Source organism: Solanum dulcamara, chromosome 4, assembly GCF_947179165.1.
Source record: "Solanum dulcamara chromosome 4, daSolDulc1.2, whole genome shotgun sequence".
In the NCBI taxonomy this organism is placed as follows: domain Eukaryota; kingdom Viridiplantae; phylum Streptophyta; class Magnoliopsida; order Solanales; family Solanaceae; genus Solanum; species Solanum dulcamara.
The window spans coordinates 14,031,794-14,092,741 of NC_077240.1; the positions used below are offsets into that span (position 1 = coordinate 14,031,794).

The 60,948-nt window shown below is 31.4% G+C and overlaps 3 protein-coding genes across 9 annotated transcripts in view; all 3 read right to left on the reverse strand.

Annotated features, from left to right (window-relative positions):
* The window catches only part of LOC129886439 (uncharacterized protein At4g00950-like), a 2,621-nt gene extending 2,311 nt beyond the window's left edge, over positions 1-310 (reverse strand). Inside the window, exon 1 of the mRNA XM_055961127.1 lies at positions 1-310. This exon is cut by the window's left edge and continues 372 nt beyond it. Coding sequence (XP_055817102.1) covers positions 1-174 — 174 coding nt within the window. The 5' untranslated portion in view covers positions 175-310.
* Positions 311-17,958: 17,648 nt separating this feature from the next.
* On the reverse strand, positions 17,959-22,776 carry LOC129886440 (auxin response factor 18). Of its 6 annotated transcripts, XM_055961131.1 has the most exons (15): positions 22,314-22,775; positions 22,125-22,166; positions 21,575-21,690; positions 21,369-21,464; positions 21,204-21,260; positions 20,875-21,027; positions 20,542-20,626; positions 20,291-20,381; positions 20,015-20,179; positions 19,801-19,914; positions 19,642-19,714; positions 19,405-19,552; positions 18,695-19,326; positions 18,427-18,614; positions 17,959-18,349 (listed from the first exon to the last, which is right to left on the reverse strand). In XM_055961131.1, exons 3-15 carry the CDS (start codon positions 21,686-21,688, stop codon positions 18,202-18,204), a joined length of 2,064 nt encoding a protein of 687 aa, XP_055817106.1. In that variant the 5' UTR covers positions 21,689-21,690; positions 22,125-22,166; positions 22,314-22,775; the 3' UTR covers positions 17,959-18,201. The 6 variants fall into 6 exon arrangements, with proteins under 6 accessions (XP_055817106.1, XP_055817105.1, XP_055817107.1 ...); XM_055961130.1 differs by having other exon boundaries at positions 18,695-19,317; positions 22,125-22,776; XM_055961132.1 differs by lacking the exon at positions 22,125-22,166 and having other exon boundaries at positions 22,526-22,775.
* A 16,268-nt stretch (positions 22,777-39,044) lies between these two features.
* Positions 39,045-45,328, reverse strand: LOC129886442 (exportin-2). Of its 2 annotated transcripts, XR_008766217.1 has the most exons (3): positions 42,102-45,328; positions 41,205-41,368; positions 39,045-39,551 (listed from the first exon to the last, which is right to left on the reverse strand). XR_008766217.1 is itself a non-coding variant. In XM_055961134.1 (2 exons), the coding sequence occupies exon 1, from the start codon at positions 45,044-45,046 to the stop codon at positions 42,119-42,121; it is 2,928 nt and encodes a 975-aa protein (XP_055817109.1). In that variant the 5' UTR covers positions 45,047-45,328; the 3' UTR covers positions 39,045-39,551; positions 42,102-42,118. The 2 variants fall into 2 exon arrangements, 1 of the variants encoding a protein (XP_055817109.1); XM_055961134.1 differs by lacking the exon at positions 41,205-41,368.
* Positions 45,329-60,948: the final 15,620 nt, after the last annotated feature.

A 60,948-nucleotide genomic window follows, 5' to 3' on the forward strand; every position in this document is an offset into this window, starting at 1 on the left:
GGAGTTTGGTAAAGGGATAAGATCAGTACATGGACGAGGCTTTCCAGGCTCTTCTTCCCAAGAAAATGGAATTGAAGCTAAAGTATGAAGAGGGGTTAACATGCCTAAATCCTCAGCTGAATTTACTGAAAACAGAGGAAGTTTTAGTGTTGAACTTGTTTCTGTTGAACCCATGGCTCTTTGGTTTGGTCTGTAGGTACACAGAGTTATGGCCAATATTTTTGTACAGGGGAAAAAAGACTATAAATAATGCATTTGCTTTTGCTACCACGTTCTTGACTTTGGATTTTATGATGCTATATTAATTGACCCTTTACTTGTTAGTTGCCTAACATGATGAGAATTACTTTTGCTTTTCCTGTTTGTGTTCATCTAATTACGTAAATGCAAAGGTTAATCAACAACATTTAAGACTAGCAATTATTTTGTTTATCCTAGTGTGACGTCACATAAAATTTAATTAAAATATAACATATTTCCTTTACTTTTTACTTGTTTGATTTTAAAAAATTAAGAGATAATTATTATTATTATATCTTTATTATTAACTTACTACTCATTTTCTAATATTTAAATGACTTATTATTAATTAAGGATGATATAGTAGAATCGACATACTATTATTTTTTATTTTTTAAAGGATGTGTCAAATCAAACATGAACAAGTAAATATGACAAAGAGAGCAATATTTATGTCGCTATAAAACTAATGTAGCATATGTATAACTATAAAGGTTTTTCATTTTAAAGTTTGTCATGTGAAACGTCTTATCTTTTTAAAATAAACTAATGAGAAAATATTTATTCAAACAAATTAAAACAAAAAGAGCTGTGTTTTTTGTGACATAATGAATGTAAACTTAATAAATATATTTTTTGGTTTAATTTCTAATATTATATAGTTCGAGCCAAAGGTACAAAAATGTATCTTACTAGTGGGTAGACATGTGTATAAGATTACTTGAGAAAATAGAAGGGTTGAAAAGAAAACCAAATTTTTGACTAAGATAATTTGCTAAATTATTGAGAGTGCATTGACTACATGAATGGTATGATTACTTCTATAAAGATTGTAGCAGACTATGCTATCCAAAGTCTTAGATTGACATTATTTGGTAGAATATTTAATGTTGTTTGGACAATAATATTTAATAGAATGGAGAAGTATTTGTTTGTTTTTCAATATATGTTTGGGACTTTGGGATGAAGGATAACATTGGATTCTAAAGCATAATAGGAAATGTCAGTTCTTTTCAGAGATAGATTGGACTTTTTTGCTTGAATTTTACTATAAAAATGTCTCATGCCATCCCATGCATTTGTCAAAACTTTTGTACATTTTTATGTACAGACAGAAAATAGTAACTCAAGTTTCTGTCTCTGTTGAATCTGCAAATGGCTTGTCTATTCTAGATGATGATGTTGCTTTTTCCAAACGAATCTAGTTATCCTGATTTTATACAAAATTGCTTAATTTTTTCATTATGATGTAAGTCAATTTTATAGTCTCTATTTATTTTTAGAGATCACTTTTTACATCTACGAGAAGCAATTTAATTAATTTTTGGAATATCAGGCCTAATATGTATATAGTCCATGCATCTACCACCGTACACAATCTTACAATTTTGAGGAGGCGCTTTTGATAAACTATTCCATGCCCGACCAGCTTATTGTGACTTCTTTTGTGAGGCGGCACCCCTTTTCCGAACTTACTAAGCTATACTCCCTTCATTTCAAAAAGAATGATGTTCTCTTTTTTTTTTGGCTGTTTCAAAAAGAATGGCTCCTTTTTTTTTTTGCAACACTTTTCTGCATGGCATGTTTTAGGCCACGAGATTAAAGGGCATTTTTGTACATTTGACATAACTTTAATTTAGAATCAGAAGATTGAAAAATTTTCTTTATTTTCTTAAACTTCGTGCTAAATCAAATCAGGTCATTATTTTTTAAACGGAAGAAATATTTTATTCCACCCATGAATAAATATTTTATATTAGCCTCATGTGTGACAATTCTAGTAAAAGAGGAGGAATATTTGTAGTGGTACACAAAAGTACCAAAGTCTAGAAATCAAAGGTGGCAATGAAGAAAGGGGAGAATGTGGAAAGGGAAAATGATTCAGCAATAAAAATTCAATTTTAGACCTCAGCCCTTAGAAAAAGAAACACTCAGAAAAGGAAAAGAAAGAAAAAGTTGGGTCCTTCCTACATCATTTTCAAATTAAAGAAAGAAAAGGGAGACAACCAAAAATAAAGAATCCTAATACTAGTCATTAAAAAGAGAAACAAAGATAGTAATATAATTTTTTGGGCACCTTTATCTTTGGCCTCCTCCTTTGACTTTAATTTGCATGTCTTGTTCATTTTTTCTCAAGTAATTAAATCCTTATCACTTAAAAATAAATAACATTTAATCAAGCTTTTTTTAAAAAAGAAATACTATACAAATTGTTCACCACTTAATATCAAACAGTGGTAGAAATAAAAAGTGTGACCAATAAGTTTCTGGTGATATCCACGGAATTTCTTCATCCTTAATCAAAAATTATGAATTCAAGTATTGGGTATGAAATAATTCACGTTATAGAACACTTCCTCTTAAATTGGTTACGTATGGTGAATCTAAATTAAACAAAGCCATTTTAAATAAATATCGAACATCGGACGAATTTTTTTTTAATAAAACAAAGTGCATTTTTTCTGGCCTGCCTTTTGCTTTTTGTATGGCTGAGCCATAAAGCAGTGAACTTTAGGGTAATGAAAAATCATCCTTAGATCAGCAAAAGTAAAGCTTGATTTGATATATGTTTTCGTTTTCTCTGTCGACCAAAAATCCAAAAATAAAAATAAACTACGATTGATATGTCACATTATAGTTAACATTCATTGCCTTTCATATGAACATGTGGAGCATTAATTTGCCAAACAAGTTGAGGTGGCAAAATCAAATTCAGTTCATCGTATTTATTTTAAGTTTGGTGGATTATTGATCCGTTTATTTATTAGTTCAACTCATTTTAACTCAACTTATTTTAACTTATTAAAAATTCGATTGATATGTAACCCAAATTGGCTCAACATAAATCTTGTCAAAATATTTTTAATTTTTTTTAAAAAGTTGATATGTTATATATAGCTATAATAAAGAAAAAATAATTTTATTACTAAATATTGTAAAAGAATAATAAAATAATAAAAACTTAGTAAAAATCGTGTTGGGTTGGGTCTTGATCCCTTACCCAATTCATTTTGACCCAAGCAAATTTGAATTAATTGAGTTTTGACCCGTTTATTATCTTCACCCATTATGACTCGCTCAAATTTGACCCAATCCGCCCATTTTTGCCCCTACATACAACCCTCCCCACACCCACCCCATCTCTCCAAAATACAAACAAACGTTTTTTTTCCTTAAAATTGCTTCTTCATAAAATTTCACGTAATGTAACATGAGAAAATTGGGTCGTAGGTGACAAATAAGTCTTTAATTAAAAAAAAGGTGACAAATTGATCAAGCCCAAGTCAAAATATTTTTAATTAGGTGATTAGTAGCCTGTTTGGATTGACTTATTTTTAAGCAGTTTATAAGTTGAAAACTGTTTATAAGTTAAAAAAAAAAAAATTAGGTGCAGGCCAACTTTTTTTTCCGACTTATAAGCTGTTTTCAACTTATAAACTGCTTAAAATAAGTTCATCCAAATAAACTCAAATATTTATTGGGACTTATTTTACGCCCAAAATAATTTTAATTTGGTCAGTCAAACACTCAAAAAAGCTAAAAAGAGCTTATAAGTCAATCCAAACGGCCTCTAGGTTAAATGGGGGTAAAATATAATTTTTAAAACTTGTTAATCTTTTTTAAAATATAATAAAGTCTCAAACTCTTTTTTCAAATATATTCAAATTCTTGTCAATTGGACTTTTCAACTTATCTTCTCCAACTTTTTCGATCTTCTTCATCTCCGCACTCTCTCAAATCTCTCCCAAAACTATTTTCTATCCTTAATCTCTACTTCCTTCTAGTTTATCTTCTCCTTTCATCTCTGTTAATCTTGTCGCCGTCATTGTCTTCTCTTGTCACTGTTAGGGTTTCGATTTTAAAGGTAAATTCTCTTCTTTTCTCTTCATTGTTAGGGCTTTTTATTTTTAAAGTGAAAATTGTTATTTAGGTTTAAATAGAAGAAGAAGAAGAAAAAGAAGAGCCTGAATTTTAAATATTTTTGTTGTTATTGTTGTGATTTTACATATTTTTGTTGTTGTTTGGTGGCTTGCTTAGTTGTTGTACTTAAAAATGTTGTTGTTACAGCAACTTAAGAACTTGTGTGCTTGAAAAATATTGTTGTTGTAGCAACTTAAGAACTTGTGTGATTAAAACACACAGTTGCTGAGGTTGCTGTAACAAGTCCATGAACAACTAAAGTTTTTTGAAACAACTGTTGAACTATTGCAGCAACTGCTGAAGCAACAATTGAAGTTTCACACAACAATTGCTGCAGTTTCTGCTTCTCAACTTTAGCAGTTGCTTCAGTAACTCAACAAAAATTTCAACCATATTTAAATTGTGAAAATGGTGATTTAGGATTAAATAGAAGAATAAGAGCCTGAATCTCACATATTTTGTTGTTGCATGCCCTAATAAATAGTGTATTTATTGTTATTGTTGCATATTTCACATATTTTTGTTGTTGTTAGGTGGGTTGCTTGGTTGTTGCCCTTAAAAAATACGTTATTATTGCAGCAACTTAAGAACTTGTGTGATTAAAACACACAGGTACTAAGGTTACTGTAACAAGTCTATGAACAGCTGAAGTTTTTTACAACAACTGCTGAACTATTGCAGCAACTGATGCTTCTCAACTTCAGCAGTTGTTTCAGTAACTCAACAAAAATTTTAACCATCTTTAAATTGTGAAAATGGTGATTTAGGATTAAATAAAAAAATTATTTTATGTACTTGTTTGAACAACTACAGTAGTTTGCTTTTCATATTTATTTTGAATGACTGGTTAAATTAATTGATGATTTTTTTTAATTTTATGTGGTGCAGATAAATGGCTCACAAAAAAAGAAAGACAATTGATGATGCTACTACTTCTACTACTCCTAATAGATATACTAGAAGTAGGAGTGTACATGGACCGGGTTGGTTCGGATTTTTTACAAACCAAACCAAACCATTTGTGTCGGGTTATTAAATCTATAAACCAAACCAAACCAATAAAAGTCGGGTTTTTCGATATCAATTTTTCTCGGTTTTTTCGGGTTTTTCGGGTTTTTCGGGTTTCTCGGGTTTTTTGGGTTTTTTTCGGATTTATTTTGGTTTCTCATAGTATCAAATAAAAAGCACAGAGCAGTGCTTCTTAAAAAAAGTTCTAGTACAAAATATCAACATATAAGATGGAGGCACAACACTGTTTGAAGTTTTAACTTTATAATATAACTTTATAAGATAAGTTTTTTTTGTCTATTATTTAGATGGGCTACTCAAGTCCAAATCTAAATGTAAGAAAGAAAACAAAAATTATGAAAAAAATTTAAAAAATATTTATAAATTATATTTTAATAAATATTTTTATGTATAACATAATTTAATAGTGGTATATCTATAATCGGTTCGGTTTGGGTTCGGTTTGACTTGTTTTAGTTAAAACCAAACCAACCCTATAATGGTCGGGTTTTTTTTTCAAACACCAAACCAAGTCAAACCAAATCACTAGTCGAGTTTTTTTTCCGGTTTGGTTCGGTTTATCGGTTTGGTGCGGTTTATCGGTTTGTCCTGTACAGCCCAAACTAGAAGGAGGAGAATTATGACACAGAGGCAAAAAAAAATAGAAGAAGCCTTAAAAAATAACACTAATAGATTATCCGCACTTGCTGAACAGGCTTATGCCCTTGTTTAGAGTGAGGCAACTCCAAAATATCAAGAAAAAAAAAATTAAGATCAAAAAAATCTATAAAAGAAGAAGAAGGTGAAAGAGGTGCTTCTTCTTAGAATGTAGAGGATGAAGATAATCAAGACGTAGAAGATGGTGAGGAGGATGAAAGAGCTAGATATGAAGAGAAAACAAAGTTCCGGCATGAGATACCTGTTCCAGAGGAGAGGAAAACACCAGATTCTGTCGAATTCTCTCCAGTCAAATCTTCAGGTGATGACACCTCACATATCAAGCTTGTTCGATATTAAGATTACAAATTTGTGACCAAGATGAATGACTATCCAAATTTGTCTGATTACTATTAAGTCCAGTTTGATGAAGTCTTTTAGTGATTTTAGAAAAAATTTGAAATAATAAAAATTGGAAAAAATTCTTTAGGTCTACCATATTTGGCGGCTATCTGGACCTACCTGAGAAAATGACTCATCAATTTCAAATGAAGTTAGTATATCAACTTCTCCGACATCAAATTAATTTCCAACGATCAACAGAGGTTGGGAAAATTTTTTTTGGCATGCCAGTTCATTTTGACATGAAAGAATTTGCCATTATAACTGATTTGAATTGTCACTTGGCAAAAAAAATATGATGATGAAAAAATGTCGTCTAAGGTTAGAAATAGGCGATAAGATATTATTAATTCAGCGGGAAGGACCTTCAAGAAGGATGATCTGATTGATCATCTCAAATCTAATACTGTTTCAAGAGATGCAAAAAAGTCTTTGTGCTTTGTTTATTTTGTATATTGTATTCTTCTTGGTAGAGATTCAAACACAAAGACTCCAGCTGAAATGATTTTGCTTTCAACAGATAGAAAAGCATTTTGTGTCTATCTATGGGGTCGTGAACCTATAAGCTGACGGTTGAATATCTATTGAAGACGGTGAATAAAGATGTAAATACCACCAATATTTATGGCTTTTCATGGGCCTTCATGGTAAATTTTAAATTTTTTTTAAAGTTTTTTTTGTTTTTAGTCAATTCATAATTTTGATCATTTTTATATGTCATTATTTTATGTAGTGTTGGGTATTTGAGGGTATTCCCCACTTTCAAAAGAAATTAAAGATTATTCCAAAAGAAGTGACTTCACCGCGGATCATTAGATGAATTTTGACGGTCAACAATAAATCTGTTGAGGCTCGTAACTTGTTTGAACCCTCCAAAGATTCGGTAAGCTTCATTTTATCTTGATATAACCTTGGTGTTTATTTTCATTTTGATTATTTTAGTTAGTTGTTGCAGTTGTTTGAAAAAGTTACTGCAGCTGTTTAGAAATTGTTGTAAATATTTTAACAGTTGCTAATAGTTGCAGACATAATTGTAGTAGTTTGCAGCAATTGTAGTAAATATTTCAACAGTTGCTTTAATTGTTGTAATAATTGCAGACACAGGTGCAGTAGTTTGCAGCAGTTGCTATAACTATTATAATAGTTGCAGACACAATTACAGTAGTTTGCAATAGTTGTTGTAAATATTTCAGCAATTGTTGTAACTGTTGTACTAGTTTCAGACAACTATAACAGCTGCTGCAACTTTCATTGTTACTATTATTTTTTTATTTAATTTAATTAATTATATTTTGATTTTTTAAAAATATATATAGATTATGTATTCATGGTTAGTGCCTACATCTAGTGAGATGGAGATAAATTTTTTTACTGAATTTGTGCCTTTGGAGTTGATCGAGGATGAAAAAATCAAAAAACTTTAGAAAGACTTGGATGATTTTGTAGCCATCAAAAGAGATACTGAAGTTGTTGAGAAGAATTTTGATCTTTCAGTGGCCCTTGTTACATATGATGATGTTGTTGACAGAGGAGATAGTGATGGCAGGGAAGAAAGGGTGTTTACTCCACATGTTGATGGTGATGAAAGCGGAGAAAGGATATTTACTCCGTATGTTGATATTGTTCATGATAATGATATTGGTGTAGGAGGAGGGTTTTCCCCTTTTGTTCCTAGTGCTTTTGGAGTTGGTGGAGAAACAAGATTTTCTCCTATTAGTGAAAATGTTGAGTTCCTCCAACAACTCCATTCACAGTAGATGAATATTCTAGAGGCGGTATCGGTGCTTCAAAAGTGCCTCTTTATGCTTGTTAATGTGAAATCTGTGCCAAAAAAATGAATTTAATGGCTCAAAACATTCGATCTTTAGATGAGACCATTAAAAGTCTTATGGCCAAGAGGTGTGTTAGACCATCAAGAAAGATTTCAAGTCTGTATACACCGATTATCAATAAGAGGATAAAGTAAATTTTGAAGGCACTAGAAAGTGCCAAAGGAAAGAGGACTGCCAAGACACCTACAACGATGCAAATAATCAAGCGGCAACCTGTGGATATCTACAAGCATACAAAAAGTGAATCATATAAAAAAATAAAAGATATCTTAAAGGCTAAAGATCTTCAGAAAAAATCTTACACAATGCATGAATTTAATTTTGAGGACTTCGACATGATGACTAACATTCATAAGTGGTGGGAGTACAGGGTAAGTTTTAATAACTTTAATTTATTTTGCTAAAACAGTTTCATTAGATGTAGTACTTGCTGAAATGATTTTGTGTGTTGTTGTGGCAATTGCTTATTTTGTCTCATCAGTTGTTGTATCTGTTGTAGCAACATTTGTATCTCTCTCATCTTATTTTGTTTTATTATTTCAGCATGTAGATAAAATATTATGTCTAATCAGTCAAAGACATATTGAGTATCCTCACCATTATGATGTTAAAGACATAATTCTTGATCTTAACGTTCCTAATTACTTTAAAAGTGTCTATAATCAGTTGGTCGAAGAGATTTCTCAGTCGGGTACCGTCTCTTTGAAGAAACGCATTGACCAGTTTATCTTTGATGAGTTCTATTTGAATTATTGCAGAGTAGATAAATTATTTTCTGGCAGTGTCTCGTGGCATGGTGCTAAGAGAATTTTCACTGACTTGAACCTAGGCAAAAAATATTTTGTCGCACTTGAAATTTTTATCAACGAGGAAAAAATTAATGTGTATAATTGCAACAGAGTTATTTTTCTCGATGAGTAATTTTTGGTACACATTCTTTCGATGACAGAATTGTTTCTTAGGTTCTTGAAACAAAAAAAAATCTTTGATAGCTTTGCCAACAAACTGTTGAACAAAGAATGGAATTTTGAGAGATTGACAAATGCCCCAAAAAATAATTCGTCAGTAGCGTGCGGTTCATATGCACTTGGGTATATTGAGCACTTGATCACCAACACTCCTAAGGCCCTTATGAAAGACAATTCCGTTAACAGAATGCGGTACAGGTGGATAGAGAGCATCATTAAAGGGAAATTGAAGCCATAGTATTTATGTTAACAATGTTTGTTAGTTTATAAATGATTCTTAGACAATTTATTTTTAAAATTATTTTGTATATTTATTTTTGTAAGACAATCTATGTTTCTAAGTAATATTATTACGTATATTGTAAAAGTAAATTTGTTTGATCTATTGTAAATTTTACTGTATCTATTAATTGTTGAAAATTGTCATTTTATTTCAGCAACTACATTACATATTGTGAATTTTCTCAGCAAGTAGGCAGCCTGCTTCAGCAATTGCTTTACTTGCTGAATAAAATCTCAGCAAATAGGCAGTTTTCTTCAGCAATTGCTTCAATTGATTAATATTTTTTTTGCAAATAGGAGGTCTGCTACAGCAACTGCTCTACTTGTTGGAGATTTTTAAAGAATTGAAGCATTCATTAATAAGATTGTTCAACACCAACATTACATATAAATTCAAAAAAGTTCACAAACAACAAAAGTAGTTTCGATATCAAATCTATTCCTGTGGAGCATTTTGCTCCGAGCATGTTGTTCTTTTATGCCCAATCCTTTTGCAGATGGAGCATTTATTTGTTTTGGTTGGAAATGACTCTCCGATTTCTTTTCGTCTCTTCTTCCCACCTTGCCTGGCTTAACATGCGGAGGAAGTATTTTTCCTCTCCAAAAATTCCATAGTAATTTTCCAAGTATCTTCTGGTGGCACGTGTTTAATTTCCTCTAAGTATGCAAAAAGGTATGTTTTCACCTTGTAATATAGAGATGAATACTCATAAATGTGCCTTCCATAATAATCACCATATTGACATCAAAGTGCTGCATAGCATGTGGACACAATATTTTGTCAAGATCAAAAACTATACAGGTGCAAGATTTGCATTGCAAATCAATTGTTGCAACTTCATTGTGATCGATGAAAATGTACTCGTAATTGACAGTTTGATGAACCAATAGCTTGTTCCTCAAATTATTATTTTTTACAATTTTTTATTCTATCTTAAGATCAAAAATAGTTGATGCATTGATGAACATGTTGTGCCTCTCATAAAAAATTTCTCCGTATCTCCAATTTATTTCATCAAAAAGAACAGTAATGGGATATTCTCTTTCATCAAGAAATATTACGTTAATTGACTCAGCAATATTTGATGTCATAATTTTGTACCTGTAAAAATAATAATTAAAATTGTTAATAAAATTAAAATTACTGAAATATATTTATACAAAACAGCGGTTTCAACAGTTGTTGTATTTGTTTCACTATTGTTGCACTTGTTTCATGCATCTGATGTAGCAGCTGTTGGAGCATATATAGCAGTTGATGCAATTATTTTTCAATATACAGTGATTTACAAAGTTTCAGCAAATTCAGCAGTTTAGCTGTTTTCCAAAAAATATACTCTGCTCCATCTTTGAAATCCAACATGTTTCAAATATGCGGCGGCTCCCGGAACATATTTCTTATTTGATTGAAGTGATCATTTAATTCATCTACGCTATACGTTTTTGTTGCTTTATAAAGGCGGTAGACGACTTTTTCATTGTGAAAGTTATTTTGAATGTTTTCTCTGAGGTGCCTCATGAAACAATCATCTTTTTAATACTTGGATATCTGTCTGAAATTATGCACAATTCTAGAGTATCATCCATAAAGCTGCTCATTTACTCGAAAACATATCAGTAAGAGGCATCACACTTAGTGACGCTACACAAAATGCCATCAGAAAAATATGATCCTCGGCATTTTGTGCTACGCCAGACAATAACACTCCTCTGTACTTACTATTCAAGAATGTCCCATCCACAACGATGACTTTTCGAATATATTGAAAATCACGAATCGAAGCTCCATAGGCAATAAAAAAATATTTGAACTTTCCATTTTCATCAAGCTTCAAATCTATCTTTCTTTCTGGATTTAACGTCGTAAGCATATAACGGTAAGCATCAAGCACTGCATAACCGTGCTCATATGCCCCCCATACCAAAGCCTTTGCAATCTCAGTTCCCCTCAAAACCTTTTAATAACTAACTTTGTAGCCCAATTCAGTACGGATTGAATTCTGAATATTCTTTGTAGAAGGGCCTTTATCTTTGGAAAATCTATCCTTGAAGTATTTACCAACGACTTTTGTTGTGGCATGTGTGTTATGACTCGTGAGATGTTGCGAACCACATGTATGCATTTTTTTCATAACCACATGCATGCATTTTTTCATATTTTCTGATATAAAATCTATCAGATTTTTCAAGCTTTATAGCTCTCAGCCACCACTTGCATTCGGGATGTACACATTTGAAATAATACACGATACGCGAGTTGATCACCTTTTTCATTATAAAAAAACATTTCACACAAGAAATTTTCAAGGTAGTATCTAGCTCTTGTTTATTCTTGAATGACATACCAATGTAAAAATCAGTTTCATCAGATTGAACATGATTAGATGACTGTGCAGTTGCCAGAGTATTATGGTCAAATCAAAAGCAGGAGTAGGAGTAGGAGTAGAGTAGGAGTAGGAGTAGGAATAGGCATAGAAGGAGTATGTTCATCGATACTTTCTTTTTCTTGAAGATCATTTAACAAATCTTGATCTTGACGATTCTCAATCAATGTTTCACGCACATATACCCTTATAGCGGGTCTACCTTCATAATCTAAATAAGTACGCAAACTAGATTAATCTTTTATCCTAAAATGAGCTATATTTTGTTTTTCACCAATTTAATGCATGTAAGTGATAACAAGATCTTTCAACTCACAATTCAGATCATAGCAGAAAATGATTTTGTTTGAAAAATCATCATACGTGATATCTCGATCCACAATCATCGTCATCGTCTTTATCATTTTTTTATTTTTTCAACGTCAAATATAATGATTGTTGGACTCAACCCATTCACCATTGCAATCTATTCCAACATACATTTTGTTCTCCATTGATGAAGTTAAATGTAGGTACCTATATTATGATTCAAAAAATGGTCATAATTTTCTTCTGATTTTGTCTGCAATTTATTTAGCAACTGCTTCAAAAATTTCAGCAATTATTATATCTGTTTAGTAATTGATTCAGCAATTATTGAAAAAGTTTCAGCAATTGCTGCATTAATTATTGTAGCACCTGAAGCATCTAAAAGAGTAGTTGTCAAACTTGTTTCAGTTTGCAGTATTTGTTTCATAATTGATGCAACAATTACTGAAATATATTCAGCAACTGTTGCAGAACCTACAACAACAATTGTTGAACGTGTTTTAACAACTGATAAAAAATATAAGCAACAATTAGTGCAACAACTGCTAAATAGACGCAACAATTATTGTAACATATACAATAGTTGCATTTGTTTCATCATTTGCTACATTTGATTCAACTAATGATGAAGCAGTTGTTGAAACATATCTAACAGTTACTGAAACGAATTTAGCCATGATCGAAAAAATCCAAATGAGCAATAGACACAAACCAATAATATTTACTTATCAAAATGGTCGAAAATTACCTCTCAAGCAATGCCCAATGCCACACCAATGCAATTTAATCTCAAATTGGAGAAATTTTAAAATAATTTTCAAATTAAAAAAAAAAGAGAGAAAAAAAAAAAGAGGCGCTCTGCTCTCTCTCTGTTCTTTCAGACACAGAAATACCAACAAAAGGAGAAAGAAGAAGAAGAAGAAGAAGAGGTGAGTAGGATAAGCAGACGAGAAAAAAATGCACCAATGAGAAAGAGAAAAGGTTGCGCTTTTTTTTTTAGGTTAGGATTTTATGAGAATGGGTCAAAGTATAAAAAAAACTTGAGAACTTGAGTCAAAGCTCATTAATTATTAACCATAAAATTGTCACCAACTCTCAATTTTTAAAACTGCTGTCAGTCTTTTTAAATTTCAACACATTTTTATCACCCTTAATTAAATCTCTCATGTAACATTAAGATTTAGATGGATACATGCACCAAGAAGAAAGATAATGGAATATTTAAAGTTAATTGCAAATGTGATTTAAGGATGGATGGTACCATAAAATTAAGAGATAGGAAAAAGGGCAATCGATTTACGACATTTCAACTTATTGATTCAATTTCTTTTAAAGCAAAAGCAAATTCAATCTTATGAATAGGGGTGTTAACATCATTAGGCATTAAAACCGCTTTTATTAACAAAGAAATCGATAAAAATTAGTGATCATAAAAAAAATTGAGAATCGAAAAATTAAAAGAATAGAATAGTCATAACTCATAAATCTCAATCAAGAGAATGATTATATTTACTAAATTTTCCCTTATTTTTGACATATGCTCTCTGTTAGAAGATGGATTATGTCTTCAAAAATTGAAAAAATCGGAAAAAATATAAAATAAAAAAAATGATTTAGTTTTGAATATTGATAAAAATTTGGTGTGGTTTTAGTAAGCAAAAATAATCGAAAAAATTATGAATTGATGCATAATAAAGTTAAATATATATACTTATATATAAGAGAATAACTCAGCAGCTTTCGATCGTGCTGCTTGCTTGAGTCTATTTATATTTATTTTTTTTATTTTTTTATTTTTATTTCTTTTTTACTCTTTTGGAATATGTTATACATTAAAAAGTTAAGTATGAAGTATTATAAATTTCATTATATATATATGACTTTATTTTATGATTATAACTTGTGTTTTGATATTTTCTACTTTATAATGTGATGACGATAAACATGTCGTGATTAAGTTGTAAACGATCCTTACCTAAATAAATGGAAAATGGCGCAAGATTATATCAATTCTTGATAAACTCCAAACGTGACAAAGTTTAATTATTTTATTTAAAGATGGACACGATAGCCAAAAAAAGGTACATTAAGCAACACCACATAAATAAAGAAAAGCTTATTCCACTAAATTATTAGCCTCACAAAAAGCCTTAATTATCAAGTTGATAATATAACTTAACTTACTTTTTGTAAAGAAAGAATCACATTATTACTATTTGAAAATTTGATTGCATTTCATTAACTTTAAAATAGTTTTAACATAATTATTATCACTTAAAATATTTTATATAATTTCTGAATGCTCTATTGGTTTATTTTATTAAAATAAATGTGTTCGGAAATTAGATTATTTTTTTACAACTATTACTCCACTTTTGTCATGCTTTTTAAATAGGAAATATATATCATATCATAGAGAAAGAGAGAGAAGGACGACACCGACAATTTTGAATTTGTAAAAAAAAATTGGATAGAAAATATAATATTTTTCACCTTATTTAATGGGGAGATCTTTGTAATAATTGAGAAATGAAATAATTTTTAGGTAATTGTAGTATCCGTTCTTACGTGACTATCTATTTTGTTGTCTCATTTATATTCTGGTTACTAATATGATTCCATATTATTATTCTTATATTTCACATTCTTTTTTCTTAGCTCCCACCATATTTATTTCCGTGATGGCACAAACTCACAACTATAGGGTTGAAATTGAGGGGTGCTTACCTGCTTTTGGATGTCTTCTTCAAATTTCAATTATTGCAACAAGTTATCATTGTATTGAAGCAACATAACACTATTTTGATATCACCATATCAATTTATCAGATTTAGTGCAATACTGGAGTATTTCAATATCGCTATATCAATTTCTTAAATTCTTGAGCCAAATTTTATTATTTATAGCTGCGTACAATAGACCCTTGTGGTCGGGCCCTTCTTCGAACCCTGCGCATAGCGGGAACTTTAGTGAATCGGGCTGCCCTTTATATTACATATTTCCATTGAAAATTTGCATTATTTACTTTCTTCCTTCATAAGGTATGTGTACATCCTACTCTTCGCAAAACTCACTTGTATAATTACACAGAGTAATTCATTCAATTTATATATGTCACCTGGAAAAAAATTTAAGGTCTCTTGATGAAGTTTGGCTTTAGGCCTCCAATTTTACTGAGACAGCCGATGAAAATGCACTCTTCCCCCAACTTTCCAATATAGGAGGCTAGCTTGCTTCTCTTCTAGGCTTAGGGTAGTCCTAGACTACCTTCTTCTTTGCTGGCTTGGGAAAGACCCGCGGGCTGCGGGGACAGGATTCGAACCTGCAATCTTCAGGTCATGAGCCTGATGAGTTGACCAATTCCTCTACCCCCCTTGCAAATTTCAGAGAGACCCATTCTTCTGACTGCGCTAGCATCATCGGATACGGGCTTTGGAATTGGAATCCACATGCTAAATGCGAGGCTTCTTGTCGAGGGTGGCGGGCGGGCGAAGGGTCCAAAGGACACGTAGCCTGGGGGAGTCCAAAATCCAATTGTTCCATTTTCCTTCTTGTTCATCAATCGAAAATCAAGACAAACCGGGCACTACGGTAAGACGTGAAAACACTCGATCCCATTCCGACTTCGATATGTGGAATTGTCTTGCGCCATATGTACTGAGATTGTTCGGGAGACCTGGTCCAAGCCCGATCAAAAATGAAATAAAAAAAATTATAATGTCAAAATCTTGCGCCCTTGTTTTTCTAATATACCGGCTATTTCGTGTGGATTATACTTATTTAAGTACGATGTATTTGTATTTGCGCCAGTGTAAAAAAAGGAAATTCAACATTTTGACAGTAGCAAAGAAAAAGAGAGGAGCTGAAAGTCACTTGACTCCGAAGAGAGGAGCTGAAAATTGCAAGCGTCAAAAAGTCACTTGACTCCGAAGAGAGGAGCTGAAAATTGCAAGCGTCAAAAAGGACCAACAATATGGGGGTTGGAGTGGGTGGGGAGGGGGGGAGGGGATGAGAGGTTGAGTCTTGGGCTTTCATTTTTGTGTATATTGGTCCTTGCAACTTCTCGACATACATTATACTTCCACGGCCTAACATTTACTCACTCTCTTTGGGCCTAAACTACCTTATGAGCATCTATTCATTGTGGTAAGATTTTCATGGATATCCCTATTTAATTTGTATCTAGTTTTTTTTAAAATTGTTATATACATCTATTAAATTTGGAATAACTTTAGACATCATGTCTGAAGTTAGGTTTGACAAATCCTAGCTTCAAACAAATATGATTGTTAGGTAGTTCAAGCAAGAATTGACTAGATTCAGCCACATTTGTTCAAGTTAAGTTCAGGCAAAAAAGGGTTAAAACATTAGACAAGGCATGTCTCTGAAGTTATTTCGAAGTGCCTAGACTTGCCAATTTTATGCACTGCGTATGGCTTAATGATGATCGATATTTGTACACCTCGGACACTACTGTTAATCATTTGAAATAGACATTTTATATGTTTTCAATGGAGACGAATACACTACAGAGAACATTATAACAAACATAGTATATAAAATCAAAAATAAAGAACGTCCAAGTCCAATATAAGTCCTCCATTTGATTCCTAAACGAAAAACAATAGTGGAGGTGTAGTACGATATGATACATGTAAACAGTCATACGATTTCTAATACATCATCATGTATTTAGCAAGAATGAAGAAACACTTGTTCCTTAACATGAATAGATTATATCAATTCTAGTATATGTCCCATGTCCGACGAGAATGAAGCTTTTGTGCTCGCACACATTAAATTATGAGCTAATAAGCCAATCCAAATAGCTACCATACAATTTCTTTCTGCTTAGTAATGCAAGGCAGGCTTTGATAAGATAAGCTTCTGCACTGGTGTCAAGCAAATAAAAGAGGGATGAAACTGCAAAAGGCACTAGTTGTCCGCATCCCTATACTATGTGGGGGCAACAAGCTCTCATTGCCATGCCCCCTCAAGCTTGCTCTACGGGCCAAAGAGACTTAGATAACAATCTGAAAACGACTCGGACCACGGTAGGGTCCAACAGCTAGAAGAGTAAGGCAAGTCACATGGAGTCCAGTCTGCAGAGGTCATACCTAATTGCATTGTATTGTTGCTATTCAGTGGTTGGCCCATTATCCAGCATTCAGCTCCCAACGTAAAGTTGAACAAACAGTCCAAATTATATCAAGTATAAGTTCCCCACTCCCCCCCCCCCCCCTCTATAAAAAGTCTTTTGTAAACAAAAAGGCAGTCCAAAAAGTCTAAGCAAATTTTGAGTAGCAATAGGATGACGACCTGAAAGATTTGAAATTAGAGAAAAAAACGTTGCCCAAACTGAAAATAATTCACGTCTTTGTCACAGAGATACTGTACATTTATTTTTATCTCCTTTCAAAAGAAACTCTTTTGCCTTCACATTCAAGAAAGAACCCTAAAAGACAACAGCACATTTTTTTCACAAACAGACTAGATCCACAAATTATTTGTAATCCCACTAAGCACCAACTAATGATTTAATACTGAAAACAATGAATAGAATGATACTCCAAGATTTTAGGACCACAGGCCTAAAAGTATAATTTTTGTTAATTGAGGATCACATGCAGAGCACAGAAGGACCATTACTGGGCACCATGTGCATATGCATTTGGCCTTAATAAATCAATCTATGTAAAAAGAAGTGTGTATATATATATATTGTATAGTCAGTAGTAATGTGCCAAATAATTAATGGTACGGACTTGAGGCAGAGCCTGAAAAGATAATGGGGGGCCACAAATTCATAGCTGTTATGTTACAGTTACTGTCACTCTTTTCCACTCAGTGCTATAAAGAAATAGCTCAACCATAGTTTGCCATCAAGAAACAAGCATGTCTAAATTTGTTTGCTTTTTTCAGAGACAGACCAAATCAAACCCCACAAAAAACCTGTCAACCACAAAAGTATTCACATTTTCCACAACTAAACCTTCACCAAGTTTCTCAACTACAAGATTAGTAAAGTCTAACATTAATCCAGTTCCTCACTGCTTTTCTACTTTGGAGCAAATCACAAACTCCAGAGCCTTCCTAGTTTTTCTTATGAGAGAAGCGAAACACGCAAAAATTAAATAAAGAAAAAAAAAACACGTCTATTCGTTAAGCCATATATCAACAATTTTGTGCAAGTTTTCATCATCCTTCAGCCTTTAGCTCTGAATCTACACTCGGCATTGTCCCTTCACCTTCCAATGATAAGATAGGAAGCTTACATCTAGGAGTCATCTTCTTCACTTCCTCGCTAGAATATATAAATATCCTCCTCACCATCTTACAGAACTCTCTGCAATCAAGAAATTAAATTAAAACAATTAGTCAATAGAAAAGCTAATGAAAACCAAAATGGTTGCAGAGACTCACAGCCATGGATCATCCCCCACAAGCATCATATCACCCTCATCATCTGTGTAAACAACCTCCCATTTGTTTCGAGGGCAAAGCTCTCCCTTGATATCGAATATCTTCTCCAGCTCACTGATAAGATCATCGTAGCCACTTAGTGCAGTCAAGTCAACCGCACGTCCAACACGAACCCCTTGCATTTGCACCTATAATTTCAATTATTATGCTTACAGATAAGTAAAGTGAACAAATGATTCCAACAATCTAAAGAACTAACATAAACTACCTTATGTACCTTGGTACGAGTTCTTGAAGAAGTGAGGCCCTGCTTGTGTGCATCCTTTGGAAGTGCCTCCAATTGGACTTGTCTCTTTTCTTCTGAAGGATTCAGATGCTCAACATTCTGGTCCTTAACAACTCCAGACTCGTCAGGCACAATGGGTGCCTCATCAGCGCAGTTGGATGTAACATTGGGACCAAGCATTTCTTTCGCCTTAGTAGACGTATTATTAGAGTTGTTCCGCAAGTCAATTCCAAATAAGCGACAACCAGAAGACATCTCACGCTTATTACCCCTATTCACTTGGTCATGTAAGAGGCCATTACTTACCCTTGAAGACATCGGAGAACCATAATCCAACAAAGTTGATCGTGTGATCAGCGGCTTATTGTCTTCAATAGAGTCTCGAATCAGATTGAGGGAACCATTTGCAAGCATACTATGCTGCCAAGCTCCACTGAGATGTGTCCTACAACTAGTGTTGCTCACGCCGTTGGAGAGGCTGCTATTCTGCTTCGAGGACCAGAATAGTTGGTTATCATGGCTTTGTACAGCAATACCACCTAAGTGACTCGCTTCAAAAGTAGGACCAGATCCAGGGCACCAGAATGAAGCAGCAGCTGAGGCAACTGCAATTTCTGCAACAAACCAGTTATTGCAGGATTTCAATGACTGGGAAGGGAAGGGAAAACACGAGTGCAGAAGTAACTATATACCAGTGCGGGGAAGATCAAGGGGACGGGGTCTTTTGCTCTTTATTCCAGGTTGTGCAACATCTAAACAAGTAGAGGCGACAAAAGGCTCTATCTCCCATGGCGAAACCCTGTCTGGCCTTATCATGGATGCTGGTTCATCCCATTGAATCTAGAAGAGAGTAAAATGTAAACAAGTGCCGAAACGAGATAATTAATGTGTCAAACTTATCCATCTATGAAACCAAACATATTCTTAACCTTCAAGGAACGCCATTTAGATTCTGACCATTGCGAGGAAATGTCACCAGTTCCAACTATCGTTCCTGTAAACCTGATAATTAAAACCGGCAGAAATCAAAAGCTGCAACAGCAGCATGACCTACAAATCAACACAAGAAAAGGAAATGAATAGTGAACCTTCTTTCAGGAGAATCTTCTCCTTCAAACCTCATCCTGAAACGCATGCCCACTGAGAACCCATGACTCACAGCCTCCAGATACTTGTTTAATCCAACTATAAATTGGCTTGTCCTGATTGATGTCATATGGTATCAAAAGAATAAGACGATGCCATAGAACATGCACAGTGTAAACATTTACTCTCTGCATCTACATGAAGATAGAGGAATACCTTGGCTTATAAAACACAACAAAACGAGTCTGAGTTGTAATAGCATGAGATGCGGTCGCAAGAACTCCAAGATGCATACTTTGGCTGGATATCACAGACTGAGGAATAGGACTTTGCTGACGAGCAAGACGTCGAACCCCAACACGCAGTTCTCCATTATCATCCCTGTAATATTTAAGACATGTCACATCTATTTAATGGAAAACAAAATATTATTTAATTTTATCGAAAATGAACCAGCAGCAGTTCCTAACAAGTAAAAAAGAGTGTTAGCACCTCAAGAATACGAAAGCATCACCAGCAACCAATCTCTTGGAGGTTACAAATGTACTCCATCCAGTAGTAAGCAAGTGTCTTCGAGGTTGGCCTGAAAAGTAGCTAGGTAGATTAAGGAACCAAGACAATATACACATATATCAGAATCTATATTCAACTAAAAATATTTATTATACCGGGAAAGTTTCTCAACTTCAAAAACTCAAAGCACCAACATTGGTTAGTACTTATTGTACCCCAGTAAATATTACCTCTAAAGATATGCTTAAATCGCCACTCATACCCATGAAGATCTTCGGCGACCAAATCTTGGGTCGGAGTCACCTGAGTCATGTCCTGTTGATGCCGCATATCAGTCCAAATGTCAAAACATATAACCCTCTAAAGATTTGCTAAAAATAATCAAGTCTAAGACAAGGAAGAGAAGGAATGAACCTTCTCTCCTGTTTTGTCATATAACATCAAGAAGAGTGAACTGCTGAAAATGAAAAAATAAGTAGTACATATAGTTATTTTTAAACCCATTTTCTTCATCCGTCTTTCTCTAAAACAAAAAAGGAGTGAACACAAAGTGTAAGCACTACCAGTTGCGGGAGACATTCATTAGCGTGCTTTCGGAGAACAGAAAATCCTCCATGAGTGCTTGTATCTGATGCGGTTAAAATCTTACAAAATGAATGAACCGTTCGTTTTGGCAGATCAGGTGGGCACGGATCAGGTTTAGAAGGCTCCTCTTGCTACAAGGAAAGAAATTAAGTTGATGAAACACGAGAATTAGTGAAACTAAAGGAATCTAAACAGCATTCATCGATTCAATTGGCTTAGACGGGGACTGATGTTTTATTTAACATCATATGCTGGATGCTTAAGAAAAGATGCAGATAAATTAAAAGCAATTACTACAAATAGTTACCTCTGCCTCAGGATGCAATGTGATCTGGGCATAGACCTCATCAGTCTCTGTTTCCGCCTGTCAATCGAGAACGATCAATGTTTTTCCTTTTTATCTTTCAACCATAACAGGACATTGGTAACAAACTCAATAAACAAAGGCTTGAATTCAGAATCAAGAACATACCAGTAACTGGACGTGAACAACGCGGCAGAGTATCTTAGAAGAAAGATTAAACTGCGGAATTTGTTGATTCACAGCTTGATTTGTCGAAGCCTCTAACTATAAAAGCATCAATTAATACACGACCATAGCAAATTCTCCCTTCTTTTTTAAAAAAGAAAAAAAATGGAACTTTAGCATCATAAAAAAGGGGGTTGGAAAAAAAATACTTGTTCTATGTGACCCTGTGGAAAGTAGTAAACTCTTTCTCCATCCCGAGGAACATCCACTAAAGGCCCTGCACATGCCTTCCAGAGCTCTCTATACAAATCCTCACTTCCCATACCTACTCAAAAACAAATTAACCAGAAATAGAAAATGTAACAAACTCACATAAAAAAGACATAGAATTAGAAAAGGAAGAAAATCTTCAACTTGCCTAAGAAATGAAGCAAAACCAGAGAGACTGAAAAAAGGAATTGAACTTATTTGTTAAAGAACACAAAGAAGCAAGAATTATTGGTATTTAAAAATTCCATTTTTCATTAAAACAGGACTAATCCCAATTCCCAAATCAGGAATTTAATGATTTATGAAATGATCAGCAAATTGCAGTTACTAAAGCCTTATTGAAAATTAATAAAAGACAAAGAAGAGAAGCAAACATAAAGAGATGCCGAGTCAAGCTTTGCTACCTCTCCTTCTCAGGAAACAACAAAATTTCATAGAAACCAACAAAACATTAAAAGAAAGAAGAAAGAATTAGCAATTCTTTTTCACCTGTATTTTGACTATGTAACGCAGAGGCTCCTCCTCTATGCCCTTCAACCAGAACCATTAAAGGCACAAGAAAAACCCACCCAAAATTTCACAGAACAATAAAAGATAAGAACCAAAAAAAAAAAAAAGGACGGTAAGAACAAAGCTTGTAGAAAAAACTTTTCTCAGTGTTCACGCACTTCAACATACCCAATTATCATCATTACAAATCCAAACCAAAAACCTCCAAAGATCCATTTTAGCTAGCAAACAAAATAGTTAATCACCCATTTTTTGCACCTCTCCTTCTTTTCTTTCTCTCTCTAAATGTAAACACACCTAAGTGTATGTAACAGCTTTTGTGCTCTTTCTACTGATCTTTCTAGCTTTGCTTTTTTTTCAGTTACAAAACCACTCTTTACCTTTTGAGTCTTGCAATTAGTAACCAATACCACCTTTTTGGGTTTCCAAAAACCGCTTTTTCTTGCTCATTCTTTTTCCCTCTCAACGTTTACCAAATACCCAAAAACCGCTTTCTTATTATCTACCCTCTCTATTTATCTTTTCGTCTTCCCTCTATATAGCTGAAATGAAAATGAAAAGCTTCTTTCACTGACTCCATCGGACATGCTCGGGTTAAACTTTTAACTCCAGTTAACCTGTTTCGTCTACCCTTTTTCATAACAGTAACTCCTTTTATTTATTTATTGGAAGTAACTTCTTTTTTTTCCTAAAAATAAATAAATAATAATTTAACAAAAATAGTAAAAAAACGATTTAACATATTTATCATTTATTTTGTGATAGAAAAAAACCCAATATTGACACCGATAATCTGACAATTTTGTCATTCACCGTCTTTCCACTGTCTAATCACCTTTCTGGAAAATATCACACTCATTCTACGTATCAAAAGGTAATAATCCCTTTGTTTCAGGACTTATGAATAAGAAATAGTAATAGTTAATCATATTTCTTTTGTACTAATATCGTAGTAAACTGTTAACGACCATAGAAAAAGAATAATGAACTATTATGACTTTTAATTTCGAATAGTTCATTAAAATATGAGCTATATTTTGTAACATAACAGAGAGAGAGAGAGAGGGGACATAAAGTAATACTGTAATAAAATGTGGACAAATAAATATTACATTTAATACGTCATGTCAATTCTATAATTGAATCGATAATTATTCCCTTTTTTGCTTCAGATAGTTGTATTGTAAGTGAACAGAGCTAAATTATTTTCATGGACAACATATCATTAAACTATGCTAATTATAGAGCAGTAGGATACCTATTTATTTTGCCGTGAATGGAATAAGAAGAATAGATGGCAATACTATGAAAAGTCAATTTTAACCATAGTCAAGTTAACTAAAGATATTGAGAAAACGTGATTTGTAACAGTAATGTAGTCCTCTAACGGCTGCTAAGCATCTACGAACCAAACCCCTTACACTATTCATAGTTAATATACACCAAGTTTAATTGATTTTAATTCTACAACAAGTAAAATATAAGAGGATACAGTATACGCAATTTTATTTTCATTTTATAAAAATAGATAAATTATTTTTAAAATATTTTATTTTTAATACATCAAATTAAAATAGTATTGAATAAAAAAATATGATAATGAAGAAAAAGAACAGTAACAACATCATAGGGTAATAGACAGTGGCGAAATCACATGTACTTAAGGTTTGTCAACCGGCATTTCTTTGTCAAAAATTTGCATTACGTAGCTTGGTAAAAATAATTATATATATAATTGACACTCCTTGACTTCTGCATAAATTTACTTCGTTATATTTAGACCATCATTAATGAAAAATTTGATTCCGTCATTCATAATAGATATTAAAAATCAAGAATCTAAGTGAATAAAGTTAATACTACGGCATACACATGAGTGCTCCAGACTACCATCAAGCATAATCCCACCAAAAAATATGAAAATGCCCAACTACATATTAATTTTTTACCATAATTTGCGATCCACACACTCTTCTATTTAAGATCATGCCTTTGATGAATTGCAATTCCATCATGTCTTAGTTAATCACCTCTCCACGATATTTTTTCAATTTACCTATACCTCTCCTCGTTAATTCCCACCATACAAACCTTCGCATCAAAAATATTTGTGAATCTTCTCTCCACGTGTCAAAATTTTTATTTATTTAAATAACATTGAACAGTTGATAGCAAAAAAAAAAGAGGCTAATTTTATGTGTTATGATTTAATGTATTTCTGTAAGAGTTGTTTTAACATTCACTTTTTCCATGACAAAAAATAAAAATGTTTTTCATCATTTTTGGGGCTCTATAATTGGTCTCCCATTTAAATTTTGGGAATCAATTACTCTTTTATTTCATTTTATATAATCCATTATGTCAAAAATAAATTATTATTTTTTACTTGTAAATTTTAGTAAATTAAGATAAATCAATTAATAGCTTTTAATACTCTTTTATTATTAAATAATCATATAAAATATTAATAGTAAAATTATATTTTAAAGTATAATCAAGAAAATTAGTTTAGTAAGATAAATTTATAATACATATTTTTTAAAAAGAGTATCAAACCAACCTGAATCAAATAAAATGGAAAATAGGAGTAATCCATTTAGGAGGTAAATTATTTCCTATTCAAGGCAACTCGTTTTAACGCTCAAACCCAAACTTCTATTTTAAAAATTCAATGGTAAATATCCAAATTTCCGCCATACAAAGGACTGAAACACACAAGAGTAGAGGCTTTTGTAACGGAAACGGTTAACTCTGACGACGTTATAACGGGGATCTATGCCGTCTCTTTCTTTGTCTGCACTATGGCAGGCAACCTCTGTTGGTTGAGAGTAAACCCGGCAAAATATATTTTCTCCCTGATTTTCTATTTACATCTTTTTTCCTTGGATATCTGTTTTAGCATTAAATAAACCTTCTAAATGACCTAATTTACTCAACCTACCACTGTCCTTTTTTGGCCCACTTAAATGTAAGCTTGCTGCATCAGCCTTAAGTTTTTGGTCGACGCGCCTCTATGGTAAAGTAGTGCAACTTTTAATTTGAAAGGAAAAGATATAAATTCACCTTTTGAATTAATTTCAAAAAATCAATTACACGCTTAAATTATTATGACAGTCTATTACATATTAGATATATGTACTATTAAAAATAAATTTATTTGTCCCCTAAAATTGACATGGCCAAAAAATTTTTAAAAAGACGCATTTAGTAAAAAAATTAATTAAAATCTTCTTTCCACCACTATCCTATCATAGCCCACCCCACCCCCCACACCTCTTCTTCTTCTTCACACCCCACCCGCTTCTTCTTCTTCTTCATTTTATTTTTTTATTTTTCATCACCTTCCATACTCGATTCCCACCACCCCCACCTCCACCAGAATCCTCCCCCCTCCCATCATATTGTATTTTAATACTTATTCGATTTTACCATCTCTATTATATTCAATTTTTTCTTCGACTTTGTGAGTAGTTGATAAAATTGATGATTGGATTTAAAAAATAAAATATAGTGGTGAATTTGTTGGTGATAGGTGGCAAAGAAGAGGAAATTGAAGGTGGTGAAGAAAAAAAAAATCAATATTGATAATGGTGGTGGTGATATTTAGTTGTAGTTTTGTACCTTTTGATGGTGATGATGTAATTTTAGTGATGAGTTTGGTTATATGTGTTGAATTTTGTGGTCGTTATTTACAATTTTTTGTGTGTTTGATCGTATGTGATTTTAATTTTTGATGATGAAATATATGAATTTGGTAGTGATATGGTGGAAATATTAGTGGTTCCATGGTGGTGTTCATTAAAGAAGAAGCAATTGATGACATGGAGATTTTTTTTTTGACATCTGACATGGCATCTGATGTAGCTGTGAAATAACAGTAATGTGGCGCGAGTGTAATACACATCTTATTATTAAAGTGGTGTTATACGTCTCGTGGAGTAAATAAATTCACTTTTGAGTAGTACAGGTGTGTAATAGATCGTCATAATATTTTGACTCTTCGTGTCAAGTTGAGGATAAATTTATGTCTTTTCCCAATTTGAAACTTATTGTTTAACTACATAATTAACAATGACGACATACTCACTAGTCTTTAGTAAAGGTTTGAGGAAAATAGTATATACGTAAATTACCCCATTTTTTAGGACTCAAAAGAAAAGCATCTAATGCAAGATTGTAATAAAAGATAGCAACGTATAAAATTAATACAATAACAAATAATAATTATACACATCAAAGAAGATGAAACTATACGCGATAACTAAATAATTACTAAAAGGACAAGAGGGGAGGTAGCTTCCACACGAATTGTGGCAATACTCAGCAACCTACTAACTTTTTAGCTTAACAATTTTTATATCTTCTTATCTAAGATGATGGTGATATTCAGTTAAAGTTTTTCTTGTCATATATATGCAATCAATCCCCCCACCCCAGCCCCCTACCCCAACAATCATGATCGAAAAATATTAATTGTCACCTCCCATTGTCCTAACTCGAGTTTTGACTCCATTGTACATGTCGAAAGCCATAGGTACACACTTAGACTTCATATATCTCCAAAGGACCTCTCTCGAAACTTTTTTATATGTTTACTCTGGGTCATTGGATATCATGTATAAGTTTTTCTTTTTGTTTCTATATTGCTACAATAATCTCCTTACAAGATAGATGACTTGTAGTTGATCGCCTTAACATGAATCCGAAATGATTCTTAGAGGTTGAGACACCCTTTCATATCCTCATCTCGACCACACTTTCCTAGATTTTTCTATTGCGACTTTGTAGCTTGATACCCCTATATATAATTATTGTAGTTCTCGATATTATCCTTATTTTGTACAATGAAATCATTGTAATTCACCTTCATTCCTCAAACATTTCAATCACCTTAAATATGGCATTACTCAACCTAGTCAAACACTTCATACCTATCTCGCCTAAATTCTTCCCAAAATCCATCAAAATTTCATATTGTCCATTTGCTCATCCCCTCCTCATCTCATGAATGACCCCTTAACCTTTGCAACACTAATACATCTTCATTATCCATAATCTCTGAGACTGTCAATGTGCTTCAATTCAACTCCCCAACACAATATCTTTGTTCCTCCATCGTTAAGGATCGTATAGAAATACGTCTGCGATATGTAAAATATACACAAGAAATATATATATATTTTTTATTAGCAAATGTAATTTTTTTTTCTCTTGGTTAAATGTGTGACCTTTTCATATCTAAGAGTTAACAACTAATAAACTTAAAATTTAATCATTTTAATAAATATAGGACTATCTGATCTATTAGTCCAAATCGTCTTACACTTCTTTTGCATGTCAAAAAATTAAAAGACTTATCTGTAAAATGTGCAATTTTCTTTACGCTCAGAACCAAACTTAGAATTCAAAGCCAAAGGATTGTTTCGAATTTTTCAAATGTCAACTAAAAATAGAGTGCAATAGAAAAAAATAGTATATATAGGTAATAGCTATTAATTGAGAATAAAATTAAAATTCTATATAAAGTTTTTATTATTAATATTATACATAATTTTGACTTAATTTTTATTAATATTTTGTTTATTGTGTAAGAACATTTTTCTTTTAATTTTGTGTAAGGAGATAGGTCCCACTTGACACGTCATCAGGTCTCAGTAATAATTGGTCGCCACGTGGGTCTGGCATAGTGATTCATACGTGTCGCTGTTTTACTGGTCTGCTATTTTCAAAGCAAAGGACATTCTGTGTCCTACTAATTCAACACAAGGCACCACGTTTTATTTTTTCCATTTCTTGTTTCTTCATCTATTTTTAATTATTTTATTTCGCAAATGTAGTTAAATACAAAGGATTATGAGATTAATTTGTTCAACTTTATATTTAACAACAGCGTCACTATTTTAATGGAAAAAAGTAATAAGCAAGTAAAATATTGTACCAAATTTGTTGTTCACTTGTTTAAGATTTCATAGATTGTAATATCCACGTTTTCTCCATAAAACGCAACAGCTTCTTTGTGCATTTTTGGGGGCATCAAATAAGGAGACAACGACAATTAAGATTAACGCTGTTCCAAAAAGCATTCAAGAAAAATGAAAGTTTTAGTTTTTTTTTTTGTTAAAAACTAGACAATAGGTTGTTAGGTTGGATATGAATAAACGTGGCAAATGGACGAATTGGATTGAATTTGAATGTGTCAAAATAGATTAAGTTAATAAATAGACATATTATTAACTTGTCTAAAAGTTATTTGGACTTAAACAACTAAAAAGTGAGTCAAAACTCAATAATCCATCTATTTGTTAGTTGTTACTAAGTTTTAATGGCTCTATTTTTTTAGTACTTTAATAATATATTTTTTTAATTATAGCTATACATAACATATCAAATAGAGAAATAGTACTATTTTTGAAAGTATTTTAACAAGATTTCACATGGATCAATTTTAGAATAGATACCAACCAAAATTTGATAGGCTAAAATGAGTTAGTTTAAAATACATTGAGTTGATAAATAAGTAGGTCAATAATTAAGCAAAACTTAAATGAATTATGACTTCATGGGGATGATTTTGCAACTTCTAGGTACGAAGACACAAAAAATTAGCTCATTAAAAAAGATCTGTCAAAGTCTATATTTATAAATATACCATCTCATATCTTATTCATTTAATGTGAGACTATTCAACACACCTCACGCTCAATAGCTATTTATTTCGAGAGCAATTTAATTTAAAATTTATATGGCTAAACATAGTAGAATCAAGACAAAAACTCTTTATAAAAATGAAGAAAAAAAAAGTGGCCGGATCGCATGTGGCCTTTTTTACTATAAAAAATTGTTATTATTATAAAAAAAAAAAAAAAATATTATCTTATCGTGAATATGAGGGTTTAATTGCCCGTAGCTAGTAATTTTTTTAATAATCTATAATTAAATAAAATTATTGATAATTTTTTTTAATAATCTATAATTAATTCTTATTTTTTAGTAGTTGCCATATTTATTTGCATCTCCCAACCTTCTTGAATATAGCCGAAGATACTATAAGCTCATGATGCGTATAATGGGTATTAGTACTATTTGCTAAAATTATACTATATAAATAAATTAACTTCGTACAATAAGTGATGTTGACATACTTGACATTACCCTTTCCGTACATAATTGTACATGTTAGTTTTTTCCTTGATATCAAAATCCGACTCTATATTACTTACTTTTTTAATTTTAATTTATTTGTCTAATTTTTTTATTTGATATGAATTTTAAAAAAATATAGAAATTATTAAATCTTGTGATCTTAAATTAAATATATATAAAATTAATTAAAATATTTTTTAATTTTATGATCTTAAATAATATGTCATGTAAAAAATTAAAATTAAAGAATTGTTAAAAAAAGAAATAAATATTCTTTTTTAAATTGACTAAAAAAATGTATGACAGATAAATTATAATTTGACTTATTAGCTGGATCACAAAATGTCTTTTTATTTCTATTTTTTGCTCTTAATTCCCAACGACATATAGATATGATTAACAATGGATAGATGGAATCACGAATTATATGCTATAAAGTTGATTATGAAAGATTGAATGGCATAAATTAATCCAGAATTTTAAATCAATATCTTGTTTACATGAATGGAATAAATATAATGAAGCTTGTTCCATGTTATAATTATCACTAGCTTGAATTGAACGAAAGAAGAATATTTTTACCCGCAAATAATATCAATCAAGTAGTAATTAGAACCAAAATACTCTCAAAAAATACAAGTGTTAGCAAGATATATTTATTTATCATAACATAAATATAAATTGAACTTAGAAAGGAGACAATTAAATATGCAGAAAATATTAAAATATAGTTATAGGGCGCACGGAGGGAGAATAATTATTGTGAGTGGGAAAGGGTGGAGTCCAAATCATGGTCCCTAAGTACTATTAATCATTTTATTTATTGATGTTTCATTAATTAATCCTTTAAGCCGTTTAGACAATGGAATAATTATATATACTAATCATAATTATTTTTAATCATAAAATTAATAACCATCTCTCTCTTCACTTAGGATTGCGTCCTGAATCCTTGTTTCCAGGAAACTCACTTTTACTTTGCACTTTCAGTGACCACCTTTTTTTATTGCGCGCGCTTTCACATCTTTATATTAGAATTTTTCTTATGATAAAATAAGCATTTAAGTTATATACATTGATATTATAAAATAAAAAAAATTATACGTTCAGTACAAGTTATTTGTCTTATTTTTAGTTTATTACATCATATTTGTTAATCAGTAGTTATATGTTACTATTATAGGTAACTTTTTTTACTCCTTTCTAAGAGCTCCCACCTTTTTACTTTCTTGGTGAGTCGAACTCAAAATCTTATGATTGAAAGTAATGGGTGTTTATCATTCGAGTAACTTTCTCTTGTCTATCATAGATAACTTAATGTGCGACGGCCTGCATAAAAATATTAAACATATCATTAATAATGTATAAAATCTAAACTCTTTTATTTTTTATTTTTCATTCAATGTCTAGTGCCTTCATTAGAGTTCGACTAATTCATATTTGTATCGGGTAGGGTTCATTTGGGGGTAAAGATCTTTGGTAAGGATTCTTTTATATTTAGGACTAGAATCCAAATTCTCTGATACTTATGGAAGGAGCAACCTAATTCATTGCACCATATTCTTTGTGGGGTGGATTGTTTGGGGTGGGGGTGGGGGGAGCTAAGTGTGAAATGAATCAATGATAGGATGTATCATTATTGTCTATTTATACTTCTTTTCTTATTCCTTTCTAAAGAATATTAACAAGAGATAAAGTATAGAATGTGTTTTGAAGACCCCAACTTTTTACAATCTTTTTTTAAGCAAAAAACTTTTTACAATCTTGAAAATGAGATTTGATTCCTCTAACTTTAAATTTTGTTAAGCAACTGTGATTTTGCAATCCTAACCCCTCTTTCTGTCAATACCTTCTCTCTTTTTTAATCAATATTAATTATTTTACTTGTAAAATTCATAGAAAATTGTACAGAAATTTCATTAGTAGGTAAGTTAAGACCATTATGAAGAAAAATAAACTAGTGTTTAGAATCAAATTATAATTAATTTGACCCCGAGTTTATTCATTGGTCGAGTAAATTCATTAAAAAAAAATAGTGAGTGTAACACATGAATTCTGAATTTAATAAGATATAAAGTTTCATGATAGTTTCTTAATTAAACTTATTGGGATCATGAGAATTTTTTTTGGACAGTAATGACATGATTAGATGCTTAATTTATCAAATATATATTCTTGGCGTGAGAGATAAGTAGTTTTTTTATAAGTAAAATGCTATTGGGTAAATTTTCCACTAGAAGCACATAGACAAAAAGTCAGTTTGAAATTCGATTTGTTTATACTTAACCAATAATAGAATATATCATGAATCTTTAATAATGGTAAAATAATTATGTTTTTCTAATATCGACTCCTGGCCTCTTTCAAAGGTTAAGGACTTGGATTAATTCCCTAATCACTCCAAAACACAGAATAACTAATGATGATTATAATAATAAATAAAGTGGAATTAACCATATCTTATCTTAATTTATCATCCGTAGATTCCAGTTGGATTAGCAAGATTTTCTACTTGGATATATTATATATAGTCAAAATTATTTAAGATAATTATATTGGACGATATGGTGCATCTGATGAAAGTTCAAAGTGGAAATGGAGAAAATAGTGTTAAACTTACCATAGTCATTATTGTTGTTATAAGATTCTCGTTTGACTTAAATTTAGTGGGTGATTTCTATTGATATTTTAAAATGTTAAATTATTTAAAATTGAAGTTGGTAAATGACATTTGAACGTTAAAATTGTGTTCGGATATGAAATTCATTGAATTTTTTTGAAGTTTTGTGAGTATAAAAGAATACATATTTTTTTTTTCAAAAAAGGTAAAATATTTATGTCCTGACAGAATATTCTTCTTTGATTCCTTCTCCCAATGTTTTTAATTTGTAATATATTATTCTTAATTAATATTACTACCTCCGTCCCATATTAGATAAGCATTTTACGAAAAATATTTGTCCTCTATTACTTGATCACTTACAAAATCAAGATAAAATTAATTAATTTTTTTCTATTTTACTCCTACAATTAATATGGACTTTTGAATGTAAATAATTTTCAATACTAGCTATTTTTATACTTTATTTATATTGCATTGATATAAACAAATGGCAAATTGGTAAAGTCTTTCAATGTAATAACGATTTCTTAATCACCATGTAAAGTTAGAAGTGTTCATCTAATATGATGGCACAGAGGGAGTATTAATTAAGGGCATAGAATCTTCTTTAAATTCCTAATATATTGGGTCGTTGATCAATCATAGGATCACATTTTAAAGTTACTTAACTAAATTGATAATTTGATATTCATTTTTGCATCAGCCACGAAAGTGAAAAGAAGATTAGAGACAATAGATTATTAGTAATTATTAATGTTATGAGAAATTACTCCCACACTCCATGAAGGATTCATTTTTTTTTAATAACTAATTATGGCTTGAAGTGTGTTAAATTGCTAACTGAAAAAGTAGTTAGGTGGCATTTTGGTTTTGTTTTGTTTTGTTTTTCCAAAATTAGTGAAGAAAGCTTATGTGTTAGGATTAAATGTTAAGAAGATGTATACTACTACTTAAAGAAATTATTGGAATAATTTTTAATGACAACTACCTTTAGGTTGGTATAATTATTTTTTGAAAAGAAAACTTTCAGGATCTATTAGAGTGTCCTAACTAGCTAGGTGGAACAAATGTGTTTTAATTTATTTTAAGTTAATCTTGATTTTTAGATTGCGTTAAATTCAAGATTCATTATATTTTAAAAAATAAATATCTAAAGAATTTTAGGATTGATCTTTCACAATGTTAATTTTCTACACCAAATAGAGTCTATATGTATAGTATATGGATGGAGCTAGAGGACGGAAGGGATTTATCTAAACCTTTTTTATCAAAAAATCACATTATTATATATATAAATTCAAGAAATTAGTAGCTAATGAACTTACTTAAAAAATTCTTGACTCCATTATAATATAATAGCACAATTATTATTTATTTTTACATATCTAAACACCAAACAAACAGGCTATGAGAGAGAAGAGTAAATGATTCATTGTGCAATTATAGAAAAAGTTAAACAAGTGAATTAGTCAACAAACAGAAGAATATAAATAGTAAAAAGATGATCATGAGTTCATAAGAGAAGAATATTAACCCAAAAAGAAGAATAAAAATACAAATTGTTTTTCCAACTAAAAGTAACGACCCATTCAACAAATTTGTGGTATTTTTTCATTTGATTTTTATTTGGGGAAATTCTTTGGAAGGTGGATTTGCAGAATATTTGTCCACTTTTTCCCATTATTAGTACATCTTAGTAATGAGCTACTCCCTTACTTTTTATACTTTGTTTAACACATCTTTTAAAAAATAATTAAATAGAAGATAATTTAACTAAATTATTCTTATTTCTTACTTCTCCCAATTTAATCCTTTTTCTCTTTTGCACTATATCAGTATCTTTTCATATTTATGAGTAAGGATAAATATGAAATAAACAATTAATTACAATTAATTTTTTTAAATTAGCAATTACTTTGAACTATCTATTTTAGTAAAAACGACAAATAAATGGATGGGAGGAAGTATATATGAGCGTCTAATTAATAAGAAAAAAGAAATCCAAGGGCTCAATTTTCATACATGTTGCTAAGAAAAGCATTTTCTTTTTTCCATTCTAAAAAGTCTTGCAGTAATTACAACCATAACAAAGGGCCAAAAATTTATATATATATGAGACTTTTTGGATTAGTATAGATTATCTCCCTTCGTTCCATTTTAGTTGTCAGATAAGTTTTTGTACAATTCTTAAAAAAATTAATAATGAATGTAATTTAACTAATATAACCCTAGTATAAATATTTTTCAATCATTATGGGAATTAGTCTCTATTAATGAATTATTAAATTTCATTGATTGATGTGTTATGTATTGAATGATAGGCAAAGAATACCAAAAGTTTAACAAGAAGTGATCTTGTAATTTTAAAATGGCCTTTTTGAAAATTATAGTAATAGAGTAGAGTTGTAGTAATTTTTTCACATTTCAAAATGACTTAATTACTAAGGGTAAAGTTGGAAAAAAGTGACTAATTATTTCTTGATTGTTTAAATTGACAATTAATTTGAGACAACTATTTTTAATATATACCTGATAACTAAAATGGGACAGAGGATTACTCCCTCCGTATCATATATGAAGTGATTACTTTATTAAAAATACATATCCCAAATTATTTATCCACTTACTAAATTAAGATAAAATTAGTGAATTTTTTTTATTTTACTCTTACCATCAATACTCTTTGGAAAACTAAACAAATTTAAATGTTAGAAAAACTCCTTTTCCAAGAGTTCATTAATTACTTTGTATTTATTCCAATAATATCTATTCATATGTCCTATGCTACTCCTCCATTGCTATTTACTTGTTAAATATTTCTTAATTTGATTTTTCTTTTTACTTATTAATTTTGACAAATCAAAAAAGAATAATTTTTTTTCTATTATACTCTTAATCTATTAACATTGAGCTAATATCTTTTAAAAAAAAAATAGTAAGTAAATATGTTTAAAATTCTATTAATTAATATGGGTAAAATGATAAACTCACTATATCAATCATTATTTTTTTAATAGGTGTGTCAAGTCAAAATTCGACAAATAAAAACGAACGAAAGGAGTATTAAGCATATTTTTCATAAATTATTTTGATGTCCATCAATATGGATAAACAACAAATTAGTAAATTAGCTGTTTTATTTATGATTTCTTAAATACCGTGTAAAATAAAAAATGATCACCATGTTGATGAATACTTTAAAGTGCTAATTAAATTAATTTTATAAACAAGTAGTATGGGTTAGGATACTAGTATTAAAACTAATAATATGCAATTGATGTGTTTGACTTTTAAAAAAATGCTCCTAATAAGCTAATTTTTTTTTATAGAACGACTAAAGCACCATTAATTTTATAAAAGAGTTATAAATTTAAAGTATCTTTATAAAGAAAAGGATGAAAGGCGGATATGAATGAAAAGAGAAGTTAGAAGTTTTATTTTGAAAAAGCTATTTTGAGAATTCAAAAAAATATAATTAAGGATAAAATAGTTTTAAAAAATAGTCAAGTTAAAAGTGTTAATAAACTGAAAAATCACCTCCTAAATTATGACTTTCTGATTTTGACTTATAAAATAGTAAATAAATAAAAATATGTTAATAAACTCGTTTGACCAACTTAATAATAATCTAAGTCAAATACTCAACAGCTCATATAAGTCAAATAATTCATTCACAGATATACAGTAAATGAAAAATGTGTTCAAGAAATGTGACTTAATTTTCTTTAAAATCATCTTCCAACCTTATAAAGTAGTTATACACTTGTATTGTTATAAATGAATTTATAAAGTGCCAAAATAGAAAAAAGGGATTGGTCTCTGTTGGCCAAACATAATTTCTAGGGCCAGGTAACTTTACGCCTACTACTTTGGTGAATTCTAAGCACTGATATAAGTCAGGTGTTGGTCAAAATTAGGTATATTCACTACTTGAAAAATTAGCTAATTAGTCAATTTCCAGTATCTTCTCATTGGGTCAACTAAGTTTGGTGCTTCAAAAGTTGGATACATAATTATGGATTTTACAAAACTTCTACAAATGTTTTGGCAACTTCCTTTCCACTAATATTTTCTACCACTTACCACTTTACTTCGAAATTGGTGATTTGATTAACCCAAACTTATATTGTATCACCGTATATAAAGAATTTCTTTATTTTTTGTATTTTAATATGAAACTTTTAATTTAAGATAATTTACCTAAATTCTATAGTGTTATAATTTCATTATTTTTTTAATTATTTTTCAAATTATAAAAAATTCTTAAAATTTATGAATTTCAAATACATCATTGGACTTTGGATACATCAACAGACATCTAGATACATAGGGGAGGGATTTATTCGAGAGGAAAAGAGATGTATCAGAGAGTGGATAGAGATGTATCAGAGAGAGATAAGACATTCAGATACATAAGGGGGAGATGTATCCGAGAGGGGTGTCGGGATGTAGAAGTGAGAGGGGAGTGATGTATCCGCGGAGGAATTTTTTGAATTTTTTTTAAATGATAGAAAATTTTATAGATTATAATAAAATAAGATGTGTGTATTTAGGTAAGTTTTCCTATTTATATATCCCACCACACATCCACATCCTAAGTGATGTTTAGTTCCTAGATGAACAATTAATTGATTGATTTTCTTTTGAGAATTATTGATAATTTACTTGATATAAAAAAAATTCCGGTTGTAAGGGAAATCTAGTTTTGGACGGATTAACTAAAAAGCTATCTTAGAAATTATTTAATCTTTCTACTTTTACTTCATTTTTTCCTAATGAAGCAAAAGAAATAACTAATCAAATTTTTTTTCTTCCACTCCTCAAACTAATACATTGTTTTCTTGTTATGCCAATCAAACTTAGGGAAACATTATATAAATTCAAACAATTTAAAATATGTTTTTTGAAGTGGAAGTCAGTCAAGGGTGAAGGAGATTCACAGCATTTGCAAGGTCTATTTTTAATTAATAGGATGTGGAACAAAAGTAGCTAATCATGATTAATATATTATTGAAACTCACATGCCTTATGAGCTACTCTATAAAGTTAATCAAAGAGGGGTAGATGTGGTGTGACACCATTAAAAGTCACTTAAGAGAGAGTACCAAATTATTGTATGTAGTGTAGATCATTAAAAAGAGATCATTTTCAATTCAAAAGTAGTACACATTAAAAATTATATTATGTAGAAATGCAATAATTTAGGAGTCGTTCGATTGGTGGAATTAATTTGGTATCATTCCTTCCTTGTTTGGTTGTTGATTTTATGTTATTTACATAATATGAGTACTATTACTAATTAATCCCCTTAAATATTACTATGGCGCATGCATGTCATTAGCATGATGTTAGAAAGAGAAAAATCATCTATTCCCTATTTAAACCTGACTTAAAATCTTTGGAAAAGTAGAGAAATGCTTCAAGTTTAAAGAATATTATGCAATCGCTCGGGAGACCATGAGAAAGTTCTAGCTCGTTTGGTTTGGATACAAGTTATGATAAGATTAATTATAATGGAATAAGTTATTTTGATATTATTTCTTATTGACTGTTTGGTTTGTTATATTCAAAATAATATGCATTGCTTAAATTTTAAGAATAATTTTTTATTTATAAAAATACCTTTCACTTTATTTAGTTTTTTTTTATATATTTTCTTTGCAAGTTTTAGTTCAAATTATTGTCAGACATGAGTTTTGAAGCGTAAGTTCAAATTATGGATTTATGAAATTGTTATTAAAATAAATGGGTCATGTTTTGCAAGATTGGATATATTACGAGGAGTTTATATCTCGAATTTGAAAAAATTTTGGTGCGAATTTGGAGCCTTTTCAAGGAATCAAATGCACACATATGATATCTATTCATGTATCAATGTACTTGTATTTGAGTGTATAGATTTCACTGTTATTGTATCAAATGTATTTGTTTGTATATGATATTGATTACACATTTGTATCAATGTATCAAAATGTATATATTCCTTGTTATTCATTTTGTATAATGTATTGTGTATATTGCAACTTGTTATGCATTTGTATCAATGTATTTAAGTCTATTAGTTCCCTGTTTTAATTTGTTTCATGTACTTGAGTGCATTTTTGTTCACTATTATATATTTGTATCAATATTTTTGAGTATTTATATAGTGTATTAATAAAAAAAAATTATATTTATATCAATGTCGTACCCATGTATTCAAATTAAAAAAAGTCTAACAACAAAAAAAATTATGTATCAATGTCGTACAAGTAATAATTGGTGATGTAACAAAATCAATGAAGAAAAAAAGATTTTGTAGTGCAATTTCTTTGTTTATTATGAAAAAAATATTGTGAGATTTCATAGTTTCATTGATTATGGAAGATTGAGATATTATGTTAAATTTTCTTATTGAAAAAGATATTGCTACACAATTTATGCCCTGCTAATGGGAAGTTAAGAGTTTTAGGAACATAAAGATAAAGTTGTCCGTTATACTAACAAATTTATCTTATTTAGTGCATTATAATTATAATTGTATTAATATATAAATAAATAAAATTATACACACATACATAAAATTATAGATAGAAATTGTAGTCATTTTTAGTAAATAGCATACTTATAGCATACTTTTGGCCTATTTTGTGTTGGTCTTTATTCTCGTAAAATAAATAATAACAGTTAAATTTATATTTTAATATCATAACATCCACAAGTTATATTCAAATGTGACTTCAATTTCTAAAGAATTAATGTCCCAGTAAACATATATTCAATTGCTAAAAAGAAAAATTAAAGACCAAGGACCGTAATTTTATAATTTGAAATTAACAAGATGTGATGCCAAAAGTATTTAGTTTTGGGTAGGAAGAAAGGGTATTCAGTCCCCAGCTGTGGTCATCTTTTGGCTTTTTAGGCCAACAAATTGATTGCTATTGTTATAGGTTTATTGGCAACCACGTTTTGCATGGAAGAAATAGTAAATTATGCCTTTGATAACATCGAACTATAATTTTCATTTGATACTGTTGTATAGTAACTTCACATACTAATTGCTATTCAATCTTCTAGTCCTGTTAATTTAATTACACACTAAACAATGAGCACATGCCCAATCCAGCTTTCTATGTTCACTATAGAATGCAAAATGAACTTGAAAATAAACTCTTTAGCAAATAAAATTCCAGATTTAGCAACCATTATATTCCATCGTTGATGCAGCGGGCACAAAATTTGACAAGCACAAGACAGCAAAATGACTGACAACAGCTCAATTCCGAATATTACAGGTGTTTGACCATTTCATTTCTATTTTACTTGGAACACATTAACATATCAAAATCCTAAATGAAGCAAATCCCCCATCATGACTAAGAACCAAATATGCTTTGACAGCCCACCCCAGAAAAAAACAAAAAATGACTTTCTCCGGCCAAAATGTCCGTCGCAACAGAGGCTACTGCCACAGGCGACGGGAAGATGAAAGAACGAAAACTCGAAGCACAATGCCTGACTCCACAAAGTAACGAACCAGCTGCAAACTCAATCAACTGTTCGCTTCACCCTATCAGATAGACTGCTTCATCAGATCTATAAGCAACATAATAAAACAGATTCCACAGTACCCCACGAACCGGCCTTCTTGACCACAGGTCCTGAGAGTTCAACCATCGAATAATTAGGCATATAAAATAAGTTGAAGGAATATAAGTTCAAACAAACCTGTAAATAAAGTAGATCACAAATATGTATTGAAATGAGAAAACAGAGTCGTACAACACATTAAGGCCTTAAGAAGTGAAGTCATAGCCTGAAACAGAATAAAGGAACCAAAACATGAGAGGGGATGGTAAATGCAGCTATGAGGTAAAATTCAACAACCAAAGTAAAAACAAGGTGCCTGACCCACATTCATGTCTTAAGCACGAATAGAAGTACCAACTTTTTGGGTTTTTCTTTTGAGAGTGTGTCAGGGGGCGGGATAAGTATGAATAGAAGGAGAACTATGAAGATCCAATGTCAACACCACAAAATTAAAGTCAAACAATTTCGACTTAACCTAGTGCACCAGAGATTCACAAAAGGAAATCATCAATTGTCATATGATCAATATGTGACTCCAAATTTATAAAAAAATATGAAGCGTGGAACTCGCATATGATTTCATGCAGCATAATGAAGTGATGATAAACAAAGATACAAACACCTGAACTGAGCTTGACCATCAAATGTGGCATGTCGCCAGGCACCTAATAGATAATCAAGAAATAGACTCTAGTTACTCAGTCACGTCAGGACATCTACTTAGTATAAGGTCATCAATCATGCATTGGCTTAACAAAAACAGGCACAAACACAGTATCTGCACTAAACCCCTGAATCCTGTATTTGTAGTTGAAATTGTTGGGTTTTTTGCTGTGATAAATGTAGGAAATGTTCCGACACACAAGAAAAACTAAATGATACGCAGTCATAAAGTAATGCCAGTTTATAGTAATGCCAATGCATCGTGAGATAGGTTATGCAAAGAACCTAGGCAAGTTTAGTCAGTAAATTAGGCAAATGGCAAAATGCAAAGAACATAAAAGCATCACATTGCTGATTGACGGAAGAAGCAATAAGATTCATATTTGACACCTGCAAACACGATTACAAGATACAAAGCTAAGGCTGGAGGAAGCATGGACATTGCCAACTAAGAAGCTCCACATTTAGAGGAAAAGAAAGGAATGTGGAAATTGAGAGATAGAACACAGAAGCTAGAAGCACAACAACAAAAATACAAACAAGAGAAGTCAACTTTGTGACAAGCGTGCAGACATGTGTCCTTATAGCAGCTTGCGCGATATTTCAAGAAGCGTCTACAGATATCAAATCATGGGCTAGGAACCAAACACTAAAGATTAATCTTTTCACAAAGCACACTAGACCTTACGTTAAGAGGTTTTTATTTGCAAGTTTTTTAGTGCAAAGTGGTTAATGTACAGCATTCTGATTCCTTGTTAGATATGAAAATTTTTCACAAAATGTAACCATGGCTTTTACGCACTAACTTGGTGCATTTTCTAATACAACACCTTATTCATTTTATCCAAAAAATATTTTCACAAAGCACTAAAATCTTTTCAGTGAGAAGGTCAATTGTGTCTTTCCATTGGTTACCAAATAAAATTCGATTAAGTCACAAATCCCCATTAGACAACTTACTATCTTCTGAAGAAAGAACTATGTTTTCTACCAATAACTGAGAAACACAGCCTTTTTAGCTTTCAAACTTGGTGTATAATGGGCAAGCCCATCTGCCTTACCCACTTCAATACTAGACCTGCTCTCCACCAAATTTCAAACTCATGATCTGAGCCTACGGAACATCCCGCGCTGTACTATCTTTACCATAGAACAAAATCCCTGGGGAGTGGACAAAGCCTAAGTTCATAAGCATATGTAATAAAGATCAACTCTCCTCCTACACCTGTGAGCAAGCATCATGAATAAACTTAGAACTTATCACAAACAAAAAACGGCTTGGGCTTGGCAACTTCCAAAATGATTTCAGAAAAGAATCTCGAACTGCAAACTAACTTCAATGAACAGGCAACAGCCACTTACGAAACAAATTTCAACCAACCATAAGGGACATGAGATAACAGCAACTTGGCACACTAAACTATCACAATTCCCACAACAAGAAATGAAGCCGGACCAAACAAAGTAAACGTCCTACCATTTTTAAATAAGTTAAATTGTCTTACCTTTTTAGCACTTAATGTAATAACATGAACAGACTACACCTCAATAAGCAGTCGTTCGTTATAGTTTTAATTAAAAGTGCAGAGTAGGAAAAAATAAAAAGACTGTTAACTCAAACAACTTCCCTATCACTTTGATAATTAGGTAATATCTGCATGCATATCTATTACTAAATCTTTTCTTTATCAGTAACATGCATATCTATTATACCAAATAATTTTCCTTCAATTAAAGCAGCAAAAGAATAAATAATTGCTGACAACCTGAACACTGGATTCTAAGCCAAATTTAATGTGTCTTCTCTTCAATGGGTCTAATAATCAAAAGGGGTAGCACAGTCTAGACAAAACTCCAAACGTACAATTAATTTTGATCCTTAAAAAATGAGGTATAGTTATTCCACAACATAAAATGACAATTAAACAGAATCAAAAAGTACAAAGAAGAACGCATACCACCACATGGGTTCTTCTCAAACTATTGAGAGATTATAGGAGCTGCAGAGCTGAAGAAGAGCTGTTTGATTTGCTGCCTCAAGATTTTCTCTAATAATCTGCGGATATGTTCCAGGGGAAAGAGCAGCAAGATTCGCCAAGGAAGCCACCAAATATTGCTTTGGATCATTCACTTCCTTCAAAGGGTCCTCTTCTTTCTTCCCAGCATTATAAAGATGAACGAAAGTAGCATTATAACCCACAGTCTCCCCAAAGTCTGGAACATCTGGCTCATCCAACACTCTCTCTTCCTCTGGTCTGGAGAGAAGAGTAACAATACTGTCAAGCATTTTTCCCCGAACCTTGGAATCCAATAATGTTGAAGATTCACATATTAGTTTAGTTGAAGCAACTGAAGTCAGCTTGAGTTCAACAGATCCTGTGATTAACTTGAGGTTAGGCACCCAAAATTGCTCCACAATGGTCTGAAATACATCCTTCTGAACAGCATTCATTGAAACCACAAGATTCTGTAACCCATGCTTGACCAAGAATAGAGACATAAATATCACAAGATTCTTCAGAAACTTCACTGTTCTACCATGCTGCAGCCGGTTAAAAAGTGAAACCCAAATGTGGCCCATAAAAGGTGATATTACATCATACCCAAGATTTTCAACAACCGTGTTGAGCACATAAAAACCTTGGTCATCTGTGCTGGGAGATGAAATCAGTGTATTGAAAATACCCAGAACATTAGACAGCCTGCCCTGCTGGTTTAGCTCATGGGGTGCCTTCCGGAGGAATGCTTGGAGCAATCGGACAAGAGCTGGAACATTTGCGGACTTTTTCCATGACTCGGGTAAAAGGAGAATCTCAAAGATCTGCACGTAGTGCTGAGGTACAGGAGGTCTATTCAACTCAACAAGCTGAGCCAACAGCTGAAATGCATAAGGAAAGAATTCACTCACATCCTTAGATAAGACCATCTGGAGGCTAGGGAAAAGGCTGCCTTCAAAAGCAGATATAAGAGTAGGATCCCTCTCACAGGCTCTCCTAATAAGAACAGCTACTGATTCAAAGAGATAATGATTGAAAATAGGATTCTTTGGGTTCTGGCAGACTCTGTTGAGGACATTTGTCAGACCTGTTATGCAAGCAGAAGCAACATCACGAGAAATTTCAGCAGCTCCTAGCACTCGCATGATACACTTCATTATATATTGATTCTCCTCAGATTCTGGCTTCTCCAGGGCACTAAAAAGGTTAGTCATCAACACTAACAAAAAGGGGCTAATATCTGCTGCTGTATATCTTGCTCGTGTCCCATCATCTTTAACAAGCAACAATTTCTCAATGCAACTCGCAGCATAAGAATGAACCACATTTGACTCTGAAGCAAGGAAGCGAACAACATCTGGAAGCAATGCCATTGCAACAGCCTTTGGCAGCTGATTTCTGAACATAGTAAAGAACTTCAATGCACCTGCCTTCAACATTGGAAAGACATTCACATCCCTACTTTGCAACTCTGGTACAATAACTGACCCGAAAAAGTTCTCGACATCAACGAGATCAGTTGATACTGAACTACCACCTGCCTTCTTAGTGGCAAGGGAGACAACCAAATAGATAGCGCAATCCTTATATTTCCAATTTGCGTCGGGATTTTGAGAAAACAAGCCCAAGCAATTTTTTATCTGAAGGGAAACCTTCGCTGTGACCTTGTCTTTGTAATGCATGCCAATGCCCTTGAGCAGTTCACAAGCAATCCTCCTCCTAGTGTCAAGATCACTCCCTTCCATATCCCGCCTAATAAACTCAATATAGTTCATTTCAAACAACTCCTCGTCCTCGTCCCTCAGCATCACATTGGGAATAACAATACTCTGACAAATCTGCTCCAGAATGTCATCTCTTTCAAACAAAGTATGATGAACACTAGTACTAACAGTGGTTAAGAACTTGATTGCAGTAACAGTAAGTCGTTCCCTACTAGAAGATGCAGATGAAGCCACAAGAAGACTCCACACAGCCTCCACAAACCCACTTAGATACTTTTGAAACAGTTCTTCCTCTTTCTCCATATAAAGACCAATATTTTCACACACTGCAGCACGCAGGCCATCGACAACAGCAAGACCATCATTCCCAGTGTCTTCAAGCACGGAGTACTTCACAGTGAGATACTTGTTAAACTCGATCATCCACTCATCCATATGGTCCTCAAAGAACTCCGGCAACTCTTGAAAATTCAACGAATAAAATATCCTACAGCACAACCTCTGAGACTCTATGTAGAGTTTAAGGGTTGCGACATTTGCAGCCCCACATGCGACAGCTTGATCGATCAAATTCACGGTTCTTTTAAACACTTCCAAAAGTGGCTTTGCAAAGTTATCAAGACAGTATTTCAAATCAAGAAGCAACTCATTGGTCTTAAACTGATAGCGAAACTTCTTAAATAGAGAATTAATCGTAGCTAAAACACCATTAACAGAAGCATAATCATTAGCTTGTGTTAAAGTATCAAGGTTGGCAACAAGCTCGGGCAACAAAGTTTGCCAAGCTTTTGGGAAATCATGCTTTCCAATCACAGCCAACGCTTCACTGAGCTGAGATTGTATCTTGGGTGAGGACTTAAGCATAAGAGAAACAATCAAGCTCTTAATAAGCTCCTTTTCAGGGTCTGAAATGGGGTTTAAGGCAGGAAGATTTGGTTCTTTAGGAGGGGATGGAACCCAACGGGCCTTGAGGTGGTTTTTGAAGTTAACAGCAGCAGATTGACGGATCTGCTCATCAACAGAAGGCTCAGCTACAAGATGAAGCACCGCGAGACCATAGTTAGATCTCTCGGAGGCCTCAGAAAGTGCCGTTTCAGCTCGACGACGAGGCTCCGGTAACGGAGATAGCGTGTTAAGGAAGCATTGAGAGAGAAATTGCGCGGTTTCAGGGTTCCACTCCATTCTAGGGTTTTAGAGAGATTCTACGGAATAAGAGTATATCGGAAGCGTACAATCTATAGATATACGTATAATATATGGATACAAGTAGGGTTTTTAAGGAATTGAAAGGAGCAAATGGAAGAGAAGCAATGTTGAATGGAGATGGAAGAGTTACCTTTTCCCGGCGATGGATTTGCGAATGGGCGTGAGAGAAATTAAGTTTGAACAACTGAGTGCACAAGGTGTTAGGGGGAATTTGGAATTTTAAGCTGCCTGTTTCTTATTGGGCCTCGGCATATAATTTTGATATTGGGCCTCTCACGTTTTTTTCCCCTGGACTTCTTATTTTATATAGGAAAAATTACGCGGATAAGCAATTATATACTAGTTAATTAGTTAATATAGTTATTGTTTAAATTAATTATGGCTCGCGTTAAACATCTAGACGTAATAAAAATTTGAGTTTTGTATAATTCGCGCGATTATACAGTTGAGTTTTGTATAATTCGCGCGATTTATACAAACGTTGTGCGCAAATCGAATTGTATAACAAAATATACAAACACTACAAATTGTATAACAAATTATACAAACATTGTGCATGGATTGTATAGTAAAATATACAAACGTTATACAAAAACTGCGAATTGTATAGTGAATTATACAAACGTATATAAATGTTGCGCGAATTATACAAACATTGTTATAATTATATGTAACATCCCCTAAAAACGTTGTATACGATGTTTCAATTCTCGCCTAAACATGATACAGCCTCTGTATTTTAGGCATAACTTTTCATAGGAATATCCAAATTGGGTGATTTAAATTTCTAAGTAACCACAAGATCATTACCTACAACTTTTGTGAATGCCATATTTTACGTTTCGGAGGTTAAGTAGGTCAAATAAATTAATTATTGTAAGATAGTGTGTTGTGACGAAATGGAGTATTTGTAGAAGAAAATTCATATCTCACTGTAGGATGCTCCAAATTGGTTGATTCTTGATCGACATGAAACTATACTTCTATATCTACAATTCTTATGTAGACACCAAATCCTAATAAGGAATTTATCTTGTTCAAAAGTAGCTCCGAAAAGGAGTATTCTGTCAAAGATAACTCATTTCACCTACCATGGAAAGATCTAGATACATTTGACATCACTCATGACATAAATTGTCCTCCATTTAACATCATCCATGACATCAATATATTCCATTAAATTTTTAGATTTTTCTTTATAATTATTTTATTTATTGTTAGGTCCCTCTTTCCCACCTATAAATACCCACCTTATTTCCTCATTTTATTCATCAAGCTTTCTCAAGTAGGTCTTCTCTCTATACACTTCTTTACTCATTCTCAAATATAGTTTTAGCTCTTAGTAGTGAAGAAATACTATTTCGGTGATTCATATACTCCGGATAGTACACAAAACGTTCCGACGAGGAGAAAAGTTAGGACTCAAGAATATTCATTAAGTCTTTCGGTTCCGACTAAAGCTTCGGATTCCATGTATGTAAGGCTTCAATGAGAGTATTCCTTCCACTCTCATGTCTAAAATATTTTGATTATATGATAAATTATATTTATTTTCTTTAAGCTTTACTCTAAGTTATGTGGGTGTTTATCCATGGGTTCTTCCACTCATGTAGTCCAAAAACTCTTTCAATTAAGTCTCTTGGTTTCAAGTAATACTTTCTTATGGAAAATTCTTATTTTTACTTAATAGTATGAATCATGGTTAAACTAATGATTATTGGTCTATTTTGATGCAACATAATTTCATATGTATGAATTGATGGTTTGCAAGTAATTTCTCTATTTAAAGGTTCTTGAAATTCATGGTGGGTTGTTTAAAGCATGATATTTAATTAATGGATTTCAAAGTATTTATGCATATTATTTACATACATGTTTGCAAGTTTAAATAATTTGAACCCACCTAGTTTTACTATATCTTCAAAGAAGTTTGACTTGAAAGCCTTGACTCCAAATGAATGTTTATGAAAGCAATATCTATGATCAAAAGGGAGTCTTATGAAATGAAAGAATGATTAAATGATATGAATAATGGATTCTTTATGCAATAAGGACAATTCTTGCATATTTTGAATTACCAAATATTTTAATGAGCTATTCTACCGAATATGATGTTTGAATTCTCAAGTTATATGCTATGAATATTTTGAAGTATTAAACTATTCTGTGGGATTGACTTAGCACCGAACGGGGCATTGAGGTGGAATTCGGTAAGGAAATCCTAGTAGGAGCCCTTGTAGGCTTAGGCTAATGGATCCATAAATAGCCCTTAAAGTTAAAGCTAAAGAAATGAATGAAGTTGACAGAGGTCTACCTGGCAAGTAGTCTCCCCGGCCAACGTAGGGGTTATGTTGGATTCCATGTAATAGCTCGCATGATCTTAAATGTCGGTTATGGTTATTTTCCCACAAAATGAATGTTTTAAAGGATATCTATATGATTTATTATGCATGCTAATTACATTATGTTCCATATTACATAATTGTTATAATGTTTCCTCAATGTTCATGCATCCTTACATACTTAGTACATTCAAAGTACTAACGCATACTCTTTTGCCTACATGATATCACCATGTAGGGACCAATGCTCCTCCTCGTTCTCCTCCACGTGGCTAGTTGAGATTTCGTTGAATACTACTTTTGGTGAGTTCCCATGTTCCGGGAATAATACTCCTTTATCTTTCTAGCTTATGATATGTTAAGATATTTTACTATGGCATTTCTTCTATTATGATTGAGGGTGAGCTAGGGACTTGTCTTAGCCCCGTTAAATCTAATAGTTAGAGGTATTGTTGGACATATGTAAGTTGAAGATTTACTATTTTGATTTCCGCTTGTTTATTTATCATCATTACCTATGAAAGGCTAAAAGAATGCTAAGAGGCTTGTTTGAGGTACTTTCGGGTTCCTCATTCGCCATGTCACGTCTAGGCCCTAGGCTTGGGTCGTGACACTATAGCTAGGAATTGTAATTAAAAAACTATAGTTATGGAGTATAATTAAGATATTTTTGAGTGGCTATATGCAAAAATTTCCCTTTTATATATATATAAGGGTTTACAAAATTGAACCAAAAATTGAACCAAATCGCAAATAAAGTCAAACCAAACATAAAATTCAACTAGTGGTTTGATTAAACTTGATTTGGTATTGAAAGAAAAAATCTGACTATACTTGGGTTGGTTTGGTTTAAGTTAAAAAAAATCAATCCGAGACCAAACTAACCCGACATTATATATAATTAAAAATTTATTTTATACATAAAAAATTATTTACTTTGATATAAATTTTAAATATTTCTTAGACTTTTTCATAATTTTTATTTTTAACATATTATTTCAAGTTTGAAACTTAGAATTTTGAATGGTTCAATGAAGGTTATAGACCATAATTACTAGTAACTCTAATAAAGATCAAATAAAATTAAATCAATAATAATCTAATAAAAAAAATTATTCAACACTAAAATTGACAATAATGTTGAATATTTGTTCTTTAGTTTATATTTGTTTAGACAATTAAAATATATAATCTAATTTTAGTTTTACTTTAACGTTTGGTCATGTAATTGATACTTATTAGACTTATTTTAGCATGATTTAGTACTTTTTATTTATAATCATTTTCATATTTACAATATTTATTTTATGCGATTTCATTATTATTTTTTGTTAAATATTTTAGTGTCATCACTCATATCATATTTTGTGTTATTTTCTTAAGAAACAACTTACATAGTTATATTTTGGTAGGACTAAAGAAATATTTGAAGCACAAGTTAATTATATGTTTGTATGAATACTTTACCCAAAAAAAATCAAAAAACCCAAGAAACCCCAAAAAACTCGAGAAACTCAAAAAAATCTGAGGTTGAAAATTCAAGTTTAATTAGTTTGGTTTGATTTTATAGATTTAAAAATCCAACACAAATGATTTGATTTGATATTTGAAAATTCCAAACCAACCCCCATCATGTACACCCCTAAGTCAATACATGTGACCAAAAAAATAGCTGCATGTATATGCAATGTATCAACATTACATAAATAATATATACTATAACCGTATATATAATTATAACTATTTATCAGAGATGTATGTATATCTATCTACGTAATTTATATAATATTTACACATACATTTTTTTCAATCTCAACCAACTCAAGTTACCTTTAAACTGTCTCAAATTTTAGATATGATCTGTTCTCGATATTTCAAGTCTTTTAATATATTATTTACTAAAAGTTTTACGTTTGCGGCACGTTGAATTTTAATCTCAAGCATCGGCTAAAAATAAAATGTGTTGAATGGTCATTTTCAATTATTAATGATATTTGAGTTATTTTGGATAAATAAAATCTGTCCAAATAAATATTTTATCTAATTTTTCCTTTTCACTTTACCTGGACCGGACAAAGTTCACAAAACCTAATTGAGGACACCTATTTAAGATATAGCCGTAGTTTACAAATTTTAGAGTAGCCATTTAGGCAAATGTCACGATCCAACCCACTAGGCAGTGCGGGCACCTATTCTATGACCGAAATAGGAAAATCCTTAACTCCTTATACAAAAACCTTGCAAAATTTAAACCAACAATCCGAGTAATTAAGCCAAACGTTTATAAAAATCTGAAGTAACACACTTGTATAAGAATAACACATGAAAACCCCCATGGATACTAGTCTAAAACAGGTACAAGAGCTACTAAGAGTAGAAATAAACTAAAAGACCAATGACCCAACTTCCCCAAGAGAAAGGAAAAATAGAAGCTGCTGGAAGATTGCCTTTGTCTTCACCTAAGAGATATAACTGACCCTGCAACCAAACTATGTCAAGTGGCATAGCAAGAGTAGTATCAGTACAAACAACATGTACTGAAAGGCATCATCGTTCGATCTGATACATACCGCATAATATATGAACAGAAAAATAAGAGACACCATAATAGTTAAACTTTATCATTTTATCCATCCCAACCCAATAATACACTCCTTACTCCCACCTAAGGTGTTCACCCTTCCAAGCTTCAAAAGTCCATTACCACACTAGTTACAACTTAAGACCTGTGGGTTATGGGCCCACCTTAAAATTGCTCAATCAACTAATAGTCTCCACCTAACAACCTTAACCACTCAATGATTCCACCCAACCATCACTAGTCCTACTCCAGTTGTCTTACAACACAAGACATATTCATCTCACAACCACACTTTTTAACTCACCTTGATTTCTAGGTAGCCACTACCTCTACCACAGTTACTCGTGAAAATCACAATGGTAAAACTCTCTGGCAGCTAGAAACCTCAACTTCTAAATCTATAAATATAGAATACAATTATACCATATAGATCACATCCAGGCCTAACAGGGCCCATTCTCTTATCCACCAATAATTTTATTCAAGATCATAATTCCTTATAACTAACACACCTTAACTCAAGAGTTCACTCTCCGGTCCTTGGCCCGTGGCTCATTTACCACTAACCTTATTATTACATGAAAATACAAATGTCATTAGGTCCTCTTATGGGACCATCCACACACACATACTTGACCCTCTCAAGGGACCTAATCCAGTCGTATTTATATCGGAACATGACATTCGATCCAAAAATATATCAGAACGTGACACTCGATCCAAATATGTGTTGGAATATGACACCCGATCCAAGAATATATCAGAACATGACATCCGATCCAAAAATATGTCGAAACGTGACACCCGATCCATATATGTTTTGAAATATGACGTCCGATTCAGTTATACAAACCAACCCTAAAATACCATCACAAACCAGCTAGCAAGTAATCATTTATATAAAAACTAACATGTTTTCCTTATCGGTACATATTTAGACATATCATAAGTAACGCAATTACACTCTTAAGACAATTCTGGGAACCCAACCTACACCCACATTACCAAACCCTTAAGGTTTATCATCAATCTATACTTAGTTTTATATTACTGTATGCAATACTACATCCATTATAAAATAACCATCTATATGCAGTAATATCACCACTAAAATACTTTCCCAAATCATTATAGCACCTTTTTACCAAGTCACATTCGAATCAGACACTAACACAATCGAATTTCTACTCGTGACCTACAGCTTAGTTGCATAATTTCTCATTAAATTTTCTTTTATACTACACAGTAGATATAGATTTACTAATCATAAAAGAAAAACCTAGCCTATCTAGGCGCCAAGAAACCATGGGGAGATAATGATGTTGAATTCATTGGTTTCAGCTATTCTACGGGCAAAGCCGGATTGAATTCCACCGATTGAAGCCTTCCGAATGTTGAGATTCCCTCCCCTCTTCTCCACAAGTCAAGAGCGGCCTTTTTGGAGGGCTTTGCAGAAACTCTCGCCTCTAACTTTCACTTGGAAAAAGTGGGAAAAATAAAAATTTCGCGACTTAAGTTCTGTTCCACGACCTCCCGCTTTGACGACCATATTCCCGCTCTGGCGAGATGATGGGACCCAATCAAATGAAATTCTTACTTTTTCTTCTAATCTTAACTAACAACTATTCGGATCGTTACAGCAAAGTTTGTTGGTCCATATAAATGAGTCCAGATATTTTCTTGAACAATTTTAAATAGTTATGTATATAAATGAAATATAAAGCTATGATCGAGGCAATATAGGAGGGGGGAGGTCACTTATGAAACATGAACATGTCCAAATCCTGAGGACTCATTTTTATATATATATATATATATATATCACCATCAATATCCAAATTCCTGAGGATTCACTTAAATAAATAAGAAAATATTACTAGTTCTAAGTCAAAGCAAGTCCATTTATATTGTGATAACTTTTACTTGGGAATTATGGGTTCTTTGGTTCTTTCTTCTCCGTTTCAAAATAAGTGATATTTTTGTATATTTAAGGAATTTCTTAATTATATTTTAGGTTAAATTAATGACTATAGAAACTAGCTTGTCAAAGTTAAGTGACTTTTGAAAGACAAAATAAAGTTGAGTAACTATGATGATCAATTACCAAAAATTGAATGATAATCCAAGCTTCCAATCCTAAAAAGATGAATGATTTTATTACCTTCCATTCATATTCACAAAAAACAATAATGTTCTTAATATTTGTTCGTTGTTACTCATCCTTAAGCCTAATTAAGAAGTCTCAACAGTAAACAATGTTCGTCTCTATTAGTTGTATTATAATTGATTTTACGATAAATGTTATTATATCCAATAGTGATCCCTGCGTACATGATAGATCATAATCCTTCTCTAAATTATGCATGTTGGTTTGTTGTCGCGGTAACCCCCTTCGATTTAATTCGCAGATCAAAAACATTCCTTGACTGTGAGTTAAACTATCGTTCATCAACAACGACAATCACTTTACTAATAACTAGAATGATAGCAGAATGGCTTGAGAAAACTGTTAAAACTAGAGTAGAGGGATTGGAATGATTGCAAGACCCTCACTTTCAAGACTGGGCGATTACCTTCAAAAAAGAGGAAGAGAGGGAAAGGCCCCACGTGGTTAAGAATCTGAAAGAGAAGCTACTGGGCATCCTTACTGACGCTATTTAGTTATTCGGGATAAGAATTCCCATTAAAAAAATGGGAATTGAGTCATGTCAGGGTTATCCCTGTATATTGTATTAGCGAGAGACGGCCTTTCTTTCTTAATCAAACAATATCTCTCCTATCATTTATGATTGGTCAAAGTCTGATATATAAGACTCGAGTCTCAATCGACTGGCATCACCCTTCACTCCAAAATTCCTATCTATTTAATAAAATAAAACGATTCTTTCCGCACAGGTCCAACCAAAAACCTAAGAAGAAACGAGGGGTGACAAGTAAATTTCTGGACACGTCCATTGGTTCAAATAAATATAGTCTTTGTTAACAAATAGCGCGGACTTTTACAATATGATTTACCTAAGTGGAGTCAAAAGAATTATATATTCACTTACAGAATTTGATAGTACAATTTCGTTTGTTGTATACTTTCGTGATATACAATTCACATATTGGTGTCTATTAATTAGATACAACACGTTAATTGTATATCCTGAAGATATGCAAGGTATAATATGTATTTTGCAAATATTTTTCCTAATACTATAATTGCTAATGACTTCACTCATCAAGGGACGATAATGCATCATAAGTAGGCCAAAAGAATGATACAAAATCAGTAATATTTCCTCTCCCCTGGCATTTATAAATATTTTGTGTAATCAGAGATTTGGCATAGTAATCGACTAAACGTCAATCTCGTACATACAGTGAGTAATATTTTCTAATCAATAATACATATAGGGCTCTAATATTGCTCAAGGAATGTCTATATGAATATGACAAGGAGATGATTAAATTTATATTTGAAGATACGAAAATACGAACATTAGATGGATGATGTAGGTTCACGTTTGAGCCCACCAAACAATTTGGGCTTTTGTGGTTTCGGTCCATACACTCATTTATTGGAAAGACTACATAATTACACATATTTCATTGGGAAAATTATGTGAATAACCAAATATATACTAGTTAATTAATTAATACAGCTATAGTTTAGCTAATTTATGATATGTCACTAACATTTAGTGTTAATTATAGTTTAAGTTTGTATAATTCGCACGTTTGTATAATCCAAAATTTGTATAATATAATTTGTATATTTTTTGTATAATGTAATCTTGTATAATATAATTTGTACAATTATTTAAAATTCAGATGTTTGTGTTTGTATAAATTTGTTATTTTGAATTTATAAAAAATAGCTCAATTATGTAAACGTACCTGCAAATTATACAAATAATGCAATTTAAACTATAGCTACAGCCCGTAAATATGCAAACTATAGCGAAGGAGTCTAATTAAGTTTATTTTAGTGGTTATTTACAAAATTTCCCCTATTTCATAATCATATTTACTATTATTACTTGTACTTTTAAAATATTATATATTTTACCACTAATTATAAGTTTCTTACCATATATTAAGAAAGATACACATAGATATAATGTATCTTAAACAAATTATACCTAATTTTTCCACATATATCTGTAGATATATGTATTTGGATGTATCTGAATACACAAAAATATGATAAAAAACGTATATTCCAAATTAGAATGTATCTAAATAATGAACTTGTAGGTCGGTGGAATTTAAGTAAGTTTCTCTTTATTTTTGGTGTTGACATTGCCCATGCACTTCAAAAGATATCCAATTACAACCACCGCACCACACCACACCCCTTTTGCTCTAGTTTTGTTTGACAGATAACCTCTCAGCTTTGTTTATCTTACCTCACATTTAAAACACCTTAGTATTCATTGCATTTGGCTAAAAAATGACGAAATCTCCCTTGAAGAAAAAAGTATGTCCTACCATTTTCAGACTAAATTTTGGATCCACTCATCAATTGATTGTTTGAGATAAGTGGAGTACCTATCCATTCAAGTAATCTTTATAAATTTATTCACTATGCATTTAGCTTTACAAGTCTGTTGAATTGCTTTGCATGTATATTTCCAGGACAGAAGTACTTCACATTTGCAGATAAAAATATTTGAAGGTTTTAGACTACACACAAAACTCAACATAATCAAATACTACAATATAATTTTAATTTAAAACTTAATTAGAATCGAAGGCCAAGTGTGGAACTTTTGACCAAGTTCAATTAATTATTTGAAAAAGAGAACCCATAACTTTTGACCAAGTGCGGTTGGGTGCCATCAACTCCAAGGAGCACGTGAACAGTGTGACATGAGTTGAACCGGCCTTCCTTTCTCTTCTTTTCAAACAACAAAGTAGAAAATTCTTTTCATGCTAAAAAAAAACCGTGGAAATTTCTTTTGGAATTTAAGTTTTTCCAATCAGATCATTTTCCATAATTAGGTTCAAAAGAAAATTAAATATTATTCAAAAATGTATCATCTATCACATGTTGAACTGCAATTGTTCTCTCTTCAATTTATCAGACCTCAATAGCCTTTTACAGTTTAAACTTTAAAATATTCCTACTTATTACTTCCTCCATTTCATATTAGATGTGTATCTTACTAAAAATAATTATTTCATATTACTTGATTAGTTACTAAATCAGGATAGAATTGATTATTTTTTTCTCATTTTACCTCTGCAATTAATATGACATTTTGAATGTGAACAATTTTCAATACTACCTATTCATATACTCTATGTATATTTTCTCTAACTTATTTTTATGTGTATTGATATGAACAGAGGACAACATTATAAAATTAATCAATCCATTAATAATTTTTTAATTACTATATAAAATAGAAAGTGTTAATCTAATATAGAATAGAGGGAGTATGAAATGTAAACTTTAGAATTGTTCAAACATTATAAGTTTTAGGATTTTTCAAGTCCAATAAGAAGTTTAGAATTTCATTTATTCACTGATGTGGGATATTCGATTCCATTGATCATCAACTCTCGTCGCCCTCCCCCACATCCGTATGAAGGAAAATGTTTTTCATGAAAAATATTTTCTTAAAAAATAAGTTGATTTCAAACTTATTTATCATGTGTTAGTTGGTGATCAATGAAAAATATTTTATAGAGTTTGGTTGGTTAATAAAACATATTTTTCAAAAAATATCTTTAATTTTTTGTTAGAGAGTATAACAAAGTTTCGGACCCATAAATAAACCCTAATAACTTATTCGGGACCCGACCATGACACTCAATTCAGGATCCTCCATTGACACATAAATCGGGACACGAACCCAACAACCGAATAGGAACCCGATCTTGACTCCAGAATCAGGACCCAACTTCTGAATTGGAATCTGACCTCGACATCCATTTCAACACCCTACCCAACAAGGGACCCGACATACAAATCAAAATTAGACACCTAAACCTAGATCCAACCCGTTTGATACACAATGTGGGTCCCGCACTTGACTCCCAATCCGAGAGTTGATTTCTCAATTGTGATCCGACTCCGAGACCTGACCCGAGACCCTACTTTTGAATGAGGATTTGGCCCCGATAATTGCCTTTGACGATTGATCTGGGACTCAAACTCAACACCTAAATGGGATCTGATATCAACTCTCATCTTGAAAACAAACTCTAACATTCGACCTATGATTCAGGACCCGATCCTGACACCCGAATTTGCAATAACAATTCAACCCCAACTCTTGATCCCGATGATCGATTCGAGAACAAATCTCGACAGCGTACCTTGGGTATGACCTCGACTTTCGACCTGAAACCTAACTTTGACATCTGACTCGAAACCCCCCCCCCCAAATACTCAACTCTAGACTTGACCGCAACACCTGACTTGAGATTCGATTCAGAACCTGATCAGGAATCGGGTCCTATATCAAAAATCAAGAATCGGATTTTGGATTAGCATCGAAAATAGTTGCTCAAAACTTGAGTTGTGATGGAATGTTGAGGCGCGAGGTAGAAAGAAAGTTATGGAAAATGTTTTTCATATTTTTTGAAGGTAAATCATTTTTCTTGAAGATGAGGAAAATAAATTGATTTCAAAAATATTTAAGTCAATCAAATATAAAAAATTGAAAAATATTTCCGAGATAATATTATAGCAAACAATTATTGCAAAATGTGAAGTATCGAACGAAGTGGTCATGAAGAAATGATCTTTAATTGGTTTAATTAACCCAGATGGTAGGAGGGATATTTTTAACACAAAAATTATCATTAAAGACAATTAATATATATATATATATATATATATATATATATTCAATTGATATGAAGAGGGCAAATCTAAATAATTTTCCAGCATCTTTTACTTCACTTAGTATAAGAAAAGACTATTTCTTAGTATATATGTATTTGTGTAAATAGAAAAAATAGGTATTGTGAAATGAGTTGGAAAAATAGGAGGGCATAATTGTCTTTTTGTGGGCCTTGACATGGGTTTTGGTATTGTAATTTGAAATGAACACGGACAACACGATTCCGTTGTTACATCAACATCACCTAAAAAGCTAAAAGACTAAATATGGGAAAGCCCCACATGCCCAATGCCTATCTTATTTACGCATTTTCTCAAGAAAATTAAATGCATATCACGTGCCTCTTACCCGCAGACATCAACTCATTCACGTGCACTTCACGACGATTTTACGCCACTACCTCTGCCTATCAGCTAAAAAAGCACAGGTCCTCTCAACACAATTAGGGTCTAAAGCCAAGAGATCCAAAAAATTTTTTATGGCTTACATATATAAATTGAATGATAATAGCATATTATGTGTAATTCTATAAGTTAGTTTATGGAAGGTAGGATGTACATTGATTTATGAAGTAAGAAGATAAATAATATAAATTTTTAATGAAAAAATGTAATATAAAGTTAAAACAATAAATTTATCTTAAAAATTTAATAAATTGATATAGCCATATCGAAAAAGAATCACGCTAAATCTAATAAATTAATATAATGATATCGAAATAGTGTTGTGTTATTTTAATATAATAATAACTTATTACAATGCTTGAAATTTCAAGAAGACATTAAAAAGTATATTTGATCTTTTTTGAAAACAAACAACAATAAATTTTGTATAATGCAAAAGGTTTGAGAGACTTCAACATATTAATTAATAACAAAATTGCTCTGAATGGTAAGCACTCCTCACTTTCAACCCTAAATTGTGAATTCGAGTCATCAAGGGAGCAAAAAGGGCGGGAGCTAAGAAAAAAGAAAGGGAAGGATTAGAAAGGCAAATATAGAAATAATAGTATGAGATCTTGTTAACAATCATAATATAATTAATGAGACAATGAAATAGGTAGACACATAAAAATGGATACTAAAATTACCTAAAAATTTATTTCATTTCTCAATTATTACAACGATCTCCACATACATAAGTAAAAAATTATTATATTTTCTACCTAAAAAGTTCTTTACAATGTTAATAGTACATGATACTTTTTTAACTATATATATAAAATACATCTTTAGAAAAAATTATGGGGCTCGAAGCGATTGCTTTAGTGGTCTTATCATCGAGACGACCCTGAAAAGACATAATGTAGCTAACTCAATTATAACTTCAATTCAAATTAGGGGGCGTTTAGTTTGAATATAAGTTATGATGAGATTAGTTATAATGTGATAAGTTATGCTGGAATTATTTCTTATTGATTGTTGTATTCAAAATAATATGCATTGCATAAATTTTAAGAACAAGTGGTTTGTTTACAAAAATATCCTCCACTTTATTTAGTTTTTTATATTTTACTTTGCAAGCTTTAGTTATTCATTCTTAAAAATAAAAGTTTTAAAAATAAAACATTCATCTTATTTGGTTTAAAAGTAGATTTTTCATCTTAAATTTATTAAAGTAAAAGATGATTTATTATTTATATTACTTTATTTAAGCACATATTCACTTTTAAATTGTAAAATACTAAAGTTTTTATTTTAGTTAATATTTAAAATATAATCTTTCAAGTGACTAAAAAAAGATAATTAAAAATATGTAATTTAGTAATAGAGAAATCAAAACATAAATAAACATAAAAATTAGTCAAATAAATTAATAAATAAAAATTCTATTATATAATCTAATTTTTTAATTAAAAAATATAAAGAGTTAACATAAAAATAAAGAGTAGAGAAGATTATAAATATTATTATACATGGTATTAAAAATAATATGAATATACATGAATATTAAAATTAATGACGTATGAAAAATGTTTAAAAAGGATATTTTTTGCCATTTTCTCTATTTCATCCCGAAATAAGTTATATCGAGATTATCATCTTATCTAAGAAGAGAAATAACTTATTCCGATGTTAATTATTAATTCCGAAATAAATTATTTTAAATTTGTCAATCAAACAATAAATTAAGTGACACTATAATTTAATTCCGAATATAGATACAGATTAAATTATCAATTATACGTGAGAATTTTATCACGCATTTAAATTTAATTTAATATTATTTACCTTTTTTTACTAATTATTTAATAAAAACAAAATTACATTACATCATGTGTATGCACAAGCTTATACTTTGACCAAAAAGACAGGAGTTTTGATGTTTGAATTCATTTAATATTTTAATTCCTACTGATCTAATTGACCGGACTTAATCCTCTCCCAAGTTACCACCTCTTTCTGGATGGTTGATGTCCGCTCTATTACTTATTAGTGTACTTTTTCTCTATTTCAAAATAAGTGTACATTTTTTTTATATATATATTTTAAAATAAGTAAATTATTCAAGATTTAAGAGAATTTTTTAATTTTTTTTTCCTTATTCACATTTTCTAGGCTATGATTTTAAGAAAATAAATTGTTCATATTTTTTATTTTACGTTGAATTATTTATAATTTCAAGAATAGTTCCAGATTAATTAAAAATAGAACTTACATAAATCATATAGTGTAAATGATTAATTATCATTTTTCCCTTCTCTTTTTCAATTAATAGAAATTACTTCAAAACATGGTTATTCGGATACATTAATTCAGTAAGATACATTAATTAGAGTTTTATGTATCAGCAGGTAACATTTAAAAGCATGATATATTGAACATAGAGATAATTTATGAAACAGAATTAATATATCCGGATTACTGAATTAATGTATCCAGATGGAAAGAAAGAATTTTTGATTTTTTTTAAAAAAGATGAGAGTAATGAAAAAAAAGGTAAATAAATGAGCTTAATTAGACAATTTTTCCTAATTAAAAGGGAAAAAATTGAAGTAATGTTCAATTTATATATAATAGAATAACTCACCAGCTTTCGATTGTGCTGCTTGCTTCAGCAGCTTCCGATTGTCCTGCTTGCTTCAGCTGTTTGAAGCAGGCAGCTAGTCATTGACGTGTCCACTTATATTTATTTTCATATTTTTTTATTTTAATTTCTTTTTTACTCTTTTGAAATATGTTATATATTAAAAAATTAAGTGCAAAGTATTATAAATTACAGGGATTAGCAATTTCAAAATTTTATGTAAAAAGTGGTATAAATTACAATAATTAACAACTTAAATTAGAACGGAGAAAGTAACATATATTATTTGAAATGATGTAAAAGGTATAATAAATCACAATAATTACCAACTTAAAAAATTTTAAAACATTGACAAAATCTAAATTGTTCTTGAAATTTTATCAGTGCCACATATATTGGGACAGAGAGAGTAACATACATTATTTAAAATTTATGTAAAAAGTTCTATAAACCACAATAATTAATAATCTAAAATATTTTAAAGACAAATAAAATTTTGATGTGACATAAAATGGAACAAAGTAAATAATATGTATTAATTAAAATGACAAAAAAGTATAAATTATAATAATTATCAATTTAAAAATTTTAAAAACGTAAAAAAATAATTTTAAATATTACATAAATCGAGAGAAAAAAATAATATATATTAAGCCCGTACTAACACAGTCTCTTACAACTAGTATTTTAATAAAGCATGAACTTTCATGTCCGTTTTATTGCTCAAACAATGTTCTTGCATCTAATATACACCGGGAGCATGGATAGAATCCTTGATTAGAGACTTAAGAGACGATGATGTTCGGTAAATTTAAATATGGAAGAATTAAACAATATTATATATTGATTTATTTTTTTGGGATTTAATACAGGCATGTAATTGCACATAGTTTTGTTTTAACTTAGTTTTCTTATAATTTTCTCCGTTCTATATAAATTGATCACTTTTCATTTTATATGATACTTAAAAAATCAAAATAAGAATTAATTACAAGAATAATATAAATAAAATTAGGCGAAATCCATCGGTGACCTCTTAAAGTTGGCACCAACTTTCACTTAGACATCTCAACTGGGCGTTGTTCA

Coding starts and splice junctions, on each gene's coding strand:
- LOC129886440 (XM_055961128.1), bottom strand. CDS start 22,182: ATGGTTCTGGTTGAAGGGCATAGAGGAGGAGCCTCTGCGTTACATAGT. Junction 21,465..21,574: donor CACAGGGTCACATAGAACAA/GTATTTTTTTTC, acceptor ATGCTTTTATAG/TTAGAGGCTTCGACAAATCA. Junction 19,915..20,014: donor GTTGTGTTTTATAAGCCAAG/GTATTCCTCTAT, acceptor GACATCAATCAG/GACAAGCCAATTTATAGTTG.
- LOC129886442 (XM_055961134.1), bottom strand. CDS start 45,046: ATGGAGTGGAACCCTGAAACCGCGCAATTTCTCTCTCAATGCTTCCTT.